Source organism: Lichenostomus cassidix, chromosome 5, assembly GCF_008360975.1.
Source record: "Lichenostomus cassidix isolate B80296 chromosome 5, HeHo_3.0, whole genome shotgun sequence".
In the NCBI taxonomy this organism is placed as follows: domain Eukaryota; kingdom Metazoa; phylum Chordata; class Aves; order Passeriformes; family Meliphagidae; genus Lichenostomus; species Lichenostomus cassidix.
The window spans coordinates 22,399,752-22,470,803 of NC_139486.1; the positions used below are offsets into that span (position 1 = coordinate 22,399,752).

General features: G+C 46.0%; 2 protein-coding genes across 6 annotated transcripts; one reads left to right on the forward strand and one right to left on the reverse strand.

Annotated features, from left to right (window-relative positions):
• Positions 1-3,747: 3,747 nt before the first annotated feature.
• On the reverse strand, positions 3,748-47,521 carry IFT43 (intraflagellar transport 43). 4 transcript variants are annotated; one of them, XM_085061694.1, is made up of 10 exons: positions 47,218-47,370; positions 46,765-46,854; positions 40,933-40,962; positions 31,488-31,555; positions 19,023-19,055; positions 18,540-18,586; positions 6,545-6,617; positions 5,077-5,152; positions 4,670-4,732; positions 3,748-3,992 (listed from the first exon to the last, which is right to left on the reverse strand). In XM_085061694.1, the coding sequence occupies exons 1-10, from the start codon at positions 47,269-47,271 to the stop codon at positions 3,882-3,884; spliced, it is 645 nt and encodes a 214-aa protein (XP_084917820.1). In that variant the 5' UTR covers positions 47,272-47,370; the 3' UTR covers positions 3,748-3,881. The 4 variants fall into 4 exon arrangements, with proteins under 4 accessions (XP_084917820.1, XP_084917821.1, XP_084917824.1 ...); XM_085061695.1 differs by lacking the exon at positions 40,933-40,962 and having other exon boundaries at positions 47,218-47,366; XM_085061698.1 differs by lacking the exons at positions 3,748-3,992; positions 4,670-4,732; positions 5,077-5,152; ... (1 more) ...; positions 18,540-18,586; positions 19,023-19,055 and adding an exon at positions 29,782-30,061 and having other exon boundaries at positions 47,218-47,518.
• Positions 47,522-52,906: 5,385 nt separating this feature from the next.
• Positions 52,907-68,385, forward strand: TGFB3 (transforming growth factor beta 3). 2 transcript variants are annotated; one of them, XM_085061716.1, is made up of 7 exons: positions 52,917-53,928; positions 59,342-59,505; positions 60,817-60,946; positions 62,453-62,560; positions 63,362-63,533; positions 63,887-64,040; positions 66,393-68,385. In XM_085061716.1, exons 1-7 carry the CDS (start codon positions 53,211-53,213, stop codon positions 66,549-66,551), a joined length of 1,605 nt encoding a protein of 534 aa, XP_084917842.1. In that variant the 5' UTR covers positions 52,917-53,210; the 3' UTR covers positions 66,552-68,385. The 2 variants fall into 2 exon arrangements, with proteins under 2 accessions (XP_084917843.1, XP_084917842.1); XM_085061717.1 differs by lacking the exon at positions 63,887-64,040 and having other exon boundaries at positions 52,907-53,928.
• Positions 68,386-71,052: the final 2,667 nt, after the last annotated feature.

Sequence of the window (71,052 nt, forward strand, 5' to 3'; positions counted from 1 at the left end):
TCAAGGGGAAATAAGGTGTGAAAAATTATTTTCCAGGAGCCATTAAACAGAAAATGAAATCCCATCTAACATGGAATACAATGTCTATCCTCTCTCATGAGAAGAGAATCAATTAATCTGTAAAGATGCAGTGGGAAAGAAGGAAGAGGAAGACTGAGGACTCAGAACCTCAAAGCAAGACACAGAACGAGTCAGATGGCTGGAGAAGGGAAGTCTTGATCAGGGAATGCTGTAGGAGGAATTTAGGCTGTTTGGGACAAACTGGATTAGCTTCCATTCAAACTGGTCTCTTTTCTATCCAAACGCCCCCTTCTCCCTCCCCAAGCCTCCTTCTTCAGAAGCAGATATACTCTGGCCTGGGCTGTGACACCCCACAGAGCAGCAGGCAGTGTGGCAGCCGGGTGTGTGTCCCAGCGGAGCAGCCACGCCGCCCCACGCCCAGCCACAGGCAGCAGCACTGCGCAAGGCCCGGGAGAGGAGCTGGGAATACAGCCTCTGGCTCGCACTGCCTGCCTCTGTGCTCCCGCCACTCCGGGTCACCGCAGCAGATGCTGGGAGCATATGCCATGAATTAATTCCACTTTCCCTGAGATGCTTTGGAGAGAGGAACGGCAGTGCCTTTCCAACTTATTAACATAGGAGCTCCCCCGCACCTCCAATCACTTTGTCACACTTAATAAAACAGCCAGCCAGTGTCCCTTTAAGAGGTTCTTTAATGGAAAGTTGCTGTGTCTGGCTTTTTTCAGCTTTTATTTCTTCTGGTTTTTTTCCAGTGTTGCCTAGGCTGTCTCAGCCCCAATATTCCCCCACCACTGACAAACTGCACACTAGTAAGGCATTTTCACCAAGAAAGTCTATAAATATTGTATGTATTATTACAAGCAAAACCAGAGATTTCTAAAACTGATAGGACCTAGAATTAACTTTTACTTTATGCACTTCTTTTACTTTATCTGTGATGAGGCTCACCATTTGCCCAGTATCACTCTGTTGAGCTGTAATCTGCCAGAATCTATCTGCAGGTACATATTTACACTCATCCAGAATCCCAGCAAGTCCCTGGGCAGACACCTCATGACCGCATACTGAGCTAAACATGCTGTTGACACACACACTTTAACAGTTTTGCAGCTCTTCCTCAGCAACGTATGTATAGAGCAGAACAAAGACTAAGCAAGACTCTCTACATTGAATTGGCATCTTTGAATTGAAGATGGAAAACACTTGTCAGGTATATGAAAGCCATGTTTGAATTTGGAACTTGAGGTTCTCTTAATTGCTAACCCTGATTCTGCCAAAGATTCCTTGTGGGGCCCTTAGCACACCACTGCACCTTGCTTCACCCCTCTCCAGTACAGTGACTGTGGAGACCAGCAAGGGAATACTCCTCTATGCCTTAGTGAGACACAGCCCGGAGTGCTGATCTGAGTTCCTAGGAACTGCATGAACAGTTTTGAAAACTGCTCTCCCTTCTCATCTCATGTGAGGCTCAACCAGAGTTACACCTTTGCAGTCTACAAGAAAAAGTTACACCTGCCATATCCTCTCTTGCACGCTCTTTCCCCAGGACTTGTCAGACATGCGGGTTCCTGAGGCAGCTTTGTCACAGCCAACACACACTGGTGCATCACCATGAGCCACGAGCTGGCCTGGCCACGCAAGAGCAGTTCATTCTCTATAGCAAAGACAGTAACAGGAATGTGACAGTACCAGGACTTGAGAAAGGAGAAGCAACAAGTCCCAGACATCTTCCCAACACTGCAACCAAAACACAACTGTGGAAAGAAGGTGGGTGGGAATAGCTTACTGGAGAAGGGCCAGGAGCCCAACACCCACCTTCACTCCTCCAGCTGTGGAAGGAATTGAAGAGACATGGAAACAAATCTCAGTCTATTAAGTTTATTGAAGGAAATTAAAGGGACAACTTGATCACAGTGCACATAAATACTGAAGCAAGGAGAAAATATCTGACAGCATGCCTGTGGAAACGTGAAAGCAAGCTGGCTCAAGGAACATTAGATGAAACTCAGAAACTGAGTCTAGAAACAAAGTAGTTTTTAAACCATAAGGGAAATCAGCTATTAAAAAACTAACCAGGAAAGAGTTTTAAATATATTGTCTGCCTTTCTAAAATAGAGGCAAAGCTCACCCACATCTCACTGGACTCTGCCATGGCCTATATTATAGCAGGTCAGACTAAATGCTCAAAGCTACTGCTTCCTGCCATAAAATAGATGAGGCTGGCATTTCTTTCAAGCCCTTTGAACTCTGCTCAGGTATTTGCTGGGTTCCCAAGGTCCCAGACTGTGCACAGGCCTGGCCCACATACCCCTGCTTCCTACCCCAGAGTATCCCTGCCTAGGGCCCCCAGCTGAGGCAGGTAGCCAACAGCACCCCTTTTTTCTTCCTCTCAGCCTGGCTTGTTGTCTGATTTACTAACCTATTTTAGTTCACTGAATTTAATTTTTTTCCCAAATGTAAAAAGCATTCTAAATTCTCTTTGGCCATGAACCCTAAGTGCCACAGAAAAGTAGATGCGAGCTCATCTGGGAAGTTTCTGCTCGTATCAAAACAGGTTTCTCTGCTCAGAGAAAGACTTTGGGATAATATTCCATGCAATGGCTTCCCAAGCTTCTGCCTCACTTGATTTTCTACTTACAGGAGAGATGTCTTGTTGTAAGTTGTACAAAACTTAGTGTGTCCTTAAGACAGCTAAGCCCCCTCTTATTTTTGTGACCCCAGACTGGGGCCCAGCTACTTCTCTTTTGTTGGTAAAGTTGTTTGGCATAGCAACTCTCACCCGAAATGCTGCAGAGTACTAAATTCACAGTGAGTTATTTGACCTGTCCTGCTGTCACAAAAGTGGGAATGCCATGCTCTATTAGACCAACCAAACAAGGAAAGCAAAGCCACACAGAAAGCCTCCTCCCAGCACCTGCACTCCCCAGAAGAATATAGCAGACTCTCCAATGGGACAAGGCTTTGAAGGACATTCGTTTAGAAGTAATGTTACTGTTTCCTGCAAATAATGACCACAGTTCTACAGGGACATGGTATTAACAGCTAAATGAGTTTTTCTTTAGATGACAATACGAGTGAGTTACTTGGTTCCAAGGAGACATCCACCAGGGAGTTACCTTGTTTGAGAGCATCAGGCTCCATTCTTTCACACACATGGAATAAACAGTATTTTCCTTGCAAACTACCTTTTGCCTGAAGCGATCTCCATTTAGGCTGTGGTTTCATGTGATTGTAAAAGCTAAGTGAGGTTATGCCTGGTCAGAATTTAGCTGGGAAACCTCAAGGTAAAAACAGATGCAGTAAGAAGTGGCAGTTTAATAGGTGATGCTGCTTCCTGAGTCAATACAGAGGTAATGTTCCAAGAGAGAGGTTAAATGAACAAGGAAAGGCTGGAGGCTGCTGGATGAAATGTAAATCAGATATCCTGACAACTTAAGGTGTCGGTTGTGAGGAAGATGGTAACCTGGACGTCCTATGAAAACAAGTGATATCAGCCTAAGCCTCTCTGATAGCCATCACTGCAAACCACACTCCATTTTAAGATGGTCTACTCCCGAAAGGCTGTGTTTCCACAGAGGAAAGACCGACCATTGCAGTTATCTGTAAAGGTGCTATTGAGGTGGAATGACTGTTCATGAGTAAATATTTTATTGTGTTTAGAATTCTTAATTTCTTTTGAGAACAAAAATTCTTAGTAAAAAATAACCAAGACTTCTCCCAACACAATTTTTCTACGAAGCAAGGTCCTATTTATTTTTGTGTCTGAAATAAATTCTCAAATACAAACAAGTGAATAGAAAATTAAAGTGCTTAACTATTTACAGGAGATGGATGTATGAGATGTCTGGTGTGCCAGAGCTCTATGGGAGACTGGGGTGGTCCTCCCTCTCCAACTGTGCCAGGTCCCACTCAGTCACTAGTTCTGAGGACACCTCTGTGAAGAGATGGTCCCAATCCCAGCAGACATCATCCTACCAAGAGGAAAAAGACAAACATGCTGAAATGTTACTGGTGTCACCCAAACTTCTCTGAACAATGCCAGAACAGCAAAGAGAGAAATAAAAAGGCAACTGCCCTGACCAGGGAAGTCTCAGATTCACTGGCTGCTGTAACAGAAATATTAGCCAGAATAAAATGTGAATCCCTGCTACAATTTTAAAATGTTGACAAAATTATTCTTGTTCCAAAATTCCAAAAAGACATATTTTTTGATACTTGTTAATATTAGATACTCCCAGACAGGGCATAGAAAGGAGTCCTTCCACTCCTCTGCTCTTCTGCCAAAGCATTTGCAGTTCAAAGCTGCAGAAATCCTGTGCTGCAAGTCCTGAACTCCTGCCCACCCAGTTGTATTGAGGTTGTTCTGTCCTGCTTTAAAAACCCTCTGCCCAAACCCCAAATGCTTTCTGCCCTTGTCCCTCTGTACTTTTCCGCAGAACCACCTGTAACTCACGGTGGCTACCAAAGGACAAAACAAAGCACTGTTTCTGCAGGGATCTCTGACAGTACTAGACCCTTCACATTTTCCTGACTAGCTTCCTCCTCACGTAACTTCTCCACCCCACTGACAAGGCTTACTTTCCTAGTCCAGTTTGAGACATACAAGAAGCTTTTACCTTGTTGGTGTTTCCACAAAACAAAAACTCACCTCTCGTAGTTCATGCTCTGGAGCCAAAACTTTGGTGAGGAGCTTCAGGTCTATCTCCCCATCCTATAAACACATAGAGTCACAGTCTTACAGGCATTGAGAAAATGGACACCATCATTTCACCAGATACATTTGCTAGACATTGCCATATTTGCCTCATAAGGGTCACTTCATCCAGGACAACAGCAAGAGCCTCATCTGAGCAACAGATACCATATCCACATTATTTATAGACACAAACAAGTGCAAAAGTGATGCCACACAGAGGAACAGACTTACAGGGAGACTGTAAGTTCTCTGGATGATAAGGCTGTGTATTTTGTGCAGCTAAGTATCACTGGGGAGGATGGCATGAGCCTGGAAGGAGAGGGAGTCACACTGGCCAGCCCATGGCAACATCCACTTACCAGAGTTTGAAAGGCAGCATATTTCATTAGATCTTTGTCTAGGTCATGGTATGTCAGCACTCGGTTCACCTGCACACTGCAACCAGAAAGGGTCAGACAAAAAGCCAGGGTCAGTGTGGAAGCCCATGTGAGGAAAAGGGTGGCATGAACGGTAGTTTGGTGACATCTTGAGTGTTCACATCACCCATGTAGACTCTTGGGATGGATGTACTCAGACAGAAGCACAGCTCAGTCAGCAAACGAACAGTCATTGACAAATCTATGTACCAGGTTGTGCACATGCATAAAAATAGGATGTGGAACAACCATGGATGCCCTCAGAGAAACCAGCATGCCAAAACAAGATCCACAGACTGGCTGCAAGGGCTAGAAAGAAAAGACCATAGTGAGCATTCAAATAGCCCCAGTGCCTTAGCAAAGGAGCCTCTGACAGCAGCACCATACAAGCTACAGAATAGTATGGATTTTGGGATTTTCATGTCTGAGCTGCATCAGAGCTATCAAATACAACTTCTTAAATGTTTCTCTTCCAAGAGAAACATGGTGGAAGGGGGTGATACACTGTTGTACTACACTTGCCTTCACAGGTGACGCAACACTCTAGAAAATACATCTATTAACTGAATTTGCCTGGGTTTGTCCATGAAAATCACTTGTCTTTTCTATTGCAGGAAAACTCTGAATACAGAAGGATCAGATGGCATTATAAAAAAAGAGAAAAAGAAATGAACTCTGGTGAGAGGCACAGTAATTTTAAATTTTCTACTATAAAGTGTCAGTTATTTTTGTTAACAGCTATATAATTATGCTAAGTACTCACACTTGTGAGAGAGGCATCTGTGACCAGGAGTAAGATATCCCACCCCTCCAAATAAGGGTCAACAGAATTCCCAGCCTGTGACCTTGGCAATAGGCCTAATAGAGAAGACCCTCCTGGTATGTCTAAGACCAAACCCCAAAAACTTTCATTTCTTAAAACTTTCTGGTCTCACTTGAGCTGACTCCAAGGCTACTCTGATAGCACCTTCAAACAACAGAATTGTACTTTCCAAATTAAGTATGCACTTGAGTAACAAGAATATCCTGTGGAGGGAAAAGCTGCCTACAGCCATCATAATCAAAGAGTGTATAGCAACCCATGTGCATTGGAGGCATTTGAGGTTATGCAGGCAACCTTAAATCAAGCAATTCCCCAATTCTGAGAGTTTGATTTTGCAATATTAAATACATTATTCTACTGCAGGTTTTTTATATAGAGAAAATATGCAGTAATTCCTTTCTCCATGTAATAGGAAACAAGAAGTTTGCACTGTTCAGCTTGGAGCCCTGCAGTCACAAAACACAGCACCAAATCCTGCTGAACGGCACTGCTGCTGACATCCAAAGAGCATGAGTAAGATGGGTTTAATTTCACTAACCAGTTTGTACTGCTGATGAGAGCCTCAAGAACACCTGGCAGTGCTCTTACCTGGGGGGAGCTGCCACTTGCATGGCCAGATCTTCTTCCTGGACGTCCTCCAAGTCAGGGATCACAGGAATGTCTGCAACAAGAGAAAGCAGCAGCAGCAGTAAGTGAGGAGTGTTGTGCTCTCCTCTCACTGACGACAAAGGCTCCCTTGCTTCACAGATATGAAGCACCCTGTTTATTACTAGAGGAAAACACAAAAGCATTACTTAGCAATAATTAAAATATATTTTTTAATATTAAAACAAGGCAATAAAACTTTGAAGCCTGGGGTCACAAAAAATCTTGCAAGAGGAGCAGATTAATCCAGGTAGGGCTCTACAGGCCACCCGTTTGAAGCCAACCTTGAAGCCAAAAGAAGCCAGCTGTGCTAAACCCTGCTGCCTACACTGCCACCATCAACTGGCAAGAATTTGCTTGTAATGAGATGTGTTATCATTTACTCAGACACCAGTCACCTAGACTCTGTTAAAAATGAAACTTGGGGTGGAAACTGAGAGAATCCACATAAAACTACATGTTGAAGGAACTGCTGTTGGGGTCTCAGGCTGTGCAGAGGCCTGTGTCCTTCCTCAGGAAGGAAGTGCTGGTGGTCTAGCAGATACAAACACTCGGGAACATGTCTAGTTCTGTCACAAATATCACAAAATTTTTCACGATTTCCAGTGTCATCCTGGAATGGCTGAAGGTCACTGGGTATTCCCAGCACAAGGACTATGGCTAGTCCAACTAAAAAGGATGCTAGAAACAAAAGAATTGAGGAGAGAAGGAAGAACTGAGTGTACTTTGAATCCTGATAAAGAAGCGAGACTCTGAAAGCACTGCACAGTTTGCATTTGACAAAGCACTGCAAAATGTTAGAGCAAAAAAAGGAGAAAGAGAAGACAAAGTAACTGGAGGCAAAAAGTAAGAATAGAGTACACCAATACAGAGATCCTTTAAAGACTCAAGGCCACAAAGCCTCTCCAGAGACTCCCAAGCCCTCAGATCATGGAGAAGCTGGTTTGGCTAAGGGAAAAGGTTACACATGCCCAGCGGGCAGGCAGCGCTGGCCGCTTCAGCACTGGAATGAGCAGCCTGCTCCCAGCTCCGCCAACAGCGCGGCAATGCTACTGCTGGATGGCAGCAGGTAGCTGGGCCTGGCTTTGCCTCGTTTTGCAGCCCAGGCTGAGATGAATATTCAGGAGCTGGAGAGACATTCCCACCTATGGTGCTGAGGGCTCTGGGCAGGGTCCTCCCGAGAAGCCCCTTGTCCGGCTGCCTGTCAGAGCTGCGCAGATTCTCAGCCGCCCTCCCCTGCTGCATATCCTCCACGTGCCCCCACTCGCTGGCCGGGAGGCAGTCCTGGCCCAGCTGCAGCAGGGCACGGGTCAGCCGGGCCCTAGCGCAGTGGCCGTCCAGAGCTGGCCACACAGTGGGATTTCTCGCTAATTGGTTGCCTGGTGGAAGGCTGAGCGGGACAGGGGCTGTCACGAGAGCCTGGCCATGGCAAAAGGAGTGACAGCTTGGCCGGCCTCAGCAGAGCTGTGCCTTCTAGCTCCCCAGCCGCCCAAGGAGCAGGTGCCTGTGAAGAGGCTCTCCAACTGCAGCAAATTTCGTAAAGACATTTAAAGGGAAACTGCAGCAACAATCCCTACGCTGGCCCTGAGACAGAGGAGGCAGGTGCAAGGAATGTCTCACCTGTGCATCACTGGGCATCTGGGGCAGATTTCCCCACCTCTGCTCGTGAGGACAATACCCAGTAGAAGCTGCTATCCCACCAGCTCTTCCCTGCAGAGGCTCCTAGCTCTTGGTAAAACTTGTACCAAAATGCACTTAATGAGACATCTCCAGGGACAGACAGACTGACAAGTGGAAGCATCTGGTAAAGTTTGCTCAGAGATAACATGGGAGAAAGTCCTTGTATATAAGCAACAATAACCAAGGAGAGAATAGACTGGCGAGACTGGTCCAAGGAAGGGAATGAAGCCCTGTGCAGAGGTGCTCTGTTAAGTCCAGAAAAATGAGCATGGGAATGAGAAACCATTTAACCTCTCCTGAGCTAATTTATCCTTTTCACGATGAGACTATGAACATTTCTCAACAAACAAAAGTAAATTAAAAACTACCTGGGAACAGAGCTGTCTTCACCCATGGAGCTGGAAAGGTCAGATCCTTATCTGCTTTTGACAGCAGAAATGTAAAGGTGCTTGCAGGAAACTGAATTTCTTCACTCAGTGCTTATTTTCGCAGCTATTTCAAGAGCCTCCTCTTCCTAGTTCTCTTTTGTTCTTGTTGATCTCTTTTCACACTAGAGAAAGTTGTAAACTTAGGGCCCTGAGCTGTCATGTCCCTTCCACTCTGCAGGTTTACACAAACTCCTGGGTCCTCCAGTGCTGATTTTATCTCATGGCCATTGAATTCCTTGAAGAGATTTCTAAACCCCTTGCAGAGCCTGACCTCCACTCTGTATTAACAAAATCCAGGCAATCACTTAGAAAGTCTTTCCAAAAGAAATTCAAGGCTCCAATATTTTATAGACATTTTGAAAATATTTCAGACAGACGAGCTGGAAATGCTCTGGGGGCTCCTGCCAGCCCCTCCAACAAAGGCCAGTGCACACTTGTTCTTACTGCAGTGTGCATGCCTTGCCCGCTTCTAGGCAGAAGGAATGCCCTTTAGGACTGTAAGACTGACAGGAAATAGAACAGAAATGTCGCAAATTTCAAGAAAATATCAGCTCCCTGGGCTAACTGATATCAGGGACAAATCATTCATGAAATATCTGAATTTATTTCCTGAATTTATTTCACTTGTTACTCATAATTACCTCTTCCCTCTGCCAATTCCCACAGCGCCACTTCTGCACAATCCCTCTCCCTTCTCTCTCTGTATACAGTTTGCAAAGTGTCTCAGTTCTCACTTATCACCAAGGACCCAACCTTACCCCTCACTCATTCTCCAGACACCTAATTGTTTTTGTTGCTCTTCTTGAGACTGACATGTTTTTTTCCTGTAACATAGCTAAGTTGTGGCACAATGTCAGCTGCAGGGGGAAGAAGCTATTGTGCTGCAATAGAGTAGGCATATGCTCTACTTTTAATATTCCCACTAGCTGCAGGGAGGCTTTACATACAACATTAGTACATGCACAAAATGTTCACATGACCATGTTCTCCCAATCTCATACAGCAGCTTTTTCCAACAACAAAGTTGCATGACAAACCCCTACTCTATGTGCTTTGCTCTGTGAACTACATTTTTCCTTGCCTGCTCAGTGTGGGGGCTTCAGACCATTTTCCATAAACCTGTGTTTCTGGTGCAGAACCTTTACACATACTTTACTCTCATGCCTATGTAAGCAAATCTCAGAAATGACTGCATGAAAGGACACACATTCACAGATACCAAGTCACTGCAATGTAGTGAACAATGAAATGAAGAAATGGCCTGTGCAAAGATGAGTGAGTACCAAAAGAGCTAGATGACAAATGCAAACTCCTCTCCACCTCCCAGATGATTATGAACAAGTGAACAAAGAATGAAACCCAAATGAGTGTACTTACATGGAAGTTATGGTGGGGCAGGAGACACCAGTACCAAATGGTGGCTAACTGGGGAGTTAAGTCACTGCACCAAACTTATTGTCCCAGAACATCTAAGTCCCAGTATATAATTAAGAATAATATTTTATTTCAATAGCTGAACTTGGCTAGGTCTTACACAGAAGGAGCTTCATGACTAAGTTATGGCAAGGCACCAATTACATAGGACAGAAGTGTATGAATGGGAGGAGGAAAAGATGGAAGGGAAACAGTGAAGTCAACTCCTGCTACATGCAGATAGTCAAACAATAAGCAAGGAACAGCAGCTTTTCAAGTCATAAAGAAAGGAGGTCTTTATGTGTTCATATTAAAGTACATGTACTAAGCATCACCTTTTTCACATCTTAGCAAATAACTTAGTGACAGGCAAAGAAGACAACAACAGAAAGCAACAAGCAGGAGGTGTAAGAACCTGTATCAAAGACCCAGCTGCTCCTGCAAGTTGGTAAATTGCACCTTCCCTCCCAAGCAGGGCTGATTTTTGGTTTAGTAGCAACACCTGCAGGCTGGGTCTCTTAAAATCCTGCAAACTCAGAGTAAAATCCTGATCCTTGCCCCAGAGAACTAAATTGTCTGCCAGATACAAGACGGCACATAAATAGGAACAGACAGAATCTCTTCCAGGACAGGCACTAAATCACTGGCAAAGCTGGATCTAGAAACCATGTTCCAGTTCAGGCGTGCAGTTAGTCAGCAGTGTGGTTGTTGCTTACTCCCTGAGCCGCCTTATGAGTACCCTGAGCCCACATCCTGGCACCCATAAACAAAGACGACTCCATCTCAGATAGTTTGATCCACTGTCTCCAATGGGGTCAGTGTTTCAAAGGCCAGCTCAGAATGGACACTCTTGTGGTAGGGACTCCACCCGCCCTGTGCACACACCACCATATCCAGAGAACACAAAGAGGGTAGTGGCTTCTGGAGCTGGCAGTCTCCTACCACCAAGCAGGTATAAGAATGAAACTAACTTTAGTCTATGTTGCTTGCTCATAAAATGTAAAGCTGAAATAATTACAGTATCTCTGCTGCTGCAAAACTTTGTTTTACTGAATGCTGTTACCTTCTGCATCACGTTTGGGGAATTTTAAACAGGCAAATGGAAGGTCTGATTGAAGATGAAGTTAAGTGAAAGAAATTGGTCTCATTTAGCACATGACAGGATTCATCTGTGTTCCCAAGTCCACTGAGGTAGCATCATGGGCGTTTCATATTCATGAGCTGCTGCGACACTGTGTCCCCTCATTTACAAAGCACCGTGTTCAGCAAATTCTGTCCCTGTGGACACTCTGTGCATTTCATGGTCTTGTCAGAGAGACATCAAACACTTCAGTAACCAAATACCAGAAAATGGCTTTAATTAGCACATCTCAATGCAATAAATAATTTTTTCTCTCTAAGTGGAAAAATGGAAAACTAAAAAAAAAAAAGAAAATAAAAAAGTAGAAAGCAACAGGCAAAAAAATCTTCAAAAAACCATAAAGAGCAAGGGACACAGGCAGCTTCTGCTGAACACACAAACAAGCTTGAAGCCTCTTGGAAGCTTTCTCAGGAGAGCAGCAGGCAAATGGAGAGAATAAAAAACACCTCTTTGGATGCTTGGACACTAATTTCATAGGGATGTCTTTCCCTGACTGAAATTGCCCTACTAGTACGCCAACACGGAGCAGTGTACCTGCCTGATCAGCCAGCAGGGAGATGAAAACAGTACAGTGAAAAGCAGGCAGTACCACAGCTACCAGGACACTGCCTCAAAAGCTAAGCAGAAGATAACCTGAGTGTCCCATGTCCCAAAGCACCCTTCTGGGAAGAGAATAGTAACAGCACAACCTGGCCAAGCTGGTGGGAAAAGTCACCCTGTGCGCAGGTGCCAGAGGAGACACAGGATCTAGGGAAGGTCACACAGCAGATTCCGTACTGACCCTATAGCCTTGCCTTAAAAGGTTATGCATTTGCCTTGCATAATATTGCATCTCAGCTAGATGGATGACTGGCTGGGAGGTCAGGTGCTGCAGGAGACATTCTACTTGCTTTCACAGACTGCTTGGTGTGGCACGGCTTCTTCCGCACCTGACAGCTTACAGGGGACAGGCATCAGGCATATCGGCTGCTTCTCAAGGCCGCTGCTGACAAAGGCTCTGCCCAGTTTCAGCCACTTGAAATGTGAGGAGAGGCACAGAACAGCCCTGTCAGATGAGTTGCTGGGCTCAGTGCAGGGCTTCATGACCAGTAGTGCATGGCTTGTGCTTGTGCAAGAACTAGGAGCAGACACTGATGGCTTCAAAGGTGAGGAATCACTTAACGCATAGGTTTGTTCAGCAGCAGCAGAAGACAGGAGAGATTGGAGGCCAGGCCCAAGACCTGGAGTCCACTATGCTCCTGAGATTATCAGCATTTAGAGAGGTAACACAGCTCCTATTCTTACCAACTGCCCCCTGACAGAGCGCTGCACCTGCCTTCCTTTGCAGTAACATGTGTTTTCCTCTTTTCAAAAGCTGTTCCCTGCTCTTTTACAGTATTCCCCTGCTAAAACATACTCAGAAGGTGGTGGGGCATCAGATGAGAAGGCATGAGGTGTCCTGAGAGGGTCTCGTGAACTCAGAAATACGAAACCCTCTTCAACAACGCTGGAGACAAGAGATTTTGCATTAGAGCATTACTGGGTCAGGGAAGGCAGCTTCTCAGGATGCTCCTGTGGAAGTATGTTCGGGATCAGGCATGCCTGATTCTATTTCATCCTCTTCATGTTACGCTGGAAAAACAAGACAAACTACATTTCTTTTATGCTAAATCCTTAGGTTTTTTATTTTTTCTTATATATATTTATTAAAAAATGGCTCTTTGATCGGCAGCACCCATGACACTTCCACATCCAGCGACTCCTCAGAAGCCTCCCTCCCTCCACACAAGGCCACCTCTGCTGACAGCCAGCTGGGTTTGATCAGAGCCACTCAGAATCGGATTTTCATAAGACAGATGAGGAATCTTACTGCTGCTCTCTCTCATATCAGATGAGAAACTGAGGAGGAGGGGGGATGGGTCCTGAGGGAACGACACTACAATCAAGGGCTACGCGGTTCTCTCTCTGTCCCTCCACTGCTGCAATTTTCAAAGGAGTTTGCCTCAGGCAGTTTTAAATGATGGTGTCTCAATTCTGTAATCATCTTTCAAGAGCTTTTTCTTAAAGGGTATTTTAGGTAAACCTAGTCCGTCAACTACACTTATGGACTCAGCAATCACAGCCCCAATATGACTGTGTATCAACCATATCGCAGAATTTAGCAAGGGAAGATGCTTCCCCAGACTGTCATTTTCAGTGCCCAACAAGCTGTGTGTGCTCCCTTGTAATTAAGGAGCCCACTGCCCCTTGGCCAGTGGTCTGCTGTTTCAAATAGAACTTCAGACAATCTCTTGGGACACACTCTCTGCTCTCCCCTGCCCACTGTGGCTGTCAGGAGAGAGCTTTCCTCCAACACCAGAGGCTCTAAATCACAATGTCAGCAGTCACCAGTGGAGTTCAAACTGGCCTGGACCAACAGTTCAGTGGAAACCATCAGGTTGGGCTGAGTGCCCTTCAGCGACCTTGCACAGAGACTCAGGGTAGTGCATTGGGGAAGCAGCAAAGGGGAGGACTGTGGTGTACTTGCAGAGCTACAAAGTCAAAATGCAGAATCTCAGAAACCCAACAACCACTGACACTCTCTGCCCCAAACCCTTCTATTCAGCCCACTCATACCACTTCCAAAACACCATGTCTTTCACTCTGTCTCCATTTCAGTGATGCTCAGAACCTTTCCCCATTTTGCTCTCCCCAAATCACTCCAACACTGCCTTCTGAGCCTAGGACATACCCACTGGCCATATCCCTCACTGTTCCTGCAAATTCTGCCCTCTCTTACCCTCATGCTCAGCCAATGCAGCTGTCCTTGCAGCTCGTGGTCTCTGGAATCCACCAGCACTTGGTGTGCTCTGTAAAAACAGCAGCTCACCAGGGAAGCAAATGGCAAAATTTATCAGGAATTACAGAGCCAACAATAACCCTCACTGTGCTCTATTCTCAGCTCTGTTAGGAGCAATATCATTGGTGCTTATTCACATGCAGCTCAAGAGGTGTTGGATACTTCATGGTTGTGAATTACAGATCTCCCACCTGACAGACAGATATCACTACCCACAAGGACTGGGGACCATGGCATATGCCCACTTCCTCCTCTGTTGTTCACAGAGTCTAGACTCTCATCCTGTTCAAAAACAAAGGAGCTGCTGGCACATGCCAGAAGGGTAAGAAGTCCTTCTAGAGGTTTGACATTGCATAAAAAGGTCTAATCATCAGCTCTGCTTCCTTGAGGAGGCTTCCCAGCAGGCAGGAAAGGGTTTTGCCTTGAGGGCACAGATCTGTCTCCTGGCAGCTTTCCTCACCTGCAGGTCACGTTTGGGTTTCCTGTGTAGCATAGTCAGGCTTCCATTTCAATCAGCTGTCTCATTCACACACACTACCTGCTTTAAAATAAGAAGCTGTTGTTCCTGCAGACAGAAAATCCCATATTACGTCCCAGTCTTCCAAGAAAAGCCCTGTTCTAGGATCTATGCATCCCAAGGGTAACAGAGAAAGCGGAAAGGGACTTCTGAGGATGGGGCAACAGTCTATGTGGAAATACCTGGGAGAGAGATTACAGCCTTAGCTAATAAGCTCCCATAAAGTGCTGAGGAATAAAATCCAAGGACGAAGTAGTGAAGAGAAAGACATCGGGAAGAATACAACACAGCAGTGCAGAACTGGTGGACAAGAAAGGAACAACAAAGAAACTTCTAGCCAAAGGACAAATCAGATTACTGAGGTGGAGGAGGAATGACACCATTTCTCTCTCCAACAGGACGGGAAACAGCCCTATGTAGCTCTATTCCAGAAAGAGACACACAAGCAGAGTAAAGCCCTCTATGCCCTGCTGGAGAAAGGAGCAAAGGGAGGGGAAAGCCCTTCAACTTCAGCTTGGTTGTCCCATCTTCCCTCCCACCTCATGATAAAGGATAGTCTGCACGTGGCAGAAGCTCTCGGTTGCTACAGAAAAGGAAGCAGTGCTCTGCAGATAGCACCTTTTAAATTCCACGGATAGTCTCACATCTCCCATCTCATGCAGTTTTCCTGCCATATAGAGTTCAGTCACTGCTGCTCATTTTCCCTGTTGACATAGACAGAAAATTGAGCAATTACCCTTAAACTCCTCTCTCTCAGATTGCCCAGATTGCTACATACAAAGCATTAAGCCCCCAATTGCCCCTGGCCAAAAGTGACTTAACTAGGCCTGTCCTTCAGGAATTAAACACTTTTGTGTGGCTTGTGGAGGTTTATTATTCCTCAAGTGTGATGCATTAAATCCTGCTAAAGCAGGTTTCTCACCATACAGAGGACCTGGCCCCCATGACAAGGTCCAGTGGGCACATACCCACTAACAAAGGCATTACGCATTTGCTATGCCTCACTACTCATGAGGACCAGCATGTGTTCAGGAGGGTGGGCACTAGGATCACAGTGGGTGCTGTAGAAATCAACCTAGCCATCAACCAGATGCTCCAGAGCTACTTTTGGAGAGACACTGAACTTTTCCAAAACTGTCTTCCCAGCCTGGAGTTTTACAGGAGCAAATGGTGCTTTTAGTCAAACACAAGTCTTTGCTTTCCTATAACTCAATACTGGCACCTCATTAAAGGGGCTGTCTTGTCCTGGACTAACACCTAGAGAAATATGAAATGGAGAAAATGAATTCTGAGCATGATCTGAGCCAAGGTACTTCACTGCTGGTATCTCAAGGGTATGTATTTTGCAGTATGGATGACTCCCACTTTCTGGGTTTCTCTGGGCAACCGTAACAAATGGCTGAAACTACAGATCATTCCATGCATGTCCCTGTCTGGTCCACCCACTTTACCCTCTCTCACACTGTTTCAGTCCTTCCACACACAGGCTAAGAAGTGTCCATCCTTCTCTCCCAAACTCCCACAGAGATAAGGATTCAGATGCTATTTCATCACAGGCCAGGAGCACTTAAAGAATTCTACTTTTATTTCTGAAATTACAGGGCATATAAAGCCCAAAAGTCTCCACCTGGTTGTACAAACTTCCTCCATTCTCCACATGCCAAACTGGGTTCTCTACAGGCCCTATGCTTTTTTAACATTTTCTCAAATGGACTGCAAACTCTGAGCTTCTGGGTGTTAGTAATGTATAAACGATCTCAACTGAGCACATTTCAAATTCACAAGAACACCTTTTTAAGGGCATATAGTTTTGTCCTTCATTCTTTTAATGAAAAGGTTGGATGGGGGACGAACAATGTTAATGGAATGGTACAGCTCAGCTTTCTAATAGGTTAAAGGAAGGCGATCCAAATGTATTGGTTGACAGCAGCAATCATTACGCAACTGCGCCTGTTCATATTAAGGTGTACAAGCTAACACATTATGCAGCACAAAATAACCGTGACCCATCCTTGGGGATCCATACACCAATGTCTTGATTTTTGTACGTTTAGAATCTGAGCTTTACTGTTACAGTTAAGGACACAAACTCAAGTGCACTTCTATGCAAAGGGGAGGCTGATACAGCTCAATTTACTGCACATGCACTGCATGATACTCCCTACCTTCTACACGAGGCAGTTATTTGTATCTCTCTGCTCATTCAAAAAAGTAATTTTATTCAAGTTCTGAAGCTTGTTTATATGTCACTTTTCGTCACTGCAATTGCTGAGCCCACATGGAAAACTCCTCTCCCAGAAAAGTTTGCTTAATCTCCCTGTCGAAATAGGACCATAACCACACAATACACCAATCCATTTAGAGATTTTCCATATGCAAATTAGATCCACAAACCAGTGTATCTGTACCAGAAACTGCCTGGGTAGGAACCATTCTTCCTGGGTAGGAACCATTCTTCCAGATTAGCAGGAACCTTCTTCTAATGCATAGATTTAATCCAAAGCCAAACTCCATCTTGCAAACAGCCCAAATTCAACTACTAACCATAGGTTAGGCACAGATAAATAAGTGAAGTGTATTAGGATTTGACAGGTCTTCATACCACACTCTGCATCAATTCTATTCTATATTTCTTATGCAAGGTCTTGGAGAACTAAAATCATATGCTGCAAACAAACATGTGGCAAGCATTTTTATGCCTGGTTAGCAAAGACAGTCATACTCCAATTACATGACCAAGGTTCAACAAAAAGGACAGCACATAGCAAACAGTCAGAGCTGTTCAGAACAGACTACCAGCCTCAGTGACATATGCTGAAATTTAAAAAGCCCAAGAAACTTCCCAGGGGGAAAATTTAGTCTGTTCTGAAGATGCCAATGCTATAAAGGTGCCACTTCTGGCAGTTGTATGTTGCAATGCTTAATCTGTCTGAAAGACCCAAATAAGTCTTCATTTAATCTCATTAACCATACTGATGTCTGATCCTTTGTGACTCCAGATAATTCTTCTGATGCCTGGTGATATTTTACAGATGCAACTTTTTATACACTGTATAAAATTCTTAGCCCTTGAAAACTGAGGTACCTTCTAGAGGCTTTAATGAATTTCTATGCTCCCCACAGCTATCTAGTGCTCATCTTTAAATTCATACTGTGGATTTTTCCTGGGATTTCTCTTGACTCATCCAGTCCTAGAAGAGCCAGTAATATACTCTATAAAGAAAACTAGTGCTAAGTCCGGAGTCCACTGGATTTCATAGCTGTCTGTATAGGGATGGGATGGGATGGGATGAGATGGGATGGGATGGGATGGGATGGGATGGGATGGGATGGGATGGGATGGGATGGGATTAGCCACCAGTGTTTATGTTTATGTTTAGTTTATGGTCTATGATCTTGGGTTAGGGCAAGCAGATTTTTTAATTTAAAAATTCCATCATGACAGAGACCCCAGGAGAGTAGTACAGGTACTTGTTGGGACCAAGACAAGGATATTGCCATAAAAGATGACAGATGCTTTAAGAAGAGCATACTATCACCTAAACCAGGGGAGAGTAGGGACTTTTTTCCCCACTCATAACCTTTTACTGTGCTTTTAGTTCTCTTTTTGCCCCAGTCCACTATTTTCCATGGAGGAAATTACAGAGAGAAGTGTGTCCTTGACACTTTCCTCCTTTCCAAGGGTCCTCTATAATTCATGAAGAGCCAGTGTTCATGAAGAGCCAGTTAGACTACAGGTTCATTCCCTCATCCTCCCTCTCCATCTCCTTTACTCTCTCTCCCTCATTTATCTGGGGAGACCTAAGAAGCTCCCACATTTGTTTACCCCCAGATTGGTTCATTTCCTCGCAATTTCTTATAAGATGCCTCTGCTCACTTTACTGGAGAGCCCTCAGACATGCATGAAGGCACCTCTTGCAGTCAAGTAGGTGATACCTTACCTCCTCCATCATCTGATGCCTCTGGGCTCTGCTGTCTGAGACGATGGCTGTAGCAAAGTACAAGAAAGAATTTCAATTGCAAGCCCAGAAAAACATCTTGTTTTGTGCCCCCTTCCTCCCCACAAGCCTCATAGCCTGCCAAGGAGAGACTTTCCAAGTATCCTTAGCCTGCAGACTGATCTTCCAAACCCCTCATTGCTGGGCTCAGCAGAAATCTCAGCTTAACCAAGATGTACCTAAGACAAACCCCTAGGCTGCAGAGAGTAGGGCCTGCAAGGAAAGCAGTTGCTTTCTAATTTTTCCTCTTTCTGTTTTATGGAAGTGACAGAACCATCATCTACTCCATATCCAGGGAACTATAGAATGACCAGCCCAGACCCATCCCAGGACACATCCTTCCCGACTTTAAGATCTTGGTGTACTGGTGCTTAGAAGCACCATGGAAAATTTGGGGAAGAAGTCTCAGCAACAATGGGAACTTACTCTTCTACTTCTTCTGCATGCTTTCTTCCTGACCTGCAAGACAAGGAAGGCTTATGTTTAGAAAAGGCTAGAGAAAATCAAAAACTTCACCTTTCCCTATATAATTGTTATTGCGCAAAACAGCTCCTGCACCAGGTCTGATGTAACACATCACACCTGAAAGAGTTCTGAGTGACCACTGAACCAGCGTATTGAAAAGTCCCTGAGTGAGACAGACTGAAACAAAACCACTTGGGTCCCAAATATGCCCAGATATGGCAGGAACCATACTCCCTGGTTTTTTAGTTTCTCAGATACTTTTTAATCCCCTTTGCCATCAGCTGCAGGTAAACCTGTCCTTACTTGAGTAGACAGGTTGGTGCATTAAGGAGTAAAGAAAGTGCTATACTTTGTCTACCTTCCCCTGAGAGATCAACAGGTTGTTCCTCCCCCTGGCTGTGCAGAAAGATTTTCTGGTTGCCTTTCAAGTTAGGAATCCCACGTGAGCTGGCCAAGTTCAGGTCAGACACGCAGTTGCTGCAGAAAATCCGGGTTGATCTGGCTAAGTTAACAGGAGTTCATAATAATAACATGGTGGGGAGGCACTGGCAAATGGCAGCTCCCTTGCTCTCCACCCCAGCAAGCCCAGAAGTAATTCAGTCCCGATTAGGGACGCTTGTTCAATATTCAAAATGTAAAACATGGAGGTTGCTGAACCAGCACTTTGAAAAGTTAATTAAATGCCAGGTTTCTTTTTAGCAGATACTCCATCACTCGCTGATTGCTTTGGCCATTTTGCAGAGTGAAGTTTCATGTCTATGCGTTGGGAATAAATATTCTCCCCTCCCCTGAAGTCAGGGTGCCATGACAAAGAATACATGGGGCTCTCCCATATCACATGCACTGTCCCAGGACACACCAAGATATAAAAAAAGTTGCTTCACTGTCTTGCACTGCTCTTTTTAAAGCACTTTGTGACATGGCACAGGCCTCTCCTCATCTGCTCTCTGTTCTAGCAAGTCACAGTTTTCATCTAGTTCTCCCATGAATAATCTATTCTTCTAAGAGCAAGGAGTAGGACACAGAGGATGTCTAGCTATACAGAGAAGAGGTATAAGGAGAAGAAAGTCCTTTGTCTCTACTGCTCTCTCTGGAGCTTGCAATGTGTCAGAAGCTGAAGATCACATCTAATCAGTGACCTGAGTCCAGTAATATTGACTGCTATGATCAGAACTGCAGCTACGTGATGACATCTGCATCTGGGCTTTCAGCTATATCTGCATTTCAATGGCAGAAATGCAACAGAACTGTGGAGTTTAGGAAAGAGCTCTTCCAGTGAGGATGAGCTGTCCAACTCAATCCTTCTCCCCAGTGGTAGTACAAAGCACTTTTATGAACCCCCTGATACTACAGAGAAAGAAATAGATGGCTTTAGAGAGCCCTCCACCAGTGCTCAGTGGAGTTTAGACTCTGAGAAGACAGAGATGGAAAGATGATGCAAGATTTCTCCTATTTTATTCCTACTTTATGCCTTCACAGAACTGGTTCCCATATAGCCTTGTCGTCTCTGAGCTGAAACATCCCAAATGATGGCATTGCACAGACTTGCACGGTGAGGATTTCCTGGGGGATCAATTTTACATCTTTTTGGCATGATCCCGTTACTCTTGATGATTGTCCAACCCCAAATAACACTCTCTTCCTCAGAACTCACACTCCTTACATCTTTGCTCCTGTCTCCAGGCAGGAATGAAACACTCCACATGTTTATACTTCCCAGGAGAAAAGGTCACTCCTGCTATCCCTGTAAGCAATTTCTGTTTCTTTTTCCTAAGCTCCCTGACATGACTGATATCCAGGTGGCCCACAGGGAAGGCAGTCATGTTAGTTCTAGAGGCAGAGACTGCTTTGCTCATGTTCTGAGACTTAAGCTTTCTCAACTTTTCCTTGTTTTTAGGAAAAGAATTATTCAGGACAATAAGCAAATACCTCACTATGAAACAGCTGCACTATATATTGGAAAATATAGTGATTTGGGGAACAAACTCAACAGCAAGGAGGGGGGAATAGTACTGGCCCCTTTAATCCCAGAACTCAGGTGTTAGAACTCTCCTGTCAAACAAGACCATTCCTTCCTCTTTCCAAAGCAAGTTACAGACCCATGGTTGCTGCCCCCTACAAGAACACCTTAGTCCCTGTGCCACAGGTTCCAACGGTGGCAGTGGGTGAGGCAAGTCTCTCGTGCTGACAGTCCTGTGGTTAATACACAGCATTTATACACCAAAGGCACTGGAGCAGGAGCTAGAAATGACTGCTTGTCTGTTTACAGGAGACATCTGCTTCCAGTCATGTGTACTAGATATGCTTTCTAAAATATGATTTGGAATAGCATTATTTGATGAGACTGGCATTTGAAGCCAGCTGGTGAGCTCACACATAGAAAACTATCCCAAAAGTATAGTACAAAGTTTCTGTAGCACAGGAAGGAATTGTATGATTTACACTTTCTGTGGCCTTAATGATTGAGCTATTAAGCAAAGCAGATACCAGGCAACCTACTATTTCCTCTATTTTTTATAAGGCTTCCTTTTCATTTTGTTTGGTGCCAAATTACTTTTTTGGTCCTTGTTTCAGATTGGGGGAAAAAAATCACAAAATATTCTTGGTTTGACTAGTCTTCAGCTTTTTTGGCCAAATTACATTACCTAAATCTATGTAACAAAGCTAATCTGAAAAAAGAGACAAGCTTTGTCTTGTGTCCTAATGTTAAAAACCTTCAAGGCAGCAAGAGAAATCATTAATAGATCTTAAAAAGGTGCCCCACTTCCAATTCTGTCAATTGCATAAACTTAGCTGAGGGCTAAGCTATACCTGGAGATAATAGTCCTGTAGAATCAATCACCTGCTTGTCTCTTTGCTCTCCATGTACTATGGGAAGCCTCAAAAGATTTCTTCATGAAGTTATCACATTGTTTTAAAGATTACAGAGTACCCCTTCCTAAGAGTAGTCTCAGCTTACCAGTGCCAATTACAACACTTTGAGACCAGCATTTCCTCCTTCACAAATATCAGGTCTGGGTACACAGCACCCTCTTCATTCACCTTGTGAGCTTTTTTCCTAGTGGTGAGCGAAAGCAGACATGGAATGAACCTGACTAAACTCAAGCCACAATACACAGCTTTCCGACTCTTTCCTCATGTTCTCAGCAACGTGAAGTGCACTGCCCTGCTTTGTCTGCTGCAGCAGCAGGCACAGCCCAGGGAGGGCAGCAACAAGGACCTACAAAATGAGCAATTGAATATGAACTACAGATACAGTCACTCGAGTAAGGACAAACAAAACAACACAGTCCCAGAAGCAGTGCTCAGAAATACATTCAGTCTGCTGTATTATACACCAGCCACTCCCCATTTTTGTGAGACAGGGACACATCTGTTTTTTTCACTTATGCTCCTAAGTCCACTGCATCTGGAGAGCAAAGAACATGGACTCACTCCATCAGCTAGACAATTCCTTTTAAAGTTCCTTTCCCTGAGAGGCTGTCAGTGCTCCCAAACATAACCATAATCCCAGAATATTCCCTCTGGCTTTGGTCAGCTGCTTACTTCCTCTCTATTTCAGGTTGTTGAATAGCTGTGAAACTGAGTGAAAGACAGTTCTTGTGTAACTCCATGGTATGTAACTCCTAGTACAGAATACCTGTTTCTCTCTTAGCTCTGCCCTCGGGCAGAGGATATAGATCTGACCTCTCTCTTGAGTGCTGTCTTTACTCAGTTCTGCCCAGCAGGAATCCTTCATCCACATTAATGAGAAGGGGTTAAACCTCAAACCTGAGACTTCACTCCCACACATCCCCCTAATGTACAGCTGAGCTGCCTGAAACTTCCGTGTTGAAGGGTGAAAGGCAGTTCCAATGTAGACATCATCTCTGTTAAACTGTTTCTTTCTCATTTAATGGACTACCACAGAGATCTAAATGGAGATAAAGTGGCAGGGCTCAGAGAACAGCCAGGATGCTATCTTTATGCAGCATGACAATGTGCAGTGGTTAATTAGACACCGTTAACCTATTTTAGCAGAGGACATAACTGGGATGAATGGGGAGAAATGTCCTTGAATTTTTTTAATGTCCACAGCTCATGAGAGCTCCAGACACACCCGCGTCCTGCACCACGCCACAGCCAGGCTCCAGGGGGTTCACCGTGCAGGCTCGGCGGCTCTCTCATGCCACGCAGAGAGGTGTGAGGGGGGACAGCACAGCTAAGGAAAAGAGAAGCACGTACAGCAGCTTGCTAAAACGCATAGGGAGGCGGCCGGACGGGAACGCCGGATACGGCGCGGCGGAGGAGGAGAGCGGGCTGGGAGCGCGGGCAGCCCGCTGCCTGCCCAGCTCCGCCCGAGGCCGCGGGGCCAGGCCGCTCCGAACCCGGGCCGCGCTGCCGAGCCCGCCGCCACAGCCGCAGCGTCACCGGGCAGCGGCCGCCCCCTGCCGGGCACAGCGCGGGGCTGCGGGCCCGGCCTCGAGGGTGAGCGCCGCGAGCGGGCACAGCGGCCACCGCCGCCGGCCCGGACCGAGGGCTCTTTTCGTCATTTTACGGCACAGCGGGGGCAGAAATTCATCTACCCGTGTGTGTTTACGTATTTCCTGACATGCCTCAACCACTTCTGCGAATCCCGTGGAACCAGAAAGCCTGCAAGCTACCCTCTTGCTAAAAGAATGAAACGGTGGGGGGGAAAAGGAGAAGGTCGTGATGTTCGGAGATACATTTTGCGGGGAGACACTATGGCGATGAAAGGTCGGGCAGAGACGGGCTGGGTGCACAGGAAGCAAGGCAGCGGCCGGCGTTCTGCCTCAGTGCTTCCATCCATATCCATAAGCCATCTCAACACCAAAGGCTTGGCTGAGCTCACAGGGAGGCACAAAGCCTTCTGCCTCTAGGGCAAAGATTGTAATTCAGGTCTAGGCCTGAGGGAGGAGGGGAAAAAAAGGATTAAAAAAGACATTATGCACTCTTGCTCAAGTGTTCCTTAGGTGTCCATCACTACAGTGAGTGGGCGTGGAGCTAGGAGTTGCAGCTTGTTCAGTAGCCTACGGCACAACTAAGTTACACATCCAACATGATGCACAAGTGCTAACTGATAGTTCTCTGGGCTCTCCAAGTGTGGGTCTGGGTCACCGCTTGTTTGCTGAGGCACAGGAAAAGACACACTCACCAAGGCTGTCTGTAAACTAGAACTGCTGCCCGTGCTGGAATACACCACAAGGTGTCTTCTCAGCTATTCCACTGCACCTTCCTTGAGGCTCTGATCTGTTGTTTTAAGTTTCCACCTTCTCTTCCTAGCTTGTGGCAGCCTGGAAAAGCCAGACTTTCCTTTACTAAGTTAAGGAGTTTTGATCCTCACATGTCCTACATTCAAAGCAAGTTTTGCCATTGATTTCAGCATGCTTTGAGCTTTTATTTCCATCGTAGGATGTCACCTCCTATGAGGTGACAGCCCTTCACTTCCTAGCCCTGGAGTGCATGGCTATCTGTATCTCCACAATGGAGTTTTGGGCAGACACACATTTTTTAAACTGTAATGGCCCTACCATCCAACTTGTGGCCCCTCAAAGGCTCCCTGTGCTGGCCGGGCTGCATGCTGAACACCCTGCCCCAGAGCATGGCTCTGGAGGAGGATGGATGCAGCAATGAGCAGCCCTGCTCTGTGAGAGGGGATCTGACAGACACTGCTGGTAGCCAGCTCCAGCTGAAATGGACTTGTGAGGCACTTAATCAATCTCCAGCTGAAGTGTTTTTGTTTCTCCTCATGTCCTAATATGTGGGCTTACTTAACAGAAACAACAAAGGAGGAAAGCTCTGGCAAGCTGGACTTCAGGAACTGGCGCAAAAGAACAAGCTGACAGAGAGTGTTCCCAAGGATCACTGAACCTCAGCCTACTCACTGCATTATTCCTGAAGCAGATGTTCCCAGGGTTCCCCCTCTCGTTCACTGGTAGAGAGCTGACCGGCAGAGCTGTTCAGAGCTCCCACTGAGCAACAGAAAAAACAACAACACTCAATACAAATTCCTGCTGTGTGGGAAAACAGAAAACAGTGCTGCAGTTTCTAGAGGTATCCACCACACATCTTTGGTCCATGAGAACAGGGGCTCCTATCCAAGCGATCACGTTCTTGGCCTCCAGTAAGTGCAAAGCTGAACTCTCACACCAAATGACTCTTGAGGTTACAGAAGCATTTCAGCTTCCATTTAAAGAAAAAAGCACACTTTTGATCCTCATGGTTACAGGAAAAGAACTGACTGCTAAAGGAGACAAAATATATTTAAGGTTGTTTGAACAGGTTTTTTTTCTAATCTCACAATAGAGAACAAACTCATGATTATGAAGTTCAAGGACCTTTCACTCATGACTGGCTTCACTGAAAACATTTATATGAAAAACATTTGTAAGAATTAGGTGTTTATTACTGAATGGTACCTTGTTCTGTCATCTGAGAGCAACAGCTTCTGAAAGAAGATATTTTAAGAATTTGGATTAAGAATTTGAGAATAATAGAGGGGTTATATGGGGAAGGGGGCTGGGGGAGGGGAAAATAGGGCCAAGCAAGTAGATCAGGTCATCTCAGGTCCCTTTCAACAGGTAAACTGCATTATGCTAGACTTCACAGCCAATATAGAGGTGACCTACAATGGCCAGACAAGCTTTTAGCCTTGGCTTTGACAGATACAAAAGGCTTGGAAGTTGCATATGCTCCTCAAGAAGGTTTTGCTATTTTAAAACAGAAATATTTGGGATTAGCATTAATAGCATCCTCTAAATTTGCTGGTAAATTTCTTGGAGATGCAGAGAAGTAAGGAAGGAAGATGCTTTGTCCTCAATCAAAAAAAAAGTAAAAGAGACTTCACCCTGAGAAACTCTGCCACTTCAGCAGCTTACATGTACTGTTACCAATAATGCCCCACTTCTGTTCTGTTTTTATCATGCAGGCTTCATTTTCTAGGGGAGCAAGAGGCTGCAATCCTACTAGACCTTCCATTGCCCAGTATCTTTCCAGAAAAAGAAGTCAAAGAAAACTTCACTAACTGGGAAAAAAACCCCAGAAATCTAGGGTAAAAAACATGTTTAAAAGAAAAAAAAAAAAAGGGAGGGGGGAAGGAAAAAGAAAAAGCAAAACTTTTTCCAGGCTCCTCTGAGCACTGCAAAGACAGAAATAGGCACAAGTCTAAGACTTTCCCCTAGCAGGAAACTCTTGCAAGTCACACCAAGCAGGTTTAAAAGGAAAACAAGTCCCCTGTCATAGCCAGGGCAATGAGAGCTTCTCAGGTGACTCTTCTGTCTTTTAGGGACTTTTTCTGCCAGTTATCTTCACTAAGTCTAAACAGAAACACCAAGGAGAGCTCACCCCAGCAATGACATAAAGGGACAAGAGGACAGGAGCTTGTTAGCATTCCTGGAACATCCAGCCTATTAAAAATAAAAAAAAAGGAAAAAGAAAAAGAGGAGGGGGCAGGGAGAGAGAGAGGAAAAAACCCACCGTGGGCCTGCACATTGCAGCTTACCGCCATCTTGATGTCCTTGATGCGTGCCGATGGCATGGAGGTGGCTGGCACCAGATCAGCCCAAGAGAAGGAATGAGAGGCCAATGGAGATTTATGTGAGGAGAGTGAGATGGACAAGGTAAAATTGTCAGGAGGAGTTGTTAGAAAGTAAAATATATTGTGACAATTCCACTCCTGCCGTTCATCAATAAACTGACAGATCATTTAGTGTCAATTAGGAGTGATAGATGGACAAGTCCCCATGATCCTGGGCCAAAATTAATGGCTGGGAGGGAGAGGGTGATTGAAAATGACGGCTGACATTGAGAGGAAAGTCCTGAAGGTCCCCAAGGGGCCATTACTTGCCTCATTCCCTTGCAGATCAATGCAGGGACAAACCCAAAAACAGACACTTCAAGACAAAACTTAATCAGACTTCCTTTTCTTTCTTCTCCTTCTAAGTTGTGCCCCCTCACTTGGCAGCCTTGATCCTCTCTGCCTATACTCTTCACTTCACTGAGGACATCCGCAGATGGCTGCAAGAAGCAGAGTGAGGCTGACATCTCCCATGCAGCCAGGAGTCTGGGTCCACTCCTAACATGGCAGTGTCACAGGGAAGCCCAGACTGAGACTCACCTCAACACGGCTGGATTGGGAGTAGACAAAAGGAATGACACAAGCTTTCCCCCACTGTGCCAAATAGAGAAACTCATGACAACTTTACTACTCCCAGCTGAGAGACAGGGATTGCTGGAGGTTCTAAAGCCAGGCACTCTCAGGGGTCATTTCTTACAGAGAGAATATAGGATAGTTTAAGCCCATATTTTTGAAACAGGAGGTTTTTAACTTAACTTATCTCTAGAGACCTTGAATCATAAAACCCCTTAATCTCTTAAATAACTTTCCACCAACTCCAGGGTGCAATCTCACCACTGTCCACCCTTCAGAGCCTTAAATGATATCTAACCAGAGGCTGGGTTACCCTGCTCTAAAGGTCATCCCAACTGCATCCACTTCTTTCCTACAGGAACTTAATATTCACCTTCCTGGCAAATGCATTTCTGGACACTGTACCACTGTACTGCTTCTGTTCCAAAATACTTCAGCATGGTCATTTTCCTAAACAAGCCTTGATTATTCCAACTCTGTGTGACATATCAGAAAGGGTAAATTTCAGTTGTAGCTGAAACATCTGTTGCTAAACTGCCATGATCCATGTAGAAGACAGGAGGTACATGTGCAGGCACTGGAAGGGACTTCTGACTGAAAGCAGCACTTGTGTTTGCTTGCAGGGCCACCTGAAATGAGCTGTGTTTATTCCACAATAACCCTAACTGCTGCTTGGAGAGCTGTAGGGATTTTAGGAGGGTCATTGCAAGACCAAAGGGATCAAGCTCCCAAGTAAAATGAAAGAGTCCCAAGAAGCAAAGAAATTAAGATACTGCTAGAGATGAAACTGGAAGAAATTCTATCAGGAAAGTCAGAGAGATGAGATCAGAAGTTGTTGGAATTAAATGAATCATGGAAGCACCCCCTCCTTTATCAAATCCTCACCAGTAAGCAAAACTGAGTTCTCTTTTCCTTTTCCCACTGGCAGGCACTTTGTGTCTCTTCCTTTTGATGTGTGAGATAACCTGACAGTAAACCTCTGCTTTGCTTGTCACGAGTGTCAGCACTGATGTCATTAGGGACATCAGCACAGCTTTCAGAATGGCACTTGGGCTCCATCCAGTGGTTAGAGAGCTTCTGTAGCAAAACCCAGATGTAATTACTATTATTTATCTCAGCAGGCTCCTAGACCCCAAGTGGCTGCCCAGGTTCCTGGCTGGTCCCCTCTCTGCTAATAGTGGGGCTAGAATGTTGCTGGGGCAGCAATGAGACTCCCTCTTCTCACAGAGAATGATTCTTCTAGGTTTAACTAGATACAGCAGATTCAGGTACAGATGGCCCTGGTAGTTTGGAGAAATAAATTTTCTGTCACTACTTTGCATCATTTATTTGCTGTTTACAAAGGACTACCTTGGGGGTTTGCTCAGACACTTACCAGTGGTCCTCATTGTTACCCAGATTTACAGAATGGGACTCTGAGCAATGACAGCTGTTCTCCAAGAGTACTGGGAGTCCAAAGTAATCTTTCCACACTTGGCTTTTGAAAACTTGAGTAGAAGAGATCATTTTGATAGTTCTCAGCAATTTAAATATCTGACACTTGTATATACTATGGGAATTCATGATAAAATACTGTATCTAACACACCATCCATGCTAATTAATTTTAAAAATAATTTAGGTTGAAAAACTTTAAGGGACCTCCTCCTTGCCCTATCTTGCAACAGTCTGGGAGAGCAGAGGTCTGAGGGAAATAATCAACAAGATGGTGAGAATATTTACAAGTTTATATAAGCATGACATGAGCTGGGCAGGTAAGGGACTAAGAGAGAGCACAAAGGTAGAAAAACAGGTTACAAACTAAATTCTACTCTAACATGTGCCAAATGAAAATAAAAAGAACAATTTCAAGTGATCATTTCATACTGATACAACTCTGAACTCGAAATATAGCAGGAAAAGCAGCACATGTGCAGTTGTAACTGACTGAAACTATCAGAACTAAAAGCTAAGACTTCAAATAGAGAAAGAATAACAACACATAAATAGCTACAAGATCATTGCACAAGTGGCTGCAGCATCCCATCTGGCCAACAATATATTTACACAACACAGAAAACCTAACTGTAGCCACTCTGCTCATGCTTCCTAAGTGGGAAAAAAAAATCAGATTTTAATATTGTCAGTTCTGAAAATCAAATTACTTCTAACAGAACAATTCCCAAGTGTAGGTTCAGTTGCACTGGCATAAAAATGCTTAAGCCTAAATCAAATATATGAACAGAAGCATGTTATTGCAACTACATCTACACTAGTGAAATTGGAGCAAGTTAACTTGATGGGCTTCCACACTGAGTCAAATTGGTTGAAAAGCTGGAGACAGAGCCTGAGAAAACAGAAACAACAAAGTTACAGCAACATTGGTATGACATCAGCCAATGACTCAGACCTTTCACATGAAGGCTTTACCCTGGGATATGTCACAAAGACAGCCCTACAGGCCAGCATCTCAGACTCTTTTAAGGAAGAGGAGAGATCAGCTTGGGGAGAATGCACAGCTGAAGGAATGAAAAGATAGGAAAACTAGTTGCACAAAATCCTTGTACCTCATATGACTGGAGAAAGAACAAAATTCTTCATAAAATTTATTTAATAAAAACCTTCAATACAAATGAACACTGTCAGATATGACGTATCACACGCATGATTGAGCAGGGGACACATCTTGATCTCATGTCCCAGTGTGCAGATTCTCACAGGCAGAAAGGTCTGCAATCCTACATGTCCTGTTCTGCTTCTCCAACTGAACTGCATTCAACGTCATAAAAGCACTTACTCCAGACACCTACAATGGCTGTAACTCATGCAGTTGAGATGCTGGGGAAGCACCACTCACAGCTACTGCTGCAAATCTACAGGATAAAGCTAATGTCAAACAATGGAAAACAAGGTGAAGTAGCACATGATGCAGTGCTGGTACATTAGGAACCTGTTCACCGTCCTTCAGGGCACATTAGGCACAGCCCTGCATACGTATTACCTCCAATCCAGTCCTTTGCCTAACCAACAATTACATAACTTATTTTTCCTAAACAATGAAATTCAACCTTCTTGTCTGCTGTCACATTTCCACAAAGCTTCCCCTTGGTCCTGCAAAGATCCAGGATCATTGGTGGCACTTTTTTAATACCCTAAGGTAGATGCATCTTTGCAATGGCAACTTCTAGCTGCTGCCAGCCTATGAAAATAACCATTATCAGGGTTAAACTGGAGAGCAACAGGAATTCAGGCTGAGCTCTCTATTCCCTTGCTTTTTTCCAGTCTCCAGAATTACAGACTATTTATTTTTCAGAGACAAATAGAGTGGTAATTTTCCCAGAAAAGTACTGTTTTCCAGAAAGGCTACCTCAGAATACAGACCACCTTTTTCCCCTCCCAAGAAATACTGACTGTATAACAGGTTTCTAGATGTCCTCACCCCTTCTCAGATTCAGAAAAGAAAATATGTAACTTTTCATAAATCAGAGTGCCTTCAAAGTATATATTAAGACATATACACTTTTATTATAGGCCTGTAAGTACACAAGCAATCCCACACCACTCCACCGTTGGGCCCTTCAGCTCTGTGAATACAAAATACAACATCAGCGTAACTTCACAGCTTGGAAAACAACAAATACTTTGAAAACAAGTAATCTCCTCCCAGTCTGCACTGTCCTTTAGTTTTCACACCAATTCTATTACCATGTCCAGATATTTCCTTTGCCTTACGTGTCCTTCATAAGCATCAGGCTTCTCAACTTACATTCTGCAGTTTGTATACTTTTTCCTCCCATCTCTTCTTGCTGACCATCTCCATCCATCTCCATTATATCATAACCCCATACACACATAAACATTGACAAATTTCACCTTTACTGTCAAGGCTGATCACTAAATCCTGATGTGTTCATTGCACTTGTGTCAGTACGGTGCTGTCATGCGTCACTCCCCTGGAAGGGACGGAACCAATCAAATCCCCCCATCCCAGTTCCTGCATTTAACAGGCTTATTACATTCTTGACTCCTTCCAGGCACTCTACCAGGTAAGGAACACACTGCCTCTGGCAAACAGGGACATGTATACAGTTCCAAGCCCCACCAAGTCAATTTGCCAATGGAACCAAGCAAGAGCAATACTTCAAATGGCTTGAACAAGTTACATTGATATTGGAAACAAAGGCCACCTAAAACACCCAGGAAAACTGTTCCAGGGTCTGTGACAGCAAGGTCCAACTAGTGATATTCCTTTATTCCACACCCAAATTCCTGTTAATAAGGAAAGAGGTGAGAACTCACTTGGTAGGTGCCAGCACAGGATCATCTGCCCAGCCTCCTTGCCGGCGTGGGGGTTTAGGTGGTGGAACCTTTAATAAAGAGAAGAGACATGTTACAGACAGCTCCAGTCAAGGCAAAGTCAAGCCAATTGAGACACCAGGTCCACACATACTAATGCAACACTTTACCAAATAATGGAGAGATGATAGTGTTTAAAATGCTGCTTATTCATAAAATAAAAGGAAGACATATACTACAGGACAGGTTTTTAAGCATTTCTGTAAGCAAAAGATGCATCACCCAAATCAGCATCTTGACAAGTTCCAGGTCTGTGTGCCTTTGACTTGTTCAGGATACACATTACAGTAGCAGACTGATCCACAGAGGATGTACTATCCTGGCAAAATACAGTTCACTAGGAACTTGTTCATCCCTGTTACAGATCAGTGAGAGGTATCATGTTACATCTTTCCTAGGGTACAAACCAGCATGTTTTAGACATCTGGTTTCAGATGAGGAATTGTTCCTAAAAAGTCTGCTTTTGTCCACTGCTTAGAATAGGAGGATAGATGCTAAGTTCAGATACAGTGAGCCATACCCAAACGCTTCCAAGGTCAGTTGGAATGAATCCCACCACTGCCACCACTGAAATCTAAAGGGGAAGTTCATCTGTCTACTATTCACCCCCTCCTATTTTCTTGCATTGTCTTGTGTGGCACTCTGCCACACAGCAAGAGAAAATGGGAATTCAGCTTGGGGCTTATGATTGGAATTTTCAAATGGGGCCATCAATTCCCACCATTTGGAAGCATTGCCATTTACAGTTTTGGGCTTGGTTCCCCCAGCCTGAGGCACTTTGTACAGCAGTGCCTTCAGTGTTCTGCATGACAAACAATGGTGAAAGCAGAGAGGCAAGGTGAACAGTTTACATAGTTCCCAAATGACAGTGCCCAGTGAGGGAAGATGGATTACAGGGACCTGTGAAGGGACCATCAGGAGAAAGAATGATTGGGTAAAAGATGCCCCAAAACAGAGAAAAAATGGTAACTGCAAAGGAATGGTGGGGGGGCAGGTGGCTTCCATGGCTTTTATTAAGTGAATGAGTGGGGTGACTCCTGAGGAGTTTTGACTTCAGAGAGGACCTTGCATGTGTGGTGGGGTCAGCCCTGTGCCAAAGCCAAATCACCTCTTGCCACAGATGAAGATGGGGTTAAGCTAACCCCTGATGGTAGGGGTCTCCCATGTTTATTTCTTGAGGTAGAAGCACTGCTTGTGAGTGTGGGAAATTAAGAGACCCTACCAGGGGCAGCCTCTGACTGCTGCAGGAAGGGGGCATGACCTTGCATAGCTCCCTGATAGGACCAAAATAGTCATCCTCCAAAAATAAACAGGGAGCAGGAATGAGGCAGGAGCTGCAGTCCCAAAATACCAACTTTCTTCAGCAAAGGGAGCACAGGAGGGCAGAGGGACAGTCAGGGAGCGTGAAACGCAGGAAACAGCCTCCTTATATGGGCTCATCCGTAGGGGACAGAGCTCAGTCGACTGGAATGACCATGTCACAGAATGTGAAGCCTTCAGGGGCCCAAGTGAATGGAGTTTTCTGATCTTTAAATGATTTCCCCCAGATTCTTAAGATGCCAAACCAGAGAAGAAGCTACAGTGCCAAAAAAGGAGCATTTTGAATTCAGTTCATCTGGACACACCCAGAGCCCAGGAAAAAGCGGGAAAACACACCACTTATGGGCGTGCATGCCTACATAAACATCCCCATTCCCATTACACAGACCCCTAACTCAAACACACACTCCCTCCCACACACATCCTTCACATGCAAACAACCCCCTTTGCCCTCACACTATCCCTCTGCTAGCCAGCAAGCCATGTTTCCAACACACAGCCTCACAACTCCCCACAAAGGTGCATGGGGATTCACAAATGACAAAAGAACCTGGGACATAAGGCTGAGGGGAAAAGTAGCATCTCCAGAGCATTTCAATGCACCTGCAATTTAATTTTCTCATCATCAAAACTAGCCTTCAGATCAAAGATAACTCGAGTGGGGCACACCAGATCAGAGGGTGATGACAATGACTTCCCCAGTCTTTGCACAGGGCATGACTCCAGGGCATCTAGGGGTTTGATTCCAATGTCTTGCCAACGTTATAACGTGTTCCCATTGATCATGCACACCAGGCAATCCTGAATGTCTGTCAGACCCTGGCAAACACCTCACATATACCTACAGGTCTTTTATTCCTCTTGCAATAAATCAGGTAATTCTTTCTGAATTGCCTACAGGAGCACTAGCAACAGGAAAGGCAATGTTAACTGTCAGCTAAGGATAAATAGCTTTTCTTTGTTAGTTGCCTAGAAAATGCTGTAATAAGGTCACATGCCACATACACTTTTGTCAAGTAAATAAACTTACCTTCATATACTTTCACATTTCCAAAACCTCAGCATAATTTACAATTGAGAATGCAATGTCATGCATTGCTATAATATGGTGACTTCACAGCTGCAAGCAAGAGCTTGAGGCAGAAAGTGGGACAAATGTCAACCCCAGAGGCATCAGAGCAAAATAAGAGTACACTGTTCTTCTGTAATGCAGCAAATGTTCTCCTGAACACACCTTTTTGGTGAAAAAGACTGAGGGATTTAAATGATCAGATCTTGCTGGTACCTACTGTTATACCTTAGGCAAGATTTGTATGTATGTTCCCAAATGCAAAGCTATACATCCAAACAGTTTAGTGCTCAAAACACTAAGATTCCACTGGATCCTCACAACAGTGTTGTCTCTCAGCCCTTGCTGCTCAGTCTCTTTCACAGCATTAACTAATCATTTACTTGCTGTGGTTTGCCTTTCCACTTCAGTTTTGTCAGTTATCTCCAGAAGATTCCCTCTACCTGAGTTTCTCCAGATTGTCCCTTTTTCAAGGAAAATTGCCATGGTCTGAGTTCGTCGACTTTTTTTTTTTTTCTCAGAAATTCAGCTCACCATTTTTGTGATGGCACTTTTCTGAGGGCATTTTTCCAGTATTTCTCAGGCCACCTTCCTTACCAACACTTTGATACTACATCCATACTCAGTATTTTATCTCTCCCTTTGAAAAATGACTGGCCTGAATTCCATCTCTCCTGTATTGAAGTAGAAACTCTACTTTCTTCTTTATCTTTTTTCAGGCCCTTTCTTATCAGACATATGCAGAATTCCAATTTGGCTTCCCCATTAAAGCAGAAATTTCCAGGCTACTTGTCAGATCATGTCTGCAATTCTGAAGGTGCCAGTTGGATGTTGCTTCCCTCATGGAAGCAACTACCCTATGTGTCTCTGAATCCTGACGGTCCAGCAAAGTTTCTTTTAGGACCTGTCACAACAGAGGCAGATTATGGGCATGTTCAATCCCTCCAATTCTCAGGTGGGTCTGGAAATATGGATTAATTTACCTTCATCAACATGACAACTCCTTTGAAACACTGAGCACTCTGTGCAGGGATGCAGGGACTCAAATGACATTGACAGCATGCAACAGAGGACGCACAATTCTTCTATCATGTCATATTTCTCCTAAAATCTGAAGGATATACGTTTTTCCTATATACAAACACTGTGAGGTTTTGCACAGTATGTAGGTGTCTTGTTTTTATCCAATATTGACCATGGAGTGGAAAGAAAGAAGTATGGACAGTCTCATGGTTTCTCTTCTCCAGCAAGATGCTGGAGGCTCCCCTGACTCAGGAAAAGCAAATCTCCACAAGCAGGCCTGATGAATTCGTTTTGATTCCTGCCAATTAAGGATCTGTAAGTCAAATAACCTGACTGCTCCTAAACAGCCACATAAAACAATCTATACTGATCTCAGAGCATGTATGATATCAAAAACACATCAATCGCAAGATCTATGCAAGCCTGGGCTTTTTGTAAAGAACAAGCCATCTCTACTAGCTCTCTTTATCATGTCCACAGCCAGTTCAAATAGTGCATCTGATTTTAATGAATACCCTCCAAGGACTTCTGCATGTCTTAATTACCTAGCAGAAAATACTGGATTTTCATTTCATCCACAAACTGTCCTTCTTTTCATGGTCACTGACCTTCCTTTACTAGGGAAAGTGCTATTGAGACAGAAAAAGTTCTTGGGGGCCTTCAAATATTCTCTGCCATCTATCATCACAGCAGCTAAAGGAGCAGTTCATATTGTTAACCAGCTATCAAGAACTGCTCTCCTAAAACAGTGGCCAGCTGCTTGTCAGCTGGCATGTGCACCTGTGAGGAAAGCTGTTACCTTTACAGCCTTTGGCACCTTAACCTGTCTCAGGAGTTACTGCTCTCCCCTGCATGGAAACAGTGAATCAGCGCACAACAATCTAATTCTCTGAACAATGGGTCACCAGCTAGAATCCTCTCACAACCCATAGTTATAGGGAAGTGCCCCTCCAGCCCTCCTAGGCATAAACATTTCTCAAACAGTTTGCTACTACTTTATGCTACTTATGGTCAGACATTTTCCTATCCACCTTCCCCCCTCCTGGCTCTTTTGTTGCCTTGAGGTGGGTCCAGGAGCACGTAAAGTATGAAATAAATGTGTGGAAAAGGAAAAGCTTTTAGTAAAATTATTTTCTATGAGTTTGTCTCTAATCCACATCAAGGTAAACAAGCAGGGAGGATACTACTAGAAAGGCTGGGAAACATGGCTGACTAGAAAAGCTATTTCAGAAGATGTCATCACAAGGCAAGGAGATAAGCTCAGAAAGCTGAAAATAACTGCCCTGCTGGTCAGCCAGTCGGGGTGCACGGGACAGAGGCTGCGCAAGGCCTTGGGGAGCTCCAGGCCACGCAGTGCTGGAGCTCACGCTGGGGAAGTTGGCCTAATTAGGGAACAAAAGTTCAGCTGCATTTTTCAGATTCCTAGTGGAGAATCTGGCTAACTTCCAGATGAGAGGTCCCCAGGAACAGGCTGGGAGTCCAACATTTCTACAAGCAACCAGAAGACCTCTGAAAAAAATAGATGCAAAGCCTGTAAAATGGAACCAGGTAAAAAATCCAGTGCTTCCTTGGATGCTGGATCCTTTTCGTGGAGGGTGTTTATTAGCATAATGCAAGAATCAAAACAGATGACAGAAACTCTGGGACCTGGAGGGACAAATGCAGCTCAGCCCAGGATGAACACCTAGATGGTAGGGCATTCACAATGTGCAATAGCTATGGGAAATTCTGCCTCTGAGAACCCTCCCAGGTTCTCAGAAATACCGATTGCTTCAAGAGCTATCTACTGCCAGTCCACCTTACTCCCAATTGCATGCCTAAGAAGGCAAAACCCTGGCAACATGCCATATACAAAATGCAGCTACCCCTGGTGAAGGCTCCTCTACAAGCTGGAGATCACAGGGGAGAACAGGATGGTAGAGAAAACAACGCAGTCAGACTGTAAGGTCTTTGGGAATAGGAAATTTTGTTCCAGCCATACACAACACTCTCTAGATCTCATTGCAGTGCAAATTGTAGATACAGAAATTACTATAAGTGACTTGATTACAATTATGACTTCTTGGGTCATGAACTCTCTTTAACCAGAGTGGAAGGACAGTGTCCAAACCATTGTGATTATTTTTACACAGATAAGTTCCCGTGTTTCACACTCAGCTGAGTGCAGCTAGTGCTTGCATGTGCCAGTGCTCCTCACTTGCATGTGTCTAAGTTTCAGGGAATGTGGGGGAAAGCACTTGGGGGGTGGCTGCTGCACAGATCCAGACCAGACCAGACAATGAAATGAGAGTTTGGAGCTGGGTGCCAACCACTGTGCGAGGGTAAGAACTGGGTCAGGAAAATACCGCTCTGATTAAAGGCCCTGATCATATCAAGCCCCAGGCCATGTCTACACCACAGGTGCAGACACACCTGCAAGCAGGATCCATGTGAGTCAGCTCAAGTCTGGAAATTGTCTTGCTTTAGGTACTTCTGGGTACCAAACTGGTACCTTCCCAGGAAGAGTGCAGGTTGCTTCTCACCAGGGGATCTCCACATCATTCTGCACTATATTTTAGGATGCAAATACACCCATTCAAACAACCCCACCCAACTGGGTGACCTAGCAATGTAAGAACACAACTGGATTTATATTTCAGGTACTTACGGTTTTTTTATAGTTACTCCTCCAATGAACACTCAGTGAAAAAATTGTTCCTGACATGTTGTCTTAACCTAAAAAGCAACAGCCCATTTTTCCACCCAAATGTTTTAAAAACACTGGCAACTAGAACTACAAAAGGACTTTGATGCCACCTTTGAAAAGTCAGGTATTCAAATCCTCTTTCCAATTGTTGCCTTAAAGCGTGCTGTCACTCAAACACTCTGTGATACAGAGCCACAGATGTCAGCACCCACCTGTATAAGGGGTCAGAAATCAGATGCTGTCCCTGGTTTTAGTCCATGAAGGACCTTGAGACCACTTATGGCATGTCTACCAAAACACAGCTAGAGGATGAGGTCCCAGCTGGACTCACTGGGACTGAACAGATGTCTTCCCACTCAAATGTTGTGGCCTTCAGTTAGAAAGTCGTTCCCTGTGGTACCAAAATTCTTTTGGTTCTGTTTGCAAAGCAGAGAGGCTTCAGGAGAAAGGACTGAGTGCCTTCTCAGACTCAGAACAGCTCGTAGCCTTGTCATTATATATAATATTCTCTGTGGAAGTGGAAAACATTACTTACTACATCTTCCTCAGAGAAGGAAGAGAACAATAAAATCAGTGTTTTCCAGCTTAGAAAGGAGATGACCAGTTTAATCTTTATGTCTTAAGCACGAGGTTCCAGCACTGAAATGAACACCTGCTAATTCAGGACCTGGAGGCCCCTGAAGGCAAGGAAGAGCCCTGCTCCACTTCTGAAGGCTAGAAAACACAGGAGGGTGATCAGGATCTCACACTGGTAGTGCAAGGTCATGCACTCCCAGAGCTCTCAGAATGGGGCCAGAACTCCACGGAAGGGCAGGGTTTCAGACACACTGCCATTCCCAGCCACTCCCTACCATCCCAGTAGATCCACCAGCCCATCCTGAGATTATCTACATACTATGCAGGCACCCAGTACAAGATATGGGTTTTGTTATGAGGCTAAGGCATCTAAACCCCCCTGTGGGTCTATTTAGGGAATACCCACAATGCTTCTGCATAAGGCTGTAGCTTTCCTTTCAGATATGGACTACAGAAAACTAGTGGAGGGACTTCTCCAAGGCCCCAAAGCACATCTATGGCAAAGCCAGGAAAAGAACCCAGAAAAATCTTGGCTCACAGCCACATTCTTACTCCTGCTTATTCTGCCTCTGCAAATTAACTGAAATATTAGGGTACACCCTTTACTATACCATTGATCGGCCTTACAGCCTTTGGCTAAATGTCCCAGGCAGTCTTGGGAGGTGCAGCCAAATGAGTGATTCAACTGGCAAAAATTCAGATGCAAGATGAGTGGTTTGCCAGAGGATGCAAAACAAGTTTCAGAGCAGGCAGATGGCTGGAGGGCAGGACTTCAGCAGGTACCTTCACATCAACAACCTAGAGGAGGGCTGTTTGTTAGTATTCAGGCAGCTACAAAGTTATCTTCAGCACAGCAAGAGGAAAGGGACCAAATCCAGGAAGAGTTCAGATTGTAACACTCAGCACAGCCCTAAGGGAGTTCAGAGAAGGGTTATATGAGCCATCAGGGGGACGAAGGGGCCAACTTCGGACAAATGATTCAAGACGCCAAGTATTTCAGCTTGGCCAGGCAATGACTAAGGGAGGGATATAGTGCAACAAGATTTGAATCACACTTTATAATATAAAGTTCCACTAACAATTGGTTTGGAAGAGACTTATGATACAATTAACAGAAGTTTGTAAGCATATAGTATTATAAGCTAAAAGCAGCTTACTGATCAGTCAGATTTCTGAACACTCAGTTAACCATTTTATACCATTTACTGACTTTAACAAATGGAAAAATACTATAAAGTGTGGCCATGATGCTTAAGTGCATAAGCCTGAATAAAGGACATAGGAATTACCCAAACAAGAGGGTTTTCAAAGCAGGGATCTCCTCATACTAAGCAAAATCTCCTTGCCAGGCACCATTGCATAACATCCCTGAAGCAACAATTGCTCATGTGGAAGAGTCACATCAGTTTAGTTATTTTAATGAAATTTAGCAGCCAGAAGCAAGAAAGTGCCTGTGGCATGTGACCAGTCAGCACTCAACAGCAGACCTTGGGAATCAATGATTTAGGGCAGTATATGGAGGTGGAATTAGTTCCAGTGAAATGACTGTAAGGACTGGTTCCAGCGAGGCGGGGGGGAAGATTAGATCAATTATCAGGAAAAATTTCTATTAGGCAACCAGTCCCCAAAACTATACCCATCAGTGGGAGGTCTCTTTGCCTGATAAATGGAAAAGTGCTCTGGGCATAGTCCTGAACCATCCATCACTGCCAAATAAACCCAGTGGATCTTTTTTACAATATCATCTCTTATACTACCAAGAGAAAACTGAGCTAATCTGAGTAGTCTTGACGCCTTGTGATGAGCATGCCCTTCTGAGGCCAGAATTAATGAGATGGGTGATACGGGTTTCTTTTCTGGGCTTTAAATTTCACAAATGAATCCACTATTCTATGGGTACTGGAGTGGTCCTTCAGCAGAAGGAATTAAGAGCACAGGAGAAAATGTTTTAATTGTCTAACATATACAGAGAGCAACTCTAGGCAGGAAAAATTGGGCAACACCAACTCCACAGTTAGGAAGAGTCAAAGGCAATTAGGCCAAAGACTTTAACAGAGATAGGTAGAAGTTCTCAGGTTGTTCTGAAGAGCATCATCCTGGTTTCTACTGCTAAATGAATGCTGAGATGTATTTTAGCTTTGCTGCAGGATAAGAAAGGGTATGTGTATTCCTTCTCTGTGTCTAATAGGAGCCTGGTAAGAAGCACTATGACATCTTATTAACTACAGATTCTGGCATTCAGTGCTGGTGCAATAAAGACTCATAGAAAATATGTCCTTGTTACTACTGACTGGCCTTCTCCTCTGGAGTACCAGCAAGATTTCATCATCCTTGAAGACAAGTTTTCATGTCATGTTAGAGCAAGCTAACCATACTGGACAGCAATTTAGGTTCAGTCAGGTTTTGTACTCTATTAGCTAATTGCTGCCATGACTTTTAAATGAAAATAGAGCATCTTCCCAGTAGCCACATATACATCTGTGACCTCAAAACACAATGCAGCAGCTGATAAGAGCAGCTGTTACAAAGATAATTAAAAACCTGTCAGCAACAGAAATAAAGGATGCAGGAAAGGCACTGCATCCAAAGCAAACTTTATATTATTCTCCAGTACTAGAGTATGCTCTTGAGGTAGTCTCCAGACACATAACAGGTTAATCCTACTAGTCCCCTTCAGAGGAGTCAGCCTCTACCTAGAAAGCCTCTACTCTTACATGGTCAACCTTTTCCTGAGATTCTTCATCCTAGAAGGGTCAGGAGGGAAAAAGAGAGAACAAAGTTAAAAAGAAGCACTATGGAAGCCTGCACAAAATAGCCTGCACATTGAAATTCACAGCTGTCCTGCAGCACATGCTTTGCAACCTTATTCACTTGAGCAAAGCACAAAGTTAGTCCCACCATTGTAACGTTCTAAATCCAGTCATTTATGCATATACCAACTGTGATACTTAAAGACAAAAAAACCAAAATGTGAACAAGAAGAGAAGACTTAGTTCATTCTCCCTATAGCATGACAAAAGCCAAATTATTGAGGTGTGTAGGATGCTAGAAAGATTTGTATGGACAATCACTGCAGCCATGCCAGAGACCAGAACTGATGCTGGACCAGTCATATCAGGGGTTATACACTGTAGCAGGATACAGCCCTTTTCTCAGAAGCATCTGTTTCTCAAGGCAACCCCAGATTCTCCCCTGAGAGCACGAGCTGTAGCAGTTAGCATGAGATAGGCATAGCTGACAGCGTTAGCTTTAACAGATGATCTTTAGCTAACACCATAGTAAAAGGGAGCAGCTTGGTTGTGGGGTAGATGAGTAACTCAAGAAAAGCAGCCTGTTAATCACTGTGAAAGTTGCAAACTGGTCAAGAGCCTTTTAGATGAGCAGACTGTCAACATCAGCAGCGGCAACAACCACTGCTGATAGGCACCAAATGCAAAGAGGCAATTAAGAACCCAGTAATCTCTGTTATTCTAGAAATCAGAGTGTTTAGAATCACTCAGGGGGAGAATCTAGAGTATCTCAGATTGACCTATGACCCTACACCAGGAGTATGCATAGGACGGCTGGAAACACCCCATTAACCCACCTGACATTTCTTCTGGACTACATCATCTCTTCTGTGGAACACAGGGGCCACGTGATTCATAAACTGCATATATCTCTGATGGAAGTGGTTTGGTATCTGAGCTCATTTAGTGTCTTTGGTATTATCTGGTCTCATGATCTTACTATGACAAGAGCACAGGGATGCCACATGTGGGTTAGGGCGGCTGGGGTACAAAAGTGTCCATATCAACGAAAAGCACAAATGAAATCAGATTTGCCCAACTGGTGAAACTCTGTTAGGAGACTGTATCTGTCAGCCAGGGAGCTGCTGGTTCCCATAGCCAAAAGCAGAAAGGCTTCTGTGGGGTCCAACATGATCTGAGCTTCTCTGGATGTACAGAGCCCAAATGGTATGAGACTTGCACTAGCATGGAAGAAAAACCAGCTGGACAACACATGTTGGAAAAGCATTTAAATAACCAGTTATTGGAGCAATCTTCCACGTGGATTTCACCCTCAGCAATTTTTTTTTTTATTATTCTTTATTAATTTGGCCTAGGTAATGGAGTCCTATTTAAATGATGCCTGGATGTCAGCCTAAAGAATCACTGCCAGGACTGTTTGTAAACTGCGTGGTGGAAGTCCAGGTAACTGCTGTGCAAAACTCACCTTTGGGAATGGCTTTCCTATATGCAGTGGAGGTGGCTCAAGTTTTTATCTGTCTACATGGATCTATGCTGAATAAGGTATTTTTCACAGCACAGAAATGCTTTTTAACTACCACCCAAGGACCACAACTACATAAGCAAGCTTATGAATACCAGGTAGGACAGCAAGAGCATATTTTCAGAAGTGAAAGCACAGAGCCTTTCCCCAGGCTGTGGTGAAATCTGGCAGAGAGAACCAACAGGAAACTTGATTTTTAGGCAAACCCTGACACAAAGTCTTTTTGTCCTATCTGTGTGGAAATATTCTCAAAACAGGGGAAACCCTCATCCTTTAGGCTGACCATTGCCTAGTAAAGCAGTCTCCACTCAAAGGATCTACAGAGTGCTGCCAGAGACACACTGGCAAAATCATACTGAGAATGGAAGAGGCAAAAACCAGGGAACTCTTGAACAAGGTCTCAAGGGAATCATGTCACTGTAGGATGAAGAGAAGATAGACTGTGGAAGTAGGATAACATTAAAATATTTTTGCATACAGATTTCTTACAGAAAAGCAAATAGTTCACTCTTGCTAAAAGAAGAAACAGAAAAGGGAAAATCTGCTGGTGTATTTTTGAAAAAGGCTTTTCCACTCAGCTTTCCAAATCAATCTCATCAAGAGCTCCAAACCTAGCCAAACAGCTTCTTCTGATGGATATCATCAAGGCAGCATTCAGGCTGTTGGGTGCAGTGATGTTAGAGCCAGGAAAAATGTTTGACTTTTATTCTATAAAAGTATCCAGAAGTCCTGATAGGATGGGATAGCAAAGATCTTCAGCAGATCTCATTATATGATCTGTCCCTCCCATTATACAAATAACAAGCTTGAATTTCTCCCATTTTGTCAGAAACTTGATAGCATCAAGATGAGTAAATGTACCACATCAAGCCAGGGGATGGGAAAGGCCTCCCAATGGAAAATGAATACATTACCCCTCTGAAAATGAATGTTTGAAATGTGGAGTTCTGGCATGCAGCAAGCAGATTTATCTCTAGGAATTCCCACTTACAGCATATTCCCCTGGGTGCCCAAGAAGTGCCTGCTGAATTGCCAAGGAGCTCTGAAGGCCAAGAACACTCACAGCCTTTGCTGCAGCAGGATGCCGACTGCACCAATTACAGCATATACTCATGTTCCTTCTTGCCTGGTAAAATAACACACAGCTGCAGTGTTGTTTGTTTGTACTTGTACTTCTGAAAAGGCAGGAATGTTCTGCATGCCAGATGGCAGTGTTAGCTTTGTGACCTTTCAGGAGCCCCTTGAGGAGGTCTACATTTGAAGACAATGCAGGTACTTTCACACAGAATGGGAATTATCAAATGGAGATTTGGGCAGAGGAATTACAGATTTGCTGCTGTAATTAATATTCTTGTGGGAGATACATACACACAACAGGCACTGAAAAGATACTAAGATACCCTAGTATTTTCATAGAGCTTGGGGGAAGTAGATTAGGCTACAAGGCACAAGACATTGCAACTATGCCCTCGGGAAGGGGGTTTTAACAACACTGTTGTATGCAGCAACAGAGTCTGGAGTCTCTTTTGGAAGAGAGAGCTGGTCAAGAAGAGATCAGCAGTAACCTGATAAGATCTATGCTCCAAGTCAGATGATTTGCCTATTGACTTCAAAACAAAGATCTTTCTAATTACATTACTTGTTCACCCTTCTATTCTAAGTGAATTTCCTTGCAATAAGCCCAAATGTTGAAACATGGACGAATAGGTACTTTTTGCTTCCTTCAAGCAAGCTGCTCCGACTGGAAAACACTTCCTGGATGCTTCTCAGTGTCATGAAAAGACACGAACAACAGCACAAATGGTATGTTCATACCAGAAATTTGAGGTGGATGGAAACTGGGTGGATTAGCACAGACTTTTTTTTTTAAATGAAAAAAAAAAAAAAGTCAAGGTGAATTGAACCAGTTTTAAAACTCTGAGGAAGCTCTGAAGGCAAAATCACCAACCTGAATGTGAAACTGCATATGAGGGTGTGAATATGGCAAAGGTTTAAGACAAACCCCTTTGTGTTCAAAATCAGTAATAAGAATAAAACTTTCTATGCTGAAATTAATTATATGAGGCCTACTCCACTACTGCCAGTTCCAGAAAAGAAAAAGACTGTTTTTTAAAATTTTTGCATTTCTTTTGGGAAGATTTCTTATAAAGGTTTCAAGATTACTAGATGGCTGAATGAGACATCCATTGTAACAGCTGACCCCATCACTTAACAGCAAGCTAAGGCCAAGCTTCCAGAAAAGTAAAACGCAATTGCCAATCTAGGGTAAAGGAAAAAACAGTATTAGTTCTATTAATTGCTCACTTTGGTATCAAATATGGTCATGTATGAAAAGCCTCCAATTTTGGAGCAAAGGAAAAGGCTGAGGATTATTTATAGTGGATTTTGTGTTTCTTCCAGTAGCTCCAAGGTTTTTGATTAACAGAAACATTTAGCAACAAAGACCTGTCTGAAAAGAGGCTGTTGACACAAACGATTCTTCCTGGTGGTTAAGATCCAGCAATAACATATTTGAATGTTGTAAGGCATGGAAGTCCTCACCCTTCTGCCGCTGAAAAGCACACTGCTTTCAAACAGAACACTGTAATTATTTCTCATTCTTCTTCAGGGTTGCCCAAGGCCTGAAGCCCCTATGATTTCTTCCCAGCTATTGTAATGGTGTGATGTGAGCAATAAGCACAAGCACAACTGCAGGAAGTTACAGTCCATCAGCTGTACCTCTACATAATGCCCTGGTCTCTTTAAAACCAAGGCATCAGCTCACAAACTAGGATGGCCAGTTCCAAAGAGAACAATCTGACAGTGAGCCACCCTAATCTGGAGGCCAAGTAACGATTCCACCCCCTTAAACTACCAGCTGGTTTCTTTAAAACTTTCTTTACCTGTGAGGTCCATGGTTATTTCTATGTCTTAAATTGTGTTTTCTGCACATTCCCTCATAGAATCCATCCTGAATGCCTACAGCATACTCGAGGGGAGAATGCTTAGATAGAAGATGATTCTCTATTATGCTATCAAAAGAAAAGAGCATTTTTCTGCAGAAAAAAGCCTGCTCTATGAGGTGTTACTGTAAGCTAAGCTGTAACAGTGCTATTCTCAACAGTATCACAGGGTCTCCAAGGAAAAACTCCCCCACCACCACAACCATTTCAGCACAGATGTCTGGGACACAGCTACTCAGTGTAATAGGAAAGTTTTGTCACCCCACAGAGAATCAGGGACTAGTCACTTCAAGACAGAAGGTCCCATGGCTCTGAGTAGAGTAGCTTGAAGCAAAGTTGGTGCCAGGGTGGCCAGCAGGGCAAAATGGATTTCCAGTTTAAAGAAGCCAAGAATATGGTATACTGGAGAACAGCGACTGGCATTGCAAAAGGTTAAGCATCACCTCATTTAAACGAATATCACTGTCAACAAGGTGGAAGTCTAATGAAACATTTGTCCATCTGGTATGTGTCAGAGAGCAAAACTGGTATGTCATTTCTTGAGAGGTGCTCCTTCTAGCAGGAGGTGCCTGTGGAGAAGCCATGCCAACATCCAAGAGCAAGCTTCCAGATAGAATTTGAGCATTCTGCAGCACTAAGCAAAAAAATGAATCGAAGCAGTTTAGATCTATTTTTGGATACTTGAGGATGTTGCCTCACTCTCCTGAGAAAGAGAGGTTCTGCCATTTGAAGATGTACTGATAGAAAGAGCCTCTGAACCCAAGTTTTCTTCCAAAGACAAGTGGGAACTGAGTTTGCACATTACTATCCACAAGGAAAAGCTGGCTCCTAGCACAACCTCTGTAGCCTTGCATGGAGGAATGGAAAAAGAGCACCACTAAACAAACTTCACAGAGACCATGTCAGATACTGTACTCTGGCTGTAGCAAAAGCAAAGCACAAAAGTAAGGCGTCTGTTTAACCTGTACTTGCTAACACAGATGGTGGGAAAACTGGTCACAAAAGGATGTGCTTGGTCACATTTTAATTCTGGGAATTAAAATATCAGGAAGATATGCATGCACAGGAGGGAGAGGCCCCAAGTCCTGTATGATACTACTCTCCATACTTGACACATGAGAAACCATAGCCCTAGATAGGATCCTGTGTGAAAACTATTATACAAAGGGCAATCCCAAGAAAGGGACAGGGCAGTCACATGAGTCCCAACTCTAAGGACAAAATTCACAAGGCAAAGTACACCATGCAAGAAGGAATCTCAGAAGAAATTAACAGTTCTCCACTGGAGACGCCAGCAGGACAATGCACAAGTCCTCCTGACAGGACACCCACCTCTCCAAGAGAAGGAGGCGCGGAATTCTTCCTGCTGAGATTTTCATCTGCAAAGAGGTCCTGGCGGGCTCGACGGCCCATCTTTAGTACCTATAGTGCAGGGGAAAACACGAAAGAGCAGAGGACACACGGTCACTGCCAAAAGCTGTTTCGTTGCAGGGGGCAGAAGGCAAGGCACGGCTCTGCCGTCGCGCCCCGCCCCGCAGCGAGGCGCGGTGCCCTCACAGCGCAGAGGCACCACTCGCCTCAGCTCTGAGCCCCGCGGCCACCCACGGCCCGCTCGGCCGCGCTGCTGGGCCCCACCGGCTCGGCTCCGCTCTTCCGCCGCACGGCGCCTCACGGCAGCCGGGCCGCCAGCCCCACGCCCGCCCCGGGCCCCGCACCGACCGCGCTCCGAGGTCCCGCAGCCCCGCTCGGAGAGGCTGGGCCCGCCCCGGCCCCTGGCTCGCTCACCCCGGCGACACCGCCCCGCCGCGGGGCCTCCGCTCGCTCCGGCTCAGCCTCCATTCGCCGCCGCGGCCTCCGGTGCTTCCGGCGGACAGCCCGCCCCGCCGCCCCGGCAACCGCGGGCACAGCCCCCGCCGCGCTCGGCCGGCAGTCCCGCTCCACCCGCCGGTGCGGGCTGGGCTGCCGGGCTGAGGAGCGGCGCCTGGCAGCCACAGAAACATCCACCCCCCGCAGCAGTCTTAAAACCTTGGCCTGACTAAGGGTGACACCAGTGCCGCAACACCTCATGCGGGTATTCTGTTAGCCCTAAATCTACATGCAGTGGGCCAGGCCAGGAACAGCCTGGCGCTCTGCCTTCTCCAGCTTTTTGCCGAAAACACGTTTTAACTTCCCACTAAAGCAGATAATCCTAGCCTTACAGATCTGTCTCCTGAGAGAGGCTTTTGCCAAAGTCTCCTGATGGCTTCTGATGCTCTTCCCAAATCTCTCTGGCTCTCTAGCACAGCTTTGCAGACGGGGCTGCCGGTCCCCAGAGCCCACGGTGAAGCCAGTGCCAAGGATCAAATGTAAGCACGATGATTACACACACACTTCTCAACCGTGAGCTGTGCAGAGATTTCCACTGAGCTGTATAAAAACGACCCCAGTCTGTTTCTTGGCTGGACAGAATTACAGATTAATTGTAAATAGATCTGCCTTTAGCTCCACATGTTTAATAAACATTCTGTTTTCCAGTACTTTGTCCATTTGCCTATATTTTTTCTGCTATCTCACATTCCTCACAATCTTCACCCATCCTCATTAGCCTAAATAATTTCTTCTGCTGCTGCAATAAAGAACTGTACCACACCACAAACTACAGTGTTTACACTTTGCCATGATGAGAATTTACTCTGTAAGTCTAAACTTTTAAGCGTCCCAGGAATACCTTTTACTAAAGGCACCAGATCTCACTCCATACCTGCTTAGCTTTAGTAGAAGCTCATGGTTTGGCTGAGGAACTTTAGGTCATCTAAATAAATTGTATCAAATAATTCTCCTTTTTTCTATTTCTTACTGACATGTTCAAGTAGTTGTGCTGTGATGATGTAAGGCTTAAGTGAAATAAGATTTGTGGGCAGAAGTAATAAGTTTTTATTAGACCAACTGATACAGCTGGAAAAAAACATACAAGAAGGGTTTCTGTGCCTGAAAGCTTGTGTGTTTTTTCCAGCTGTATCAATTGGCTTAATAAAAGATATTATCTCCCTTTACAAACCTTGACATGTTCAAGGAATTCAGTAAGTGAGATACGATTTTCCTTTTTTGAAGCCAGGCTCGCTGGGCTTTATGAAATTACGATCTTCCAGATCCTTTGTTCTTCTCTTTTAATTACAGATTCAAGCATTCATTAGGTAGAGAGGTCAGTTTTCACTTAGCCCCATGCTTTGCCACCAGGGGCATGGGAATATGGCCCTGCATTTCCCAGTTTTCACCAACCCCTCCAAACAGCTGCTGCAACAACACAGTGACACAGATGCCAGGAGACAGAAGGGACTGTAGCTCTGGGGTTACAATACACTTACAGCTGACCTTGATCAGAAAAAAGAGCATCATAAGAGGAGCATGATAGCATCCAGAGCAATGACTGCTAAAATAGGAAGGCATCTCTGGGACAGGAATCGTTGGGTAGGAGTGCATTGCCAGCTGTGCTCCCACACCGCTAGCGGGCAGGGTGATCCTCCCAGAGCCAGGGTAGAGCCATACAGAGTGCCATCCTGGACAAGCAGATCATGAAGCAGCAGGACCAGTGCATTCACTTGTTTGGAACTGCCCTCCCCCTCCAAGCTTCTTCTCACGATTCCCCTGGGTCTCCATCCCAGACACTCCACCTGTACTTCCCAGCACCCCTCAAGAAACTCTGTGCTGCTTGCTGCCTACCCCAAGGATAGAAGTCTCAGGCCAACTGTGGGAGGGTGGAGTCCCTGTGCAGGAAAGAAAACATGAAAGGATTTGGGGAACTGAGCCTTGCCTCAGAATTTTGACTTCTGACTTCAGAGATTCTCAATGAGAGAGAAGAGCAGATGTGCAGAAAGAATTAAACCTAAAATCTGTCCTACCTCGAGTCCCTCTGGACTCCCACTTACTGGAATGGGGTTTGTCACCTACCCTGACATAGTTTTGCCTGCTTGGGGAGGGCAACAGGAGAAAAAGAGTTTTCATCCATCATTTCAGTGGCTAAAGTGGATTTTGGTTGCTTTAAGCATTGGGGTCACCTTTTCTGAACAGTTTAATTCACCTCTGCCCTACTGGTAACACCACAGGCAGCATTTGACCCTGGGCTTAGAACCACCAAGGAGTCAGGTATCAGGACAAATGTCTGGTGGTGCTGTGGTTGTTCAAAGCAGTTTTCAGTGCTTGCTTTCTGTCCAGTTCAGGTCTGTGGTGTCAGGGTTTCTCTTTTCCAGTGTAAAGTTTCAGGTGTATTCTCAGCTCTCAGTCTGCCTTACTTGTTTGGTTTTGCCCTCACTATAAATCACACTGTTGCCAACCCCTCTCAGCTGAACAGCAAGTAAGAACTACGCAAGCATTCCTTTCACAGACAAGTTCTCACATCTAAGCATGGACTCTCTCCATCTAGTTTCAACACAAACCTGATTACCCAGAATAGAACAGAGTCCCGCAGTAGTGCTGTTTATTGCTGATTACTTCTTGACTGTACAGATATATGAATAGAGCTTGTGTCTGGTCCTCCTATCCATGAGAAAGTCTGGGAAAGCAATCACACTTGAGCACTGCTGTATGCTTCTGGTCTGAGACCCCTTATAGAGCAAGGGCACACATGCAGTTAAAGCTACAGTTATTGTGGAAAGCCCGCATGGTAGCACAATGACCACCTTATTCAGGGTAGCCAAGGGTTTTGTAAAGCAGCTCTTTGGCAGCAGTAGCATTTATGGGATGCAGGGCAATTCCAGTAGCAACAAGTGACACAGCACTGCACTTTCTTCCTCACCCAATCTTCACATCAGGCAGCCAGCCAGGCCAATTCATTTTGAATTTTGATATAGGCCAATTCATTAAAAACATTAAGCTTCCACTGGGAAGCAAAGTGCTCAGCAAAGACTTTGGCTGTAGCCTGCTCCACACTAGCAGCATGCTGGCAGCTCCAAGCATCTCAGTTTGATTTTTCTGCAGGTTTTTTTCTCTCCATGCACCTCCCAAGTATTTGCCCCATCTCTAAGGGGTTTTGGAGGAGGGAAACAATGGCAAATATTTTTATTTCTGTAGGCTCCAGAACAAAATCCCCTAACAATTGCAAAGCTTCAAACAAGAGTTTCCTCCCTCTGGAAGGTGGAAGGGGCTTTGACAGGCAGTGAAGGCCCATGCATTTGCCTGCCTTGATCTCCATGAGAACAGATGCTGTTCACGTTACATCAGCCCCAGCTCAGACTGTCAAATCCCAGCCAGAGTTGCCAAGTGTGAGATATTTCCTATGATGCTCACACGTTCAGTAGTCCTGTCGAGCTCTCCCTCAGCCTAGTTGGATTCCAGCATGTATAAGATGTGCAACCTATTAATGACTGCTGCTCACAGCCACGAGCATCACTTCCAGCGCATATCAGACCAGTGAGCTTCCCCACTTCTTTTCAACTCACAGAGCAACACTTGGAGCAGAAAGTGAGTGGCCCAATACTGGAACCCACACACACCTACATCCTTCTCCACCATTACTTCCAAGCAGTAAGCCCCCACTGTCAGCTTGTAACAGAAAAGTCTGATCTCATCCATTAGGAACATAACCTTGCATGTTGTACCGTTGTATTTCATCCCATTTCTCCAGTATTAACCTTCAAAATTGCCTACCCTCTCCTATAGGATATCCCAATCCTCCCCTGTATTGACAATGCCTCCAGTTTTGGATAAGCAGCCAATTTCATTAGCACATTCATTTCAGCGTGCCAAGATCATTAATAAAACCTGGGCCCAGGACCAGCCTCTGGGGAACTCTCATAATTTCTTATAATTTCTGTACTTATCTCCATCTTAACTAATAACTCACCATGCGGCACTGTAGCAAATGGATTACTGGAGTCCAAAGCAATCAGTTCTACTGCATTTAGCGCGACCTCCACCTAGCAGCAGGGTAGAGGACAGTCCAGTGTGGAAAAGCATCCAAAATTCATTTCAGAAGTGCCTGGGGAGCTCTAGAAACATCCATCCCAATCTACATAAAAATACTCTATCGATAGTTAACGTCAGCAGTCAGGATTTGCATCTTACTTCAAGTCGTAATTTGCCTGACATCATCTTGGTGCCACTAGATCTTGTTACATCTTTGTCTGCTGCATCAAAGAACTGTGAATTCCTCTTCCCCAAGCAAAGCACGAACAAACAGTGAGCAGCTCACCCTTCCATCTCCTCAGAGCTGCAGAGAATGGGCTCACAGGGCATCCAGCACCTCCAGCTGCCCCATGGATTTCCTGTCAACCTCTTCCGCACTCCATGTCTTGGGCGAGCCTCTGGCCTCAGAGCTTGCAGTGCTCTCCCAGCCCAAGGCCCCTGAACATGCAGGTGAGGGAAAGCTCCTGCAGCTGTGCTCAGTGTTTCCAGGTGTCTCCAGGTGCACTGTGGCCGCCTCTTGCCAGACACCACCACTCCACACACAAGGGCCACATGCCCCCGGGGCCCCAACTCTCACAGAGCACGAAGATCCAAGAACTTTCTTCCACAGACAGCTCTATCCAGATCCCACATTGCCCACAGCCCCAGAGCAGCTGTCCCTGCCCCACTTTTCCAATGCACCACCAACCCACTGGCTCCTTTGGCAGCGCAGCCAGTGCTTCGAGCGGCTGCCATGGGCTGGGAAGGCACAAAACCGCTGGCTCGGGGGCTGTCCCTCTGCTGGTGCCGGAAAGAGGGCTAGGGGCAGGGTCCAGGTGATGCCTAGAGAAGAGCTCTTGCTCGCTCCAGGGGTCGGGAACCCCTCCGTGGTCTTCGGGCCAACAGGCACGGGCTCAGCCCACGACACTGAGGAGGGAGGCCGGTGTGGCGGGTGGCGTAGTGAGGGCACGCCGCGGGAGAGGGACCCGAACAGACCCGGGTCATGAACTGTAACCCCAGCCACGGCCTGTGCTTTGTCTGCCGCCTGTGGCCCTCGCCCCCTCCGAGGGCAGCGGATGCCCGACGCAGCCCCTTCTCAGCACCGAGGGCTGCCGTGACCGGGCACCCCACAGAGCCGTCTCTACCACCTGCCTTCAGCGCCGAGGGGCATCGCCCTGACACTGCCGCCACCGTCCTGCGGCCGGCGGGGCCGCCAGTCCCGCCGCAGCCCCCCGTCCGCAGCGCGGCGCCCGAAACCCGCCGCCCGGCCCCTCCCTCGCTCGGAAAGAAACCACATCAGGAAAGTATTCGGGGTATTTTTAGCGGCTTTTAATGCGATTTCGCAGCTGGAAGCGGGAGGGGCCTCCCCGCGCCGTCCGGACCACCGCGAAGGGCCCGCCCGCCGCCCGGGTAGCGCCAGCAGGGGGCGCCCGCGCGCCGCCGGCGGGGCGGTGCGGCGGCCACGTCGGAGAGCGCGCGGAGGAGCGCGCGGGGCTGCTCGGGGCGCGCGGGGCGAGGTGCCCCCGGGCGCGCGCGGGGGCGGCGGCGGGGCCGGGAGTGGGGGGCTGGGGGGCGGCGGGGGCTGAGCGGCTGCTGGAGCTATTAGCGCGGGGCTGGCGCGGCCGAAGGCCGGGCTTGAAGCTCCCACCCCCGCCCGAGCCCCATCCCGGGGACGTCATGGGAGGGAGGTATAAAATTTCAGCGTCGGGGCCGGGGGAGCGGCAGTGTGCGCGGGCGGGCCGGTGTGAAGGGGTGTCGGTGCACGGGCCGGGGCAAGGCGGCCAGCGGAACCCACGGGCGCAGCGGACGGCCCGGCGGCAGCGCTCCCAGCTGAACGAGGAGCTCCGCGGTGCCGCGCTCCCGGGCGCCGAGGGCCGGGCACCGGGCGATGTAGGGCGCGGGGCCCGGCGGGGGCATGAATGGTGCAGCGAGAGGGGCGGGCGCGGCGCTCCCCCCGCGGCGGCGGGGCGGCGCGGGCCGCTGACACGTGCGGCGGCGCGGCGCGGCGGGGCGCCCCCGGCTCCGCGGGGCGCGGGGCGGCGCATGGGGAAGGAGCGCGGCGCGGCGAGGCACGGCGCCTGCCGCTTCTCCTTGCGGAGCGCTGCCAGCTCTTCCTGGAAGTCCTGAGTCGCGCACGGCGCAGTGAGTTCATGCACCTCCTCGCCAAGCCTCAGCCTGCGGGATCTGGGGAGGCTGCCGCCAGCACACCGCCCGATCCCCCGCGCCCTCTCGCCGCCGGCCGGGGGTCTCTCCCGGAGGCCCCCGTCGCCGCAGCCTCCTCGCACATGAAGATGTACGTGCAAAGGGCTCTGGTGCTGCTCTCCCTGCTGAGTTTCGCTACCGTCAGCCTCTCGCTGTCCTCCTGCACCACCTTGGACCTAGACCACATCAAGAAGAAGAGGGTAGAGGCTATCCGGGGGCAGATCCTGAGCAAGCTGCGGCTCACCAGTCCCCCGGAGACCGTGGGGCCGGCCCATGTGCCCTACCAGATCCTGGCCCTCTATAACAGCACTCGGGAGCTGCTTGAGGAGATGGAGGAGGAGAAGGAAGAGAGCTGCTCTCAGGACAACACCGAGTCCGAATACTATGCCAAAGAGATCCATAAATTTGACATGATCCAGGGCCTCCCCGAGCACAGTAAGTGCGGGGCTCCCCCCGTGCCGGCCGGGGTGCCGCGCCCGCGGGGCAGACTGCCCGGGATCCCGGGCGCGGGGGAGGGGCGGCCGGCCGGAGCCGAGGGGCGCCGGGCCCCCGTGGAAGGGGCCGCTTCTCCGGCGAGGGGGAGGCGGGCGCGGGGCGCGTCTCCGCCTGGCCGCGCTCGGGTGCGGAGGCGAGCGGGAGCCGTGGAGCGGGGGGCGCTCGGACCGGCGGCGGGACGGCGCGGGGCTTGCCCGGTAGCGGGAACGGTGAGTGGCTGGGTCCGGGAGCGGCATCGGCACAGGCCCCGGCCGGCAGCGGCAAGCCGAGCCCGTGCCCGGAGCCCTGACATCGGGACAAGGCGGGGAGGGGAACCGTGAGGTGGGAAGGCAGCGGGGGAGGCGGCAGTGCGGGTGGCGGGGTGAATGCTGCGCACCGGGCTGGGAGGAGGCGCAGGTCTGCTGTTTGGGTGACAGCAGGTAGACGGCCTCCTCCCTTCTGAAGCTCCAGCGCCTGCCGCAGAGATACAGGCAACCTGTCCGGTCCGTGAAGCAGGCGCGCCGTCAGTAGAGAAGGTGGAAAGGCACTTGCTGAAAAGACTGCTGCTTGGAGGACACTGTCAAAGGTGTTAGTGTGAACGTTCAGAGAGCGAGGCAAGACAACAGGGAGGCTGAGCAGGTGTAAAGCAGTGATGCCAAGGGGACCCCCAAGGGGACACAGGCATTGAGGAAATACGACAGATGTTGAGCAGGTGTGGAGCAGATGATGAGCAGGCCCAGATGTGGACACTAAACAGATTCAGGTGCAGAAGCTGAGCAGATGCAAAGACAGAGACTGAGCAGACATGAACCCAAAGCAGATTGCAGATGCTGAGCACATGTAGGCACAAGCAGTCATTTTGGTTTGTTTAGGATTCCTTGGAATTGGAAGATGCAGTCATACCACTATCCAGGGTGTTCTCCTGTGATGTTGTGCAGTCCTGGTGACAAGATTTGAACACCAGCCGTTCTGGGGAGGAGCTGTGACTTCGTGCAGGCAGTCTCAGAATGCAGTTACTCTGCCAGGTTTATGTTAATCTTGACATATGATGAGCTGGAATAAGCTACAATGTGGTAATGCAAAAAATTTTACTTAATCTCTAGCAGACTGCACTCCATATGGTTTTATGATTAGCTCTTAGCTCAGGAGACACCAAGACTGAAGGAACATAAAGTGCAAAGGGTATAGCAGCTTACCTGTTTTTCAGCATTTTTCACCTACTGAAGTGTCGTTTGTGAAGTTATAAATATATATGGGAAAACCGAGTGTCTGCAAAATAGTACAGCCACACTATGCACCAGCGTTTTGGGGGGAAAGAAGCACAAAGCACAACAGTAGCAAATGAAATTAGGGGTGTGGATTTTGCTAAAACTGAGGGGAAAGAGGAATGAAGAAATGGTGCATGAAAAGGAGTGCTAAGTAGGGATTGGCGCTTGGGGAAAATTCTTGTGGAAATGAATGATCCTGTCCCGTGTCTCCATAGGACACTGCGACAGTGGGTTCAAAAGACCTAGAAGGGCTGAGATTAAATTGCTGGGAGTGAGCAGTGTAGATGCCACCATCCAGAGAAAGAGGGAACTTTATAATTTGGTCACTGGGAGAGACTAGCTCCAGACAGATCGTGGTGTCAAGAGACACGCTCTTTTTGAAACCTGGGGAGTTTCATCGCTTACACCATGGCTGAATTTGGCCCCGTGTCTTTAGAAGTGGCTGGTGTTCAACTTTCCCATGACTCTGTCACTGTGCCAGGTGGTGATCTAAGAGCATGCTCTGAGCCAAAGCCAGTCTGCTCCGGGGGGGGGGGAGGGGGGCAGGGGAGGACTACTCCATTGAAGGAACTGCAGTGGTGATACAGACAAGTCTGAAATGTGTGCACACTCACACAAACTGTTCTAGCTCCAGACTATTAGTCAAGTGTCACACTGGCTCAGAGAACCCATCCTTTTCAAAGATGCAAGGCTCAAAAGTGAGGAGAGCTGAGGAGCAAAAATAGCAGGGGGGAGAGCCAAGTTCTCCATCCCTTCTCTGAGCTGCCTGGTGACCCACAGAATGGTCTTTTCTCCTGTGCCTCTCAGGTACACTGCCTGAATAAAAAGGGACTTTCTTTCAGAGAATAACTCACTTGTGACCAGCCATTAACTTCAGGCATCTCATAAAACTCAGGTTGATCAGACCTCCTTAACCACTGACTTGGTTAGGTTCAAGCTTGGAGAGCATCTGCTACAGTCTTGCAAACAGCTTTTTGCGTACCTTCCTGGGGAAATACAGTTTTTCAAGGCAGCTTGAGAGACAAGGCAATTAAAGTCATGGGTCATTAGGGCCAAGCATCTATTCCCTCCAAACCTGCCACCTGCAGAGTTCGGTATAGATCAACTTTTTTTCTAAAGTTATGCAGCTTTAGCATGAAACACCTTGGTGATTCAGGCGTATAATACAGAGTGAGGCAATACCTGATCACAGACAGCCTACCCTTCCTTCTCATCAAACTCCATAGCCATCAACCTTCCTGGGGCTTGCCAGAAACAACAGCTGTTTCTGCTGGATTGGCAGCATGTGGTGAGCCTGCATCTCACTTGGAGCAGTGGTAGGAAGATGGAAGCTCCCCAAAAAACCTGCTCCCTGTATCACATTATCCCCACTAAGAAGGTACTGGTGTCATCACTGGTGCAGTGAACAGCTCAGGGCTATTTGGACTCCACAGTAATAGCAGGATCCAATCATGAGGATATGTCATACCAAACATAGCCTGGCATGGGTGCACAGAGTGTCACAGATTGCCACTCTCCAGGATTGGACTGCCATTCAGTGTTGTGGACTGGGACAGTTTGCAGGAATACTGCCTCCAGGCTTTGTCCCGTGATTGTGGTGAACAGGTCTGGATTCCAGTGTGATTAACACACTTCAGCTGGGACTGGACCAAATTCCCTGAAAAATCCCGTTGTTGCCTTTGCCTGTGACCTCATGCAAAAAAGTACTTTGCCCCAAAGCTGTCAGGTTTCCTGGGAGTGAGACCTGTATCCTGAACCCCTTGCTCTGAGAAACAGGCTCCAGCTTCCCAGGGCTCAAAGTGAAACACAGAACACAGCTCCATTTCTGCATCACAGAGGGCTTGTTCCCAGGGTACAAAGGGAACATGAAACTTTCAGAGAAGGGAGGAGAGCTATTACTGTTTTCACTGGGAAGGTCTCCCAAGACCAGCACCTTGATGGTGAAGTAAGTTGGTAGAAAGTAAGGTGGGAACAGCAGGTGAAATCCAACAGATGTAATGTCTTACCACCATGGCTGTCTAATTTAGGCAAAAATATTAAGGAGATGATAAAGTATTAGTTGTGTCTCATCAGCTCTGTGCTGTAGGACCAGATTTGCAGTCTCTGAATAGACTGTCAGTCTAGCTCAGTATGGTGGAAACAAACTGAGCTACACTGACCACTGGTCTGATGCAAAAAGGCATTTCTGATGATAATTGGGACACCCCTTACAGCCAGGCAGTCAGGTCTGAAATGAAAGGGCAGGCTGTTAACAGCACTACTAATATGGCTAGGCGTGCAAAGCAGCTTCAGGGGCTATTGAAACACAGTATCTGCCTAGGTCTAGGACACAGAACAGTGTTGGACTTCAGCTGGATGATTTTTTTGGGAACTTACTCAGATCCTGTGTTTAATGAGAACTTGGGTTTTCTGCTGGGCTTTTTTGTGCCATCAAACCTTGAATTGGTCACAGGGGTGGAGTCCCCACAGTAGGCATTTGTGTGTGGCTGGGGGTATTCCTTGTGCTGCAGGGTTGCTGGGCTGAGAAGGCCAGCTTGTGCCTGCTGTGGGGTCTGGTCTTCTGGGATTTCTGAACAGCCATCTCTTCAACAACAGCTAGAGACTTTCCTGTATGGGAATGCTGTTCCATTGAGTACTAATGACAAAAGCTCTTCCAATTAAAGCCCAGTTTGAGCATCTTATTGAATAAAATTTCAGCACCCTACACATCCTTGAAAACTGGCAGCCTCTTGCATGCTGAAATTGAGTACAGCACAAGAGGAAGACCTTCATCTCTATTGATATGAGTGTGCATCAGTGTTGCTGAAATCAGAATATGGCGTGGGAGGTGAAGCTCTGCACTCAGGTGCTGTTTCACACTATCCCATCTTCAGAAGCTTTTTCTTGGGAGATAGTGATGGTGGGATCAAAAGAGAGACCTGCAGGACTTCAGGAATGTTACTTAAAGGTTGTTCCAGCTAGGGTTTCTAGCCTGTTTGTCACAGACTGGAACCATGTCTGGGAACAGGTGATAGTTTTTCTTTCCCTGTTTTTTTGTTTAGAAACAACTTCAATATCAGCAGATTTTAGAGCCTCCTGCTACATTGGACAACATTCAGAGGTCATCTGAGAGGCTCTGCAGGGCTGCAAACAAATCTGCATGTGGATGTAGAGCCAGAGCTACTGTGTCTTGTCTGTAGGAAGCTTTCATGATGCAAGAGCCTTGAAGGCTAACAAGCTCAACAGGAGAGAAACAACAGCAGCAACAAAGACTTCCATGAGACAAAAACAGTCCCATTGAATAGATTGTTATTTTCTCTTGAGGACTCTGTTTTGGACCTCATAGCTTTTACATATGCTCTTTTGAGGCATCTGTGAAAGGAGTTTATCGGTTCAGCAGGCACACTTGGAAGCAGAGAATTGCTGTATTATTTCCTGCCCATGTGTGTTATCTCCACAGGCCCAATACTATTCATGAATTCCTTCTTCAGGTGATGAGTGAGAACTAATTTTAAACACCAGTTCTTTCAATACACATTGGATTGTTACTGCCCTAAAGGGTCTTCCACACTTCATGCCTTTTTTTTTCTTTTTTTTTTCCCCCCACTGGGTGGCTTCCATTCTAGGAGACAATGTCAAGGTTTGTAAAACTAAGATTCGGCAGCAATGGGATCACCTCCTATGTGGCTTCATGTCTCCATCATGAGCAGAATCACAGCATCCTTGCTGTTGGGAATAGGCCCCAGTAATTTCAAGTGAGGTTGCCCCATTGCCTAGGCTGGGGTTGTCATTTTGGATGAAGCCAATCCATGAGTATTGGTAACATTTGGTGAGCAGGGTTAGAAGACAAAATAATAAACATACTGTGGTTGGTGTCTACTGAGTCTCTGTCTTGTGGCATTGAAATAATGATGGCAGTAGTGGGAGTGTTTGCAAAATGTTGCAATGTAGACGAAATTTGAGTGAATTCATCCTGTGTTATCTTGAGCTAGATAGCTGTGCTTCACAGGTGGCAAGATGTTTGAATGATAGGTCTCTACTGGAAAGCTCTTTCTCAAACAATATTTATTTGAGATCCTGCCCCTCAGAGATGTGGTTCTCAGTCTTTCTCCATTTCTCTTTCCTAGATGAGTTGGGCATTTGTCCAAAAGGGGTCACCTCCAACGTGTTCCGCTTTAATGTGTCCTCAGCAGAGAAGAACAGCACCAACCTATTTCGGGCTGAGTTTCGGGTGCTGCGCATGCCCAACCCAAGCTCCAAACGCAGTGAGCAGCGCATTGAGCTCTTCCAGGTGAGTATTCTTATCACCTTCCCCAGTATCTGAGCCTAGAGTAGCTTGACTCCTTAATGGGTGTCTCAACTGGTATGTGTAGAGCCACAGAAGAGAGAGAAGAAACGTGCTTGCTGTAACTTCATACGGCTTCTTCCACCATATGCAGTGATACGGTTACCTTTCTTTACTTTTACAATGTAGTGCTGCCCTTTTCCCACTTGGAAGGGGAGCCCCTCATCTGTGGAGCAGGACTGACCTTTCTGTCACATCTGCATGTGTAGGTTCCTTGGCAGTTTTGTTCCTTTGACTATTGCAGTACAGTTGGTGCTAATACAATGGATGGAGCTCTCTGTCTTGTCACTGATTTACTAGAAAAAGAGTGCTTGCTTTCAGTGTTCCCTTCAGCAGCAGCTCTCCAGGAGCACAATGCAGGCCACCTGTTAATCCAGGTACTTACCTGGAGTTTGCTTTGAACATAGGGACTCTGACAGAATAAGGTCTGGCTCAGGCTTGGAAGTGGTCACGGGCTGAACTGGACAACCTAACAATACAGCTTAGCATCCAGGCAGCATATTCCCACAGGCTCATGTCTGTCCACTTTTCCATAAGAGTGCAGCTAAAATTGTCTTTGGATTGTAGCTCTTGAGGATTTCCTGGAATCCAGCTTCAAAGGTCAGAGCAATTCTCCACCAGATGACATCACTGACAAGGAGGTGATCTCCGAGCTTGTCCATAGGTTCAGTAATCAACCTGGGGTCTGCAGGAAGGAACATCTTGAATATGTTGTGATTGTTTGTCTGGAAGCGGGAAGAGATGTCAGAGCAGAGGGAGAGATCTCCAAACCTGAGCAGCCCTGGTGTGTTTTGATAGAAGTTGAAGACTGTAGGACACCTGAAAATGCCACAGTGAGAACGCAATAAATTGGGTTTATTTCACCTTGCTGGGCAGATGATTTGTGGCAAGATGCTCTATTTACTGGTGGTTCTACTCTGAAATCCAGATGCATATTCCACAGGTGTATACAAAAACCCATCTATGAAATGAATTGCCATGTGCTTGTGCCTCTGGATGTGTGCCCCAAAACAATGCTGAACTGAGAGTGGTGGGCTGTTTAGGACACAGAAATAAGCATTGTGTAGGTCTCTGGAGTTCAAATTGGTTGTGAAGCATGTCCTTCTCATCTGAGCCAGGGTATTCCTGGTGTCTCACTTGCCAAGACCAACCTTCTGAATTAGTTTTTAGCAAACTGTGGGAGCAGAAAAGACTGAAGGCTATCCCTTCCTTCTGCATGCCACTGGCTGAATTTTTCTACCACTCCTTCTGACACAGATCCTTCGGCCGGATGAGCACATAGCGAAGCAGCGGTACCTCAGTGGCAGGAATGTGCAGACACGGGGCTCCCCTGAGTGGCTGTCCTTTGATGTCACCGAGACCGTGCGTGAGTGGCTTCTGCACAGAGGTAGGGGTCTTAGGTGGACCACATGGCTAGGCATCCATAGAAATGGGGACCAATGTTGACAGGAGTATCTTTCTGCTCTCCTTGTTACAGGAGTTTGGTTCACATAGAACCAAGGTTCTTTCAGTCTGACAACAAGCCTTTCTCCAGACAACTTCCTCAATGTGTGATGTTTGTTAGATTCCTTGGTCTGTCCTGGAGGCCCCACTGTGTAGCTCTGTGGGCTTAGTCAGAATGTGGATTCATTCTCTGGAGGAGGAAATTCTTTGCACTGAGCCCAGAGGGGACCCCTCTGCTCATCTAAATGATACATAGAAAGTGACAAATGCTTTGCTTAAATTTTGATGTGGATTAGAGCAAATGTAGTAGGGGAAAAAGCAGCAAGGATCCTGGTTTATTTAGCTGTGTACAGCTTGCCAGGTATAAAGGTGAGGAAATACCAGAGGCTGACACACCTAGACAGATGGAGGCTTTAACACTGCAGAAAACATACCTCTGCCACTGCTGGACAGCCCAACAGATAGTTATGGGGCAGTTCCCAGCAAGAACACTGACCCCATTCACAGCTGGAGCATAAGGCATTGTGACTCACAGCTGGATTGGCCTCACAGATAGAAGCTAGGTGCCACTGAAGACTGGAATGCAGGTACTGGCAAGCAGCCACTCCCTGGAGGGGTAAGCTGTGAGCTTGCAGGCTCCTCCTATTTCAAGCAATCTAAGTTGTGTCCTGATGGCTGGAGTGCAGAGCTGGAACTGCAGCAAGCTCTGGGCAGGCACACTAGCTGACAAGACATCACAGAGTATATATAGTGCTGAGCAAGAAAGGTGCTAGGCACCTTGTCAATGCTGCGGGAAGCCAGATGTTTTAATTCATGGCACAACATAAAAAAGGAGCTTTCATAAGAGTTTTATGTTCCTTTAGTCAGGCCCACACAGCATGACTGGTCCAGGAAGTTATTATGAAAATAGACTTGCCTCTGGAAAGTCTGTGTGACTTAGACTGCTAGCAGTTCAACAAAACAGGAGGTTGCAGCTGCTGAGAAACTGCTTCCAGTGAAATTACTTGTCCAAATCCAACTTGCTTGTTCTCATATTTCTTCTTCAGACACTAAGGAGAAGCCAGATAACAGATAATAAGGGTGGCAAAACTGATTTAACAGAGACCAAAAGCCCGCTCTTCAAAATACTTTTTTTCCAAGTTGAGCTCCTTGAAGCTCACAAATGCTTTTGGATGCTGAATAGCCTAAAAAAAGTAACAAGAAGCACCCTTCTAACCTCCTCAAAAAGTTCCCTTTAGCAAGAGCAATGCTTTTGGCAAAGGTGAAACTGGTGGATTTTTCTTCCTATTCTTCCCAACACAGCTTCTCTTCCCCAACTCTGATAGCATCCCTGACTTTGAGACCAACCCACTGTCTAGGAGTTAGCACAGTATGTGTCCTCCCTAAAACTTCCTTTCACCAGGAGCTGCCCCAGCAGAGACTGTTTCTCACAGAGCTATCTTCTTTGCAGAGTCCAACCTTGGCCTGGAAATTAGCATACACTGTCCTTGCCATACTTTTCAGCCCAACGGGGACATCTTGGAGAATTTGCATGAGGTCCTGGAGATCAAGTTCAAAGGTGATAAAGAGCTGGGTTAGGGGAGGCTGTTGGGGAAGGGGAAGCCTCAAGCATCTAAAGAAGAAAATGAAGCCTTGCTTTGTGTATTCAAGCATTTTACATTGTGTAACATTTGTCTTAAAACAGACACATCTGGGTTTGCATGTCCATTGTATGAGTATATCCACTATATACATAGGTTAGAAAAAGAAGTAATGACAGTCTGGGTGAGTTTGTATGAGTGTCTACAGGAAGGAATAATTTTGTAGTTCAATGTCTCTCTGGGAAGTTCAACTTGATGCCGTCTCAGATTTCCACAGCGGGTCTGCTTTCCATTTAGGGTGACTGAAACACTAGGAAGTTAGGCATCCTGTGTGAGGTGGCTCAGAGAGTCAGTGGCTTGGCTGGCCTAAGAACCAGGAACCTCCTGGCTTGCAGCCCCGGGCAGCAGCCGCCGGCCCCCACAGGCTCCATTTCTGAGGCTGTTCTGCAGAGTGCCAATTATCTGACATCTTCTTTAAACCATTCATCTTCCTGCCTGTCCTGGGACTCAAGCCAGGAGTGAGTGGGATGGATTAATGGCCCCACCAGCAGTTTGCAAATGGTAAAACAGGTAGTCCATAAGCCTCTATTGCAGGCCTGCAGCAGTCAAATTCACCAGAAATAAAGGAGTCTCTGTGAGGGAAGAAGTCCTATAGTAAGTGGACGTGCGCCTGAACCTGGTTTAAGAGTAAGCATGAGAGTGTTAAATGCATTGAAAGGTCATTTTGCATCTTCCACTTTCATGCTGATTTCTTCTTTGTGGATCCTCTTTTTCTGAAGGCATTGACAGTGAGGATGACTATGGCCGTGGGGACTTGGGACGCCTGAAGAAGCAGAAGGACTTGCATAATCCCCACCTCATCTTGATGATGTTACCCCCACATCGACTGGAGAGCCCTGTGCTGGGAAGCCAGAGAAAGAAACGGGCCCTGGATACCAACTACTGTTTCCGGTAAGTGAGAAACATGCCTGCATCCTGTGCCTGAGGTGGGCAGGCCTGGCAAGATTCCATGACACTGGAAAAGGCAGAGCCTTCCAAGGGGGCTGTGGGACACCATGGTGCCAGAAGGGCCACTGGAAAGTTCAGCAGAGTTGCTGTGTGCTTCTGGCACAGCCAGTGGTTCAAAGAGACTTGCAAGCACCTTTGTGGAACACAGGCTGGGCAGGGCCCTGCAGCAGCCCTCTGCCACTTGCTTGAGCAGCTGGGTGCTGCCTCACAGAGGCAGTGGGAAAGCTGCCTGCCAGCAGCATGAGCAGTACCTCGCCCCCCTTTAGATTCACCTGTGTTTAACCACTGTGTTTCAGGAACCTGGAGGAGAACTGCTGCGTGCGTCCTCTGTACATTGACTTCCGACAGGACCTTGGCTGGAAATGGGTCCACGAGCCTAAGGGCTACTTTGCTAACTTTTGTTCGGGCCCTTGTCCATACCTCCGCAGCGCAGACACCACTCACAGCACGGTACATCCAGTATATTATCCTGCCAGGGTTTGGGGCTGTGATTCCCCCTTTCTCCCTAAGTCTGATCAATATCCAGTCTCTTCAAAGCAGCAAAAGCAGTTCAGACCAGTATTTGTGAAAAATATTCCAAGGAAATCACAGATAAAAGCCTAGGTGGTTCATCAGGGAAAATGTGCTGTCTTTGGAGTCAGTACTGAGAATGTGCTTTCAGGCAAGTCTTGAGAAAGATGCTGTTGTCTCTTGGATCAGACGTGAAACAGCAGGACTGATGGCTTTAGGGTACTTACTTGGCAGTGACTATAGTATTAACTGAATTGTTCACATAAAACATCAGTTCTGGTAATTACCTTCTTCCGAAATTTCTCCTGCAGTTTGCAGTGGACAGAGGATTTTTCTATACTCTGTGCAAGGTTGTCATGAAAAACTTGTGCAATGGCACGTATCTGCCATCTGCTCCTAAAGGGGCAGCTATAGCCCAGAAGTGATGGGAAATTCATGTCCATGTCCAGCAGTGAACACGGCCATTCAGTAAGGTCTCCTTTCTCACAGGTATCATTTCCAACTGCATAAATCCTACCTGACCTACAGCAGGGAGGAAGCTGCTATGCAGTGAGATTTTTGAGTGAAAACTTGGCAGAAGGCAAATGTCTTTAGGTAATTTAGGCATAACTTCTGGTTAGTCTTTCAGAAGAATGCAGTCTGAGCCTGGCTAGAGTGGAAGAAAGTAAAAGTAATAGAAAAGCACAGGCATGGGCAAAGTATAAAGAAGAAAAGACAGACTAAGGATCAGACAGTCCACTGCTGAAGTAGGAATAGCCAGAGGAAAATCCTGTGCTTCTGCCCACATAAGACAAAATGCAGCAATCCAGACAGTGCAACAGCTCACTAGCAAATTAACTTCAAATTTCACTAAAACTGTTACTGGAAAAAGCAGTTTCAGCTGAAGAATAACTAACTAGGTAAAGATGGTATTTCAGAAAAGATGCTAACATTTTCTTGACAGCTTGAGAGTCTGCATAGCAGTAGGGTTCACTGAAGCTCAAGGACTAATATCAGTGGGAACAGCTGATCAGTGGGGATGAAGAAGTGAACAGATGCTGGGCAGTAAGCACAAGACAAAGCAAGGGAATGAACAGCTTTGAAAGGGTAATGGGCATGTAGCTTTGCCATCTGGTTGTCCTGAGAAGCTTTCTAGAAGATAACTGGACTGAATCAGTGTGAGAGAAAGGAGACTTTAGAATGACTCCTAATGATCTTAAGCAAGAAAGGAAATGAGCAAGCGTTAAGGTCTGTGAAGCGATCGAAGAAAACTGCAGAACAATATAGCTGCTGACAGCTTGCCAGCACCATTTAGGAAAAACATGGTGAAAAGAAGACTTCTCACCAGTCTGTTTGTTGAGTGGTGGCCCCACTTGCTGTTGAGTGGTGGCCCCAGAGCACGTTATACCCTGTGGTACAGCCAGGGGTATTTTGGCTAGGATCCCAGAGAGTTTCTACCACAACAACTCCAATTACATGAATCTGGATGATAGAACAGTATGTATTCTTAGCACCTCTCAGCCCCTAAGACTGTAAAGTAATTAAAATACAATGTGCCAGACCCTGTCATTTATACCAGATAAACACTTAAGAGACCACAGTAGTGCAGCTGAGCTCACGCTCACTGCTGAGACGTGGTCACCTCTGGCATGAAACGTGGCAACTGTTCTGTAGTGGTTACAAGGCTGCAGTGTATAGTCATCTGTGGGTGGGGGCCAGCTGGGAGGAAGAATCCAGTGGGGTCCCACAGGACACTGTCCTGGCTCCAGTATTACAATGTAATGACTTGGAGGATGGAGTGGAGGGAGAAGGCATCAGACAGTTCAAAGCTGGGAGGGAATTGTGGATCCTTGAGAGGACTGGCACCCATCCAGTGTAATTTGGAGATTTTAGTTGAAATAAGCAGCACTGATATTCTTTCTTCTCGTTTCTTTAATAGAATCCAAGACAGCGTGGCCCTAGGCTGGTTACACCCAACCTTGTTAAAAGCAAAAATTGTGACACACTGCTGTACCAAATTTGAGATGAAAGGAGACAGCTACTTGTGCTCCCTTCAACCCTTAGGCATCAGTCACAGAGAGCAAGGGTATTACAATTAGGTAAAAAAAAAAAGTCAGGCTAGGGCAGGTGAGACCATTTAGAAGCAGTCCATGATCAGGAAGTGACAGGGGAGTATTACTCATCTCAGGGAAATACCCTCTGATGAGCATAGTCCAAACACCTGGAGACTTGTTTACTTGGCAGCCCCTTCCTGTTCTCAACCAACTTAAATGTATTCCTGACCTTGTCACGACTTTTACTTTGTTCCTGCAGGTGCTGGGTTTATATAACACGCTGAACCCTGAGGCATCTGCTTCACCCTGCTGTGTTCCCCAGGACCTGGAGCCACTCACTATCTTGTACTATGTTGGGAGGACCCCAAAAGTGGAGCAGCTCTCCAACATGGTGGTGAAATCCTGCAAGTGCAGCTGAAAGGCCCCCTGGCCCATCCAAAGCCAAGGAAAAAAAACTGTCAGCACCCACTCTCCTGCTCCCAGGCTAACACAAAATGAACTGGGGGTCAGAGACTACGCATGCTGAGGGCCAAGAGCCAAACCTTGAGAGTCTGGCAGCCCTTGGGGATTTCTTCTGGAACACTCCTTGATCGTCTTGGCAGTGTAATGTTCCTTCTAGGAGTTACTTTGGTGACACAAAGGCCACACTCTCCAAAATGGCTGGACAGTTGGTGCAGAAGAAAAGGATAATGTGGAAGAACTGCTGTGTATTTGAATGCCAGGTGGTTGAGCTCAGAAAGCAAGAGAATGAGAAAGCAGGTGAAAGGGGGAATGAAAAAAGGGAGATGTTTTCTGTTCTTGCTTTAGCTATCTTAAGACCTCAGCCCTCCCCATTAGCCTGAAGTATTAAAAGCTTTCCCTGTAGGAGGAATTTTTGAAAGTTTCCTTAGAGAAGGAAAATGCACCAAATGAGGAAGCTACTGAGAGAAGAAATGCCCAGAGATACACTTAGACTTTTGTTCCTCAGAGCTGTGCTCCAGGAGTCCTGCAACTGAAACTGTGTCTGCCAAACCTCTACCTTCAGTTGACAGATCCTGGCTATTGGTTTCCAAATGCAAACTGCAAACATTGCCCACCTAGTCAGCCTACCGAGGGTGGGCAAAGACAAGGAAAGAGGGTGCTGAGTCTGTTTTTAGAGGGACTGATGTCTCCATTCAGCTCTTTTACCTTCCTGGAGTTTCTAAGAGATGGTTTCAGGGTCAGGGCAGGAGCATCTGTGGGTACCTGAATACTGGGCCTATTAATTTGTGGTCTGATACACCCTGAGGACCTCTTGTCTGTTGTGGTTTGTGAGGTGCTTTGGGGTGTTTTGCACCTGTTCTGCATGATGACCTGAACTTGGTCTCACCTGCCAAGACTTAAAAAATTAGTAATCTCAAAAACTTTGTAAAAAATAAATATTTGGGGGATGGGGGGAGATGCTAATTTTTTCATAAGCATATGGTTTGTTGGAGGGTTAGATGGTTTGCTGTTTTTAAACTGCTACTGCTGTAGCATACTCAGTCCAAACTTTTTACCCTGTCCAAAATGTTTCTTCAAAAGAGCAGATAGAATTAAGGTCAGCAAGAAAATCCCAAAATGGAAATTTCTTATTACCTTCAAACGATACCTGGTGTATATGTGCCCTGTCCCAACGTAGTCCTTCAGACATGTACATCGCCTCTGGCATCTGCTTTCGATAGATCCATATAAAACTCCCCTCAAATATAAAACTCAACAATACTGTTTAAATATCCAAGGCAATGCAGCTGCCACAACTGACAAATGTCCTATGTCCATTTGAATATATGTATGGTCTGCCAGTACAGACCTGTACATACATACAGGTAAATAACACACCCTTCCTCTCGTGTACTGATTTGATGCTCATAAAAAAGATTACAGATGCTGCCCAGGCAAGAAATCAACATAGTCTTTTAAATGGGCTTTTGCAGCCGTAGATACTCCCAGAGGTAAAAATCTCTGGTGCTGAATGCCACATGAGACTCAGAGACTGTCTCTGACTCACCAAAATACAGCTTCTTAAAACTCATGTTCTGGAGACCACAGAGGTTCCTCCCTGTCACCTCCCAGTTCCTGGTCCCCAGCAACTGAGTGTAAAATGACACCTAGCTGGTTAATCGCCTGTGGCCAGGCTCTCCACGGTCAGCTCAGAATCCAGCTCTTCCATCAAGCCCTTAGCAGCAGTGGCTGCTTCATGTGAGGTTGCCATAACATGTAAACTCAAATGCTTTAATAAACCATAAAGAGCCCCTCCTGCACCATCACCAGCTGGATAGAGGTTAGCAAGGGTGAGTCAGTGGAGGCAGCCTGCTAACCTGTGTGACATTTTGGCCAGGGTACATGTGCTCTGATAGAGGCACTCCCCAGTGCTTTATCCTTTTCCTCTCTCTGGGGCTCCCTGACATGTGTCATTGGTGTGATGATAAAGGTGCAGCTCTGATCAGTCCTTGAGCACTACAGTATTGCTGTGCCCTGTGCAGCTCCCCATACCCATGCTTCCCTGCTGCCTGCCCAGGGAGGGAGCAAATAAATTCATTATGACTACACTACCATGCTGATAGACAGGCCAGAAATTTACTAGCTACAAGAGAGTGTGCTGGGGAGAAATCCAGATGCCTATTGGCATAGGAATTCTCTCTGATCTCCTTTTAGTAGCAGCCCCGAGGGAGGTTTTGGTTTACAAGCTGCAGTCTGTTCTTTGGTCATTGTTCCTCCCGAGCCCTGGGCTGGCTTTGATCCCCATCCAACTGAAGGGCTTCCTTGCTAATAAAGGGGGGAAAGCAAGGAGGGGAAGCTCCAAAGGGTTGAACTAGAACACTTGCACACTCAAAGTCCTGCGTGGCACTTGGAGCACATGGGAACCACCCACGGATTAACCCTGGCAGCCCCTTGAGATAGGACTGTCTTACTAGCTCTTGTTCACTGCTGCTCCTCAGTGTCAGAAACAGGCAGCAGAAGGACAGCCTTTTGACTCTTGGCAAAGGAGGCAGAATGGCAAGGGAAAATCGGGACTGAAGAGTCTTGGGGTGTCCAACCAATATGGACACAGGTATACTCATGGGTACAGTAACTTTTGAAATCAAACACATTTCAGTTACTGCTTTTCTGTCCAGCTTTCCATTTCCCTAGCAACATTTGAGAATTGGATTTGTGAGACAGGCTCTGAATTAGTTTTCTTAAATAACTTTTCTAGAGGTGTTTTATCTGTAATTCAACATCAAACTATACAAGCTATATGGGGCTTAGTAACACATTGAATGCACTCCTGGGCACAAGTGTACCAAAATACTTCAAGACACTTGTGTGAGAAGGCAGAGGGCGGTTACTATGCTGTTTGTTACTAGCTAGCAAATTGAAGACAATGGGAAAGAAAAAGTGGAATCTTCATTGCCAACACTGAATACAGCTCTCAACAGTTCCCTTTTGTTGTTTTCAGAAACAAACAAAAGCTGATGAAAACAATCCCAGCACACTTTGTCTCTTTAACAAAGATCAATGGTTAGAAAGAGTGGAAAAAAAACTAATCGGCAGGGCCGCAAGGGAGATCCTACACAGACGATCAAACAACCATCTGTGCAGTCCCTGTTTCTCTGTGGCAAATTATAGCATGCAAAAGGCCTAGACCTGAACTTGAACACCTTGTTTTTGAGGCTGTAGTGCACTGTAGAGCTCTGAGAGGAACACTGCTACAGTGAGTACAGAACATACACTTACACCTCAGCAAAGAATAGTCTTTGCAGACTAAATGAGTCTTTTGTGTCCTGGACTTTGAATTGGATTGTCTCTAGCTATCTCACTGCACTTACATAAAGCACATCCCTGTTACCACTGTGTGAACTGGGATATGCTGCTTGGTGTTTCACCCTTCCATAACCAACAGACATCAATACACTTAGAAAGATGGACTGTGCCCAAATTAAGAGAAGACAAACATACCTGTCCACTCCTCTGGCAACACCATAGCTCTGTTCTGCTGAGTCCTGTGATGTCTTATGTCTCTGTTGTAGCTACCAAATTTTTGTTATCTCAGTTCACAGATCCTTTTCTTATCTTTCTGTGCTGCTCTGAAGCTTTCCTTATCTGTGACTAGAGTGTCCTTACAGCAAATATACACAAGGTCTCGCTCAGATTACTTTGTAATTGCAGTCACTACAGCCATCCCATGAAGAGGATCCATTACAACGCCTTAAAAGACAGATGTCCTCAATATGATCTCAGGTCCAATGCAAGGCAGGTTCAGTGTCACAGAGTGACCAGAATGCAGCTCTAGGGCCAACTCCATTGTGCAGAAAAGGTTTCTTGTCTACTACAAGTGTTTGTAGTGACATACAAAAGATCATCTCCGTAGTACTGGCTTGTCTTCTCTAATATGTGATTGAAAGGCAGTGAAATCAACCATGAAAATACAGTTTTCAATACATATGGATTGAACAATGTTGTATCTACACACCTGGAAAACCATACGACTTTGTGGTCTTATTGGCTGCCTATAACCTACATATTAATTGTGGTTTAGAATAACAGCAGCAATTTGGATATAGTGCAAGGATGAAAATATGCCTTCTAATTCTTTAAAAATAAAATCTATTATTTTTTACATTCAAAATCACTAGAAAATATTGGTCAAAAGCTGTATAAAATTACTATGTTTAGTAAAAGAACACCTGGACTTTCAGATCTTTGCTTTACCAGTATTTTCTTTTGCATATAGGGAATTAATTTAAACCCTGGTTAATTTTTGATGCAGTTCCAGAAGTGACACATGGAAACAACAAAGCTCAGTGTCTCTTGTCCTCTCTTGAAGAGAGGCTTCAGAGACAAATACAAGATCCTTTATCATGCAACAAGCCAACACAGAAGAGATGAGACAGTTTACTCATTATGAAATAGATTGTCTTAGAAGTGAATTGTGGTAT

Bases quoted from the DNA above. Each gene is read 5' to 3' on its own strand.
- IFT43 (XM_085061694.1), bottom strand. From the start codon at position 47,271: ATGGAGGCTGAGCCGGAGCGAGCGGAGGCCCCGCGGCGGGGCGGTGTC. The intron at 46,855-47,217 runs GTGAGCGAGCCA...CCTGCACTATAG, and splicing joins GGCGGGGCGGTGTCGCCGGG to GTACTAAAGATGGGCCGTCG. The intron at 19,056-31,487 runs GTGAGTTCTCAC...CTTGTCTTGCAG, and splicing joins CCTGTGCTGGCACCTACCAA to GTCAGGAAGAAAGCATGCAG.
- TGFB3 (XM_085061716.1), top strand. From the start codon at position 53,211: ATGGTGCAGCGAGAGGGGCGGGCGCGGCGCTCCCCCCGCGGCGGCGGG. The intron at 53,929-59,341 runs GTAAGTGCGGGG...TCTCTTTCCTAG, and splicing joins CCAGGGCCTCCCCGAGCACA to ATGAGTTGGGCATTTGTCCA. The intron at 60,947-62,452 runs GTAGGGGTCTTA...TCTTCTTTGCAG, and splicing joins TGAGTGGCTTCTGCACAGAG to AGTCCAACCTTGGCCTGGAA.